The sequence below is a fragment of the Rhincodon typus genome, chromosome 2, assembly GCF_021869965.1.
Source record: "Rhincodon typus isolate 14 chromosome 2, sRhiTyp1.1, whole genome shotgun sequence".
In the NCBI taxonomy this organism is placed as follows: domain Eukaryota; kingdom Metazoa; phylum Chordata; class Chondrichthyes; order Orectolobiformes; family Rhincodontidae; genus Rhincodon; species Rhincodon typus.
The window spans coordinates 92,551,118-92,623,206 of NC_063333.1; the positions used below are offsets into that span (position 1 = coordinate 92,551,118).

A 72,089-nucleotide genomic window follows, 5' to 3' on the forward strand; every position below is an offset into this window, starting at 1 on the left:
GCATCTGACAGGTCCCAGCATTTCTGATTTATCATGGCATGTCTCTGATCCACTTACACTAAGATTTGGCACTTAAATGTTACACACTAGGGCACACTGGCACCTCTCATTGGATTGTCACTGTAAGGATACTTTGCATTTAAGGGCAAGAACCAAGTTCATGGATTGGACTAGTTTGCATCTCAGAGCTGCTCTCTCATCTCATGGTGCTCATTTACTTTGTGTTGACTTGGGTGCTTACGACATCTCTGCTTTGCCTGGTTATTTTATACTTTGGCTACAGCTTAAAAGCTAACAGTCCTTGTGTCTAGCACAAAGCTAAGCAGCTTGCCATTGGCCAAGATAGTGGGCATGTTGCTGTACAGCACCATGCTACGTCAATATCACACCTTCAGAATATGCCAGCAGCCTATGGGACAAACACACTGCGTGTACATCAACCAAATGACCATGCCTCAAAGTTTAACGTGAGTAGTCTTCAATCAGGTCAAGACAGCAATAGTCAGGGAGGGACCTGAGTACAGATAGTCAAGAGCAGCATCCACCACTCACATTCCAGTGACTTGGGCGCAGTCAGGTGTCCATTTATGATGGTCAGGGAATCCATCTCACTGCAGTCCAGGGAGTGGGCCAGCATCAGTTCTATCGGCCCAGTGCACGGCGGCAGGAGATTCATGGATCGTCAGTTCAGGGAACTGCACAGAGATCAGTCAGAGGTCTGTTCAGTCATTATTTGGGTCTGTCCATCCATGTCAGTCAGTAGTGTAGGCCGCTGTTGGCCCTGGCATTGGCACAATGAATGGCGGGTGTGCAGTATCAGGGGACACTATTGCCATAGGGTGGTGGGGGAATACATTGCTGAGGACTAGAGACAGCAACCTGAGAAACAGACAGGGCTGGATGGTGAAGGAGGGATATCTGATCTATAAAGAGGAGAAGTGGTAGTGAAAGGGAGGACATGGGGTTCTGAGGGATGGAGGCTATAGGCAATCACCACCATCATGGCTTCAATGGGGGCAGTGTGCATTGTGCTGTTGGCACAATGATGTAGCGACAGGCTCACAAAGTAAGGATAAGATGGAGATAGTAAGGACTGCAGATACTGGAAGTCAGAGTCGATAAAATGTGGAGCTGGAGAAGCAGAGCAGGTCAGACAGCATTGGAGAAGCAGGAAAGTCGCCGTTTCAGGTCTGGACTGGGCTCAATAGAGATGAGCTGCCCAGGGAATACCAGGTAGAAAGGGATGGAGGATCAGGAAGGGGCAGGTAGGGGAACCTGACAACAAGAGAACCTAGGATTCACGGTGTCACGTGTGAGCATTGCCTTCTATGATATCATGATTCCTAAATCTGATGCACAAATGGAAAACAGCTAAATTTGTGCTATCCAAAACAGTGAGCTATACTTTTGATTGACAGAAAGCCCTTAAAGGGCTATTGCATCAATCAGACATTTATAGAGTGCAGGTTTAAGTCACTTGCAATCACATCATCGTGGATATGAAATACATGCAGTGTCCAACTGTGTGAGGAGCAAATATCGGTCACAAGTAATCCTTGCAGATTGAAGATAGACATCTCTGTGAAGCAGAAGTTACTCCAGGCAGCCTTAATAGTGACTATAAAGTGCAAAACTAATGCAGGATCTCAAACGCTGCATAGGAGAAATGGAACTGATTCCCTCTTAACTTGAACTGTATGCATGATTCAACACGCTCTCATATATGATGATGCTTTTCATGGGTGATCTGGGTCTGGGAGGAGAAGGGTTCAGTGCTCCTACAGCATGAACAGTGTCTCCTACAGTGACATGACTTGTTGTGGACACATCAGAGCAAGGTCCAATGAAATTTCCATGTACAGGCTTGTTATATCCCTCCCTGTTGGAGTGCTTCATGTTCAACTATCACAAAATAAAACAAAAAAAATTGTAGATGCTGGAGTTCTGAAATAAATACATGCAGAAATTGTTGGAGAACTCAGCAGATCTGGCAGTACTGATGGCAAGAAAACATATAAAACCACCCCTTGTGTGTGGTGTGAATGCTGACTGCTCACATTACTGAGGTGGTGGTGTGAATGAGCGTGCAGTACACACTGGAGTGTGCCACATAATATTAGCATGCTGTGCCCTGCACATCTGGATTAAGCAAAGAGGAAATGCCATGGAGGTCAATGAGCTGGGCGGGTGGAAGCAGTCTTCTGAGGAGGGTGAGGACATTGAGCAGGAGGAACATCACATTGTGCATAAGAGAATGGTGCAGTGTCAGATACAAGATGCCACACGGGACTTTATTGATACCTGGTTCCAGTAGATCAGAGCTGGGTGTGGAGATCACTCATTGACTGTAAAATTTCTGGTGCTGGAAAGGCATATAGTTCATTTCTGTTTTGAGAGGCAAGTGCAGCTTCAGTTTGCTTGATTTTTGTTCATTTTTGGTGTTGGTGAATAAAAGTGAATGGTTTGAAGTGATTGATGGCTATCCTGTATGTGATAGTCACATGCTAGAATCATAGAATCCCTACATGTGGAAGCAGACCATTTGGCCCATCGCATCCGTACTGCCCCTCTGAAGAGCATCCCACCTAGATCCACCTCCCTACCTTGTAACCCTGCATTTCCCATGGCTAATCCACCTAACCTGCACATCCCTGGACACTATAGGCACTTTAGCATGGCCAATCTACCTAAGCTGCACATCTTTGGACTGTGGGAGGAAACTAGAGCACCCAGAGGCAACCCAGACAGATGCAGGGAGAACATACAAACTCCACACAGACAGTTGCCCGAGGGTAGTATTGAACCAGGTTCCCTGGCACTGTGATGCAGCAGTGCTTACCACTGAGCCAGTGTGCCACCCAAACAATAATAAGATGCTGTGCTATGGTGGGCACTGGGGAAAGAAAAGCAGTGACACAGGGATCTGATGTGGTTACAGACAGGTAATGCAATGTGTCTTGGTGGGGTAAGAATGTGCAGATATATGTATGTGCAAGGAAGCGTCAACTGTGCCACCTCTGTGCCGTGAGAAACATTGGTTCATGGTAACTATGCTGCCTTATTGATGATGAAGGGCAACGTCAGTCTGCCACTAATTGGCCAATTGGTGTATGGCTTGGGATGCAAGAAGGCATCAGTGCCTTGGATTCTGAGATATTCCAACAGCATTGGGTACTTTCACTATGTTGAGTGGAAGAATCAGGCCAGCATCAGATGAGAGGGATACCATTGGGGTGTAATTAAACATTTGTAGGTAGTTCATGGGTTTGGGATGATTGTGCAAAAAAATTCACAGGGAAATCCTTCATGAAACTTGATGAAATGACATTCAACCAAGTTCCAGTAGAATTCAGTCCAGTATCTGTTTATTTAAACATTGTCCTATTTTCTAAAGTAATGTATTTTGCCAATCACTGTATCAAGCTACTTTTGTCAGTACATTTGTATCTCAGCGTTAGAATCATCTGGTATCCAATTTAACGATGTTGCTGAGCATTTTTTGCATCATCATGTGATCACCCTCAAGCATTTTTAGCAGAACAACGTGGTGAGGTGTGAAAATTGTCTCACTGTCAGCCAGAATGCCAATGATGAGGTAATTCAACCAACTATCAATCCCAGAAACTGCACTGCTGCAAGTAGATTTTGTGCACATAATTTGCATGCAACTACCCTGCCCTTATTGCATTTTGCCAAAGTAAGTATCGCCTTTAATCAGAAGGGATTTCTGCAGTGTTACCCTCAAACTCAGTTTTGGTACATTTTGGGCTAGTGCTCAGGAATTCCATTGACATCCTGGGCCCCTGGAGGGACACATTGCATTGGAGGTCTAAAGGGCTATGGGGGCTAGGTGGAGAACATAGGTAGTTTGCAGGCCCATCCTGAATCATGAAGCAGGGCAGATACTTAGATATGGCTTCTTGGAAAACTTTGGAACCCAACCCAGCTGCCATGCCTAGCTGGCCACTGGTTTGGTCACAGGAGGGGCTTTTCCTCCACGGTCCTGTAACTATGGCCTTTTTTTGCCTCCGTTTAGTAAGAAGTGCTCATAATATCGAGACACTCTCACTTTCCCTTATCTGCTCCAGGAGGTCACAGTTTTATCAATAGTGGACAACCTCCAAGTTGACAGCCCATTCACCATCTTTAATTTGACAGTGGAGTGAACCCTCTGATAGCATTGGCCTAGTTTGCAAACATCAGTGTTGTTAACTCTTCCTGACATGATGTGAGATCATGACCCTAACGCGATTTCCAATATTCGTGGGGAATGCACTAGATGCCAGATTTGGAGGAATACCATATTCGTGGAGCATTGTAGGGCTGGAGGACATTACAATGAAAGGTGCAGAAGACTGGGGCTTTAGCTGATTGGGTGTGTCTAGATGAGTCTAAAACTAATTTTATACCTGGAAGTCTGAACTAAAACTTAAAAACGCGCAACAGAAGACTTCTTATTTATAAAGTACTTCCCACCATGTTTGTTTCAAAGTGTTTTACACTATAAAGTATTTTCAAAGTACAATCATCATTGTAATGTATGATCCTACAAATAGCAGTATGTTAATGATCAATCATCTCTTCTTAGGCATTATGTTAAAGTGGGCAGATAACTATCGGTGCCATGGGATCTTTTACATCCACTTAAGACGGCAGATGGTGCCTCGGTTTGACAACTCATCCAAAAGACAACACTTCTGACCATGCAGCATGCCCTCTGAATGGCAGGTTTGTTTTTGTACTCAAGTCCCTAGAGTGCGACCTGAACCCACAACCTTCTAACACGGGAACAAGAGTGCTATCAACTGAGCTCCAGCTGATACTGCCTAATAAATCATTTATAGAGAAAGAACATTTAGCATTTTAGGTAGGATTCAATCAGAACTGACTCTCCAACGCTATCCGTGGCTGTTCAAAAATCCATCCTTTAATTAAAAGGTTCTGCAACTAGGTAACATCAAAAATGTCATTTTAGTGAACATGTTCTAACTACGACTGCATCTTATTCTTACCCATTTGAGAGCTTGAGGGAGAGAGTGAGCTTTATAATACCCTGATTGATGATACAAAGTTTTTAATTAGACCATACTGCCAATAAGCTAAAAAAAAATTTGAAAAGCAAAGGGTTGCACAGTCTGCCAGCTCCTGTCTAGACCCCAACCTGTCACATCATGAAGCTTCAGTCATATGAGATGTGACAGCAAAATTACATCCCACACCAAGCACTGGGCATTTCTAGCCAGAGCTGACTCTCACACTTCCAAACCCAATCTATTCAACACCACTCATATCCACAGGAAAATGACCAGGGACCAGTATTAATACAGACACGCCAACAAGGCATACTTCAGATAAACCTTCTGGATAGTGGAACTAAAAAAGCTCCATTCTTTGGATCTGACAAAAATAACGCTTTCACATGTATAAAAATATATACAATACACAGATACCGTAACATTGTATTCTGGTTGAGTTGCTGTTTTAAAAGTAGTTAAAAAATGAAAACAAGATGGCTGAAAATCAGTTTTCAAAAGCATTTTCCAGCAAAGGACTACATGGTGTTTTCTGGAGAAAGGCAAGGTGACAAATACATTTGGTTACAAAGCATAGGTAAGTCGGACATGAGGAAAAGCCACTCAGTTTACCAAACCCATTTCTTCGACCAGACCAATTACAAATGGTGCTGTCACAATTTCTATTCAACTTATTTATACTCCTCAGGGACTGAACTAACCACAGGTAATATTTACAAGATAAAACTGTGAAATTTCTCCCTGACCCACTAAGGTAATCAAGCAAAACTCCAGGATATCAATCTAACATACTTTGTAGCTCTGACCAGCCGGAATGCAGAAATGACAGTTCTGTGATTATATTTACAGAATAATTATTTGCATTATTTGTAGTATTTGTTTCTTTTTATTTATTTTATATTTCTTTTTCTCTATTCTTAATCATACACCCTTCAATCTGATTCATAACGAAAATGTTTCAGTTTTATTTCAAACTGTGTGAACATTCAAGTCATATTTGGCTTGAATTCTTCTCTTGCCATTTGGACTGAGGATATGCAAGTTAAATGCTGGAAAATCCAGCTATTAAGAAGTGCCTCTATTTGGACAATGCAATTTTGGCAAAAGCTCACGAGAAACACTAGATAAACTCTGCAAATGGAGCCTGTGGCCAACACTCTGCTGAAGTAGTGTGAACAATCAGGAGAAATCCAAAGTAAATTCTTGAAGATTAATTCCTTTTCTGTCTAACTCTTTCTGTCAATGTCCAAGCTCTATCAACTCTCAGAGCATTGACTATAATAACCAAACATGCTGTTTCCATTCATTCTTAAAATTGGGGAATTTGGTGATGGCCTTGTAGTATTATTGAAAGATGATTAATCCAGAGACCCAGGTAATGTTCTTGGGATCTGGGTTTGAATCCTGTCATTGCAGATGGTGGAATTTAAATTCATTTAAAAACAAAATCTGGAATTAAGAGTCTAATGATGACGAAGAAACCATTATCAACAGTTGGAAAAACACATCTGGTTTACTACTGTTCTCTAGGGAAGGAAACTGCCATCCTCACCTGGAAGGGGTTATATGAGACTCCAGACTCATAGTGTAGTGGCCATCGCTAAGGAGAAGGTGCTGGGGGAAGATGAAAGATCTGAAGGTGGATAAACCATCTGGACAGGTGAAGTACATTCCAGAATTCTGAAGGAGATCACTAAGGAGATTGTAGAGGCATCTTTCAGGAATCACTAGAGTCAGGGAGGCTCCCAGATGGCTGGAAAATGATTAATATAACAGCCCTGTTTAAGAAGGGAAGGAGGCAGAAGACAGGAAACTGTAGGCTGGTTAGTCTGATCTCAGTTATTGATTTTGGAGTCCATTATTAAGGATGAGATTGCAGAGTACTTGGAAGTGCATGGTTAAATAGGGCTAAACCAGCACAGCTTCATCAAGGGGAGGTCATGCTTGACAAATCTATTAGAATTCTTTGAGGAGGTAATGAGCAAGTTAGACAAAGAAGAGCCAGTAGATGTGATCTATTTGGATTTTCAGAAGGTCTTTGACAAGGTGCTGCACAGGAGGCTGCTAAATAAGATAAGAGCCCATGGTGTTAGGGACAAGGTACTGGCATGGATAGAGGATTGGCTGACTAGCAGAAGGCAGAGGATGGAGATAAGTGTGTCTTTTTCAGGGTGCAAGCTGGAGACTAGTGGAATTCTGCTGGGGTCTGTGTTGGGACCACAATTATTCACGTTATTCATTAATGAGCTGCATGAAGGAACAGAGCGCATTGTTAATGCATTGTTAACGCGTTGAAGAAGACACAAAGATAGGTGGAGGGCAGGTAGTATTGAGGAAACAAGGAGACTGCAGAAGGACTTGGAGAAGGGCTAGGAGAGTGGGCAAAGAAGTAGCAGATGGAATACAATGTGGGAATGTGTGAGGTTATGCACTTATGTAGGAAGAATACAGGCATAGAGTATTTTCTAAATAGGGAAAGGCTTCAGGAATCTGAAACACAAAGGGATTTAGGAGTCCTAGTTTGGGATTTGCTTAGGGTTAGCATGCTGGTTCAGTTGAAAGTTAATCACTTGAAAGTTGAAAGGCAAATGCAATTTTGACATTCATTTCAAGAGGGTGAAAATACAAGAGCAAAAATGTACTACTGAGGCTGTATAAGGCTCTGGTCAGAATGCATTTGGAATATTGTGAGCAGTTTTGGACCCCATATCTAAGGAAAGAATGATAGCTAAGGAAAACCATGGAGGGGTCCAAAGGAAGTTTACAAGAATGATCCCAGGGATGAAGAAAATCATACGAGGAGCGGTTGAGTACTCTGGGTCTGTACTTGATGGAATTCAGAAGGATGAAGGGGAAAATCTCATTGAAACTTGCGAAATACTGAGACTTCTGGATAGAGAATATGTGAAGATGATGTTTCCACTAGTAGGAGAGATGAGGACCAAATGGCACAGCCTCAGAATGAAGAGATGACCCTTTAGAACTGAGATGAGGAGGAGAATCTGCAGAGGATGGTTAATTGGTGAAATTCATTGCTACAGTGGGCAGTGGAGGCCAAGTCATTGAGTGTATTTAAAACAGAGGTTGATAGGTTCTAGACTGGTAAGGGAATCAAAGGTTATAGGGAGAAGGCTAGAGAATGGAGTTGAGAAACATATCAACTATGATCAAATGGTAGAGCAGACTTGATGGGCTGAATGGTCTAATTCTGCTCCTATATCTTATGGTCTTATGGTCTAAAATAACATAGCTATACAACAAAGCCATTCCATAATTATCAGTTGCTTCCCCCATGAGACACGTCCTACTTATGAAAGTACAGATGGTTTAGTTTGATTGTCTTTTTAAGAGACTCGGAACCATATGATCAATATGCCAGCAATCCTCCTTTCTATGCTGAGTCTAAGTATTTTCTAATTAGCAGAGATAGAGGAGAAACCACTGTAGAATCTTTATGAGAATAGGACTTTATTTTAATAACAAGATGCAGTTTTAAAAAAAACACCAATATGTGCAAATTGCATTGACCAATAGGCAAATTAGCCATGATCAAGATGGCGACACCGGTAAGGCAGGCGGTATTTGGGCTACTGAGCCCATTCATTCCAGGCCAGCTGCATCCTTTTCTCTCTCTCCTTTCCTTCTTTTTCCTTCTCTTCATCTTCCTGACATTGCGGGGAGGTCGTAGAGGTGGCGTACCTGGAACAGGGACTCCTGGCTGCAGTAGGCCCACAGCCTGGACACTCGCCAGTGGTGGAGAGGCATTGGCTGCAGTGGTGGCGGAGCAGGGACTCCTGGCTGCAGGGACTCTTTGTGGCCAACCTTATAGCAACACCTCAAAAGTCCTGGAGCCATGTTTGGGACACCGGATGATGAAGATGAACTCTATTCAAGTATTTTCTTTGTTTTTTGTAACTTAAAATTGTGCCAGATTGTGGTGACAAAACACTTCTCACTGTATCTCCCTAGATATACGTGAAAATAAAATCATTCATTCAAAGTCACTCATTCATTCAACTACAAAGAACATCAGGAGCTGGAGAGGATTTATCTGTCTCCATTGAGACCTTGCATGAGACTGCTTCTTCTCCATTCAGCAATAATTCAACATTAAACTACGTGATAAAACATCTTCTCCCCCCAACTTACTTCCCCCATAGTCAATATTCAGTTATATGGTTACATTTACCACTACCCCCATCTCCTCCCAAGTCTTTGACTTTATAAATTCAGTTGGTCTTGTGGTTTCACAACCTTTTCAGAACAGTTCTCTTCTGGCTTGGAAGATTGTTAGTTCTATGTCTTGAGCACTGTTGCCTTTGATTCTGAACATCTGTAAATCATTTCTCTGCTGGAGAATCTTCTTATCGTTTAGATGTCCTTTGCAGAGGATGTCATTTCTACTGAATGGTAATGAGTATATTACCTTGCCTCAAGTGGATCTATAAACCCAATGTTTGCTCCTGGATTGAGTGTGCAAAGGTGAGAGAATTCCAGTTCCATAAACCTGATCTTTAAAGATGCCCACCTCCACTCCCCATTTCCCGTTTTGGGGTGTGGGCTGGATTGGGATTGGGATGGATGACGTGGGAGGAGCAGAGGGAGCTGCCAGTTGCCATGGCTGGTTGGGCAAAAACACTGTCTTGGGGGTCATGGACTCTGTCCAGCAATCTAAACAAAATGTAAGGCATTCCTTCCATACTCACACTTTACGCTCCATCACTTGCTATCACCCCAACATACTTCCCATGCTCCATCCATGCCACTTAATATTATTTACTCATAGAATCCCTACAGTGTGGAAACAGGCCCTTCGGCCCAAAAAGTCCACACCGCACCTCAGAGCATCCCACCCAGACCCATCCCCCTATAACCCACCTAATCTACACATCCCTGAACACTATGAGCAATTTAGCATGGCCAATCCACCTAACCTGCACATCTTTGGACTGTGGGAGGAAACTGGAGCACCCGGAGGAAACCCATGCAGACACGGGGAGAATGTGCAAACTCCTCACAGACAGTAGCCCGAGGCTGAGAATCGAACCCAAGTCCCTGGCGCTGTGAGGCAGCAGTGCTAACCACCGTGCCACCCACAATGGTCTCTTGTACCTCTTATGCCACCTTATGTCCCTCTATCCAAACACCATGATCCACATACCCCCAAAAGTAAACTTAATGCTACTTCCACCTGTGATTCTTTCCTCTCCACCTACCAAGCCAACTTACCAAATAATACATCCTAAATATCATTGCCTACAGAAGAAAAAAGTAAAGACCATTTGCTTAAACGTATGTATCACAGACTAGGAATTATTGAGAAAAGCACACTCATTCATAAAAAATATATTTTACTAAGACGTGACTGCTTTGACATTGCCTGAAACATCATCACATTTTAATAGCTTTTGACACTTCTTGACAGCTCTTGGTACTTCTTGACACTTTGCGACAGCTCCTAGCAAGTTTTGATAGCTCTTGTCACTTTATGTCTCTGACACAGCAACACCTCTTGATGAATCAAAATCTCTTGAAACTTTTTGACAGGTTTTGGCAAGTTGCATAGTTCTGAATGGTTTCTGCACCTACTGTGCATAATATTTGTCACGGCTAACAATCCTAAAGAACACCTGAACCCTCTCCGGACACCAGGAATCCAAAATCTGAATTGAACAGAGGTGATTGATCATTTAAATAGCCCGTTGCCTCTGTGAACCACTCAGACAAGAATTATGGCCATTCCTCAACACCACTCCCAGGAGAAACCAATTTTGAACGTGGGCATAAGATTCCAAATGTCTTCTAGCTTTTTTGCCATGCAGAAACAGTCTCAATTATGTCAAAAATCTTGACCTTAATCTCTTGAATTCCTTTTACAAAGTAACTCTTCCCTCTAAATGAGATTGTTAACGCATAACATTTTCCCAAAGATCTTCAATCTTGTGGATGTCACTGTGGAAGATGGCAGATCTGTTGAAATAAACAGTTTCTTCTTTGTAGAATCCTGGATTTTCAGACTACAGAATTTCTTATTAACCATGTCCTCATTCTGTGGATGATCGCCCAGCTTCCATCCAGTTGTGTGCAGTTCATTTTTATTTTGTTTAAGCAAATCTTTATTGTCAATCTCTCAAACAGCTATGTTGATGGTTGTAAGCTCTTCACTTCAACTTTAAGGATGTTGGATAGCTCCATTCACCCTCAGTTGATGCCTTCCTGGTGAACAGGCCATGTTTTTCGGCTTGAAGATATGTTAATGAACCCAAGTGGGTTGTACTGCTCATTCTGGTTCTCAGTATTTGCTTTTTCTTGCTAATTTGTTGATTTTAGTGATCTGTAAGTCCTTCTGTGATATTAGGAAATAGAAACATTCCACCAGTCCTGTAAAATCTGCAAATCAATCCTGTTGATGTAATGATACAATTCTCTTTGGCCAATATATGAATGTCAATACATTTTTTCGCCTTTTTGGGTTCTGCCATGAACTTAGGAAGTCCAATAAAATCTTCTACTGGTTGCGTTTTGACCAGTTCATCAACAACAGCTTGTTTCTGAGCCAATTGCTTTCTTGGAACTAGTTGAACTCCTTCTATAAACATAAGGATTTCACATCAAACCAGGCTTCAAGGGTCAGAACTAAGAAGTGTTTATTTTGAGTTGCATACACATTTTCAACTCTCTTACACTCTTTGTTTTGCAGTTTTACTTGTAGCATCCCTTTACTCTTGAGAGTTATTCCATCTACAGTCGGTAGCTTAATCTCTGCAGGCCATGATTTATGTATCTTCAGCCATGGTATTTGATTTGATAGGACAGTTGCCACTTGTCCCTGTATCAAAGTTAAAATCAACAGGATGTCCATTGACATACATAAGGTCTGTCAAAGGCGAATGAGTTGGATCACCAATTTCCCCTAGGGATTTCTAGAGTATCCTTTTGTTTGGAAGAACATTATCTAATGCTGTTATTTTCTTTCTAAAGGAAGGGTGCCTCTTTGTGTGAGAAAGCATTTAGTTTTTTGTTGCTTTGAAACTGTGTCCTACATCTGCTCATTTTCTGAAAGTGACCTATAGATTTACAGGTGGAGCATGCTTTTGTAATAGGTCAGCAGCACTTGCAATTGTGCCACCTGTTTGTTGTAGAGCACTGACATGGAGTTTTATTCTTCTGATATAACAAGGTGTAGAGCTGGATGAACACAGCAGGCCAAGCAGCATCAGAGGAGCAGGAAAGCTGACGTTTTGGGCCTTGACCCTTCTTCGGTTTGGTCTCCTCACAGAGTTGGCTTTTCAGGTGTGTCTGTAGACTGTACATTTATAAAATGGATAGGGTCTGTTGGTCCTTCTCCTCCCATGATTTGCCTTTGAGTTTTTTTTTTTGGTTCCTGCTTACAGTGCAAATTAAATAGTTTCTCCAAAGTCAAATCTTTCTCATTTGATCAAACTCATCAATACTGGCAACAGCAATTCTATCTCTTATGAATTCTGTTTTCTAAGCTCCATAGTTTCAGCTTTACACTAATAAGCAGAGATCATTCATGAAATTATTTATAGATTCCCCTGGATACTGAGCCCTACTGTTAAATCTTTCTCTTTCAAGAACTGTATTTGTTCTCCAAGTGGAGGAATTATCAAAATCTGTTAGAACTGCTTCTAAAGTGTTCATATATTGATCCTATTAAGTGCGATGATGCATTTACTTGTTCAGCGTGAGATTTAGTACTTAGCTTTTAAGCAGTTTTGTACTGTAAGATATTTTTCTTCAAGGTATCCATTCTTGTGCTCTGTTTGGCACATATCTGGCATTAAATTTTGAGAGAATTATTACTTCTCTTGACATTTATTTCCAGTGTTGTTACTGATGCTTATAACTTTAAAGCTGTTGTAAATCTGTGGTATCTGAATGCTGTTTGTCCTGCTTATCTTAACAATTTAAGAATTCTACAACATAAAAATATTGAAAGATTTAAAATTTGTAATCTTGCATATATCATTCTTATTTTAATTTTTTTTCATCTTAAAGCATCTTCAAGATTTTAAGCATTGTATAATAATAATACATCATATTTTCTTTGCAAATATTCTGAATGTTGTCATAGCAGTATTGCATGGCCCTCTTCCAATAAAGCTTTAATATCTGTATTATTGCAATACTGTATCTTCATACTGCATAACACGGATTTTCATGCTTTTTTTCTGATCAACATCGTGGTTTCCTGCCTTCTTGAAATTTTCCTACCTTTAGCAGGCAAGTTACAGGCTTTCTGTCTCTTCACAGGCAAAATGGATGTTTTCTCGTCTTTCATGTGCATGTTCTCCTGCACAAATTTAAAGTAAATGTCTGTGGCTAGGGTCCTGATCAATCTTCCAAAATCATGATTTAAATCATGAATGTCCTAAATGTATCTCAATATAAATTTTCTATCCTCTTCCATTAGACTCTGTATTCAAAATCTTTCACACTGTCTTTTAGTAGCCTTAAATGAAGTCTGCAACTTTTCTAATACTGTGGCCTCAGTACAAATTAATTTTCTAGCCCTTGCTCTGACTACTGTAACTATGTCCTCGTGGAGACTATTCAAAATGGCAATGATGCTGGTTTTGAAGGATAACCATTCTTTTCTACCTTCTCTTCTTCCCAGCCTGGTTATTTGAGCTATCGCGTTAAAGTTTTTTTTCCCTTGCCTGGAAGGATTTCTAACTTTATCTACAAAACTCTGAACTTCTCTGACTGATCCTCCTTCTTTAAGAATAATGTCATTTCTCAGTGTGGATCATTTTTAACTCTCAAACGGTTCTTCCTGTGGCTCTGATAGGCTCTGAGGTGGAAGTTCCTTCTGGAGCGCTGTTTTTGCTCTGCTGCTATTTCAATAAGTGCTGCTGATTGCTTGTCTTTTACACGTTTTCATCCGCTGACAGACAATCTGCGTACACTTAAAGCAGTAATGTTGTTGAAGTGGTAAAGTCACTTCTCTTCAAAAAAAAGTTTTCCCTGCTGGTTTGAATGAATATTTTCACTGTTGTTAAATAGAAATATTTGCACAATGATCCCCACTGCTGATCAATGTGTCACATGAAGCCATAAGATATAGGAGCAAAAGTAGCCCATTAAGCCCGTTGAGTCTGTTCCGCCATTCAATGTCTGATTTGATAAACCTCAACTTCACTTTCCCTCCTTTTCTCCCTAACCCTTGATTACCTTATTGATTAAAAATCTGTCTATCTCAGCCTTCAACACACAAAATGTCTCAGCCTCTACAGTCCTCTGTGGTAAAGAATTCCACAGATTCACTACCCTCTGAGAGAAGAACTTCCTCCTCATCTCCGACTTAGTTGTGCGACCCCTTATTCTGACATAATGCTCTCTGGTCTGAGACTCTCCCACAAGGAGAAGCAACCTTTCTGCATCTACACTGTCAAGTCTCCTAAGAATCTTGTATGGTTCAATAGGGTTTGCCTCGCATTCTTCTACATTCCAATGAGTACAGGCCAAAACTACGCAAACTCCTCCACACATCTGGCATCAGCTTAATGAACCTTCTTTGGACTGTCTCCAAGGTCAGTACATCTTTCCTTAGATAAGTGGCTCAAAACTGTTCATAGTATTCCAGCTGAGATCTGACCAGCACCTTGTATAGATTTAGCAAAACCTCCCTATTTTTATATTCCATTCCCTTTGAAATAAAGGTCAACATTTTATCAGAGATAGTAGGAACTGCAGATGCTGCAGAATCCGAGACAACAAGGTGCAGGGCTGGATGAACACAGCAGGCCAAGCAGCATCATAGGAGCAGAGAGGCTGACGTTTCGGGCCTAGACCCTTCATCAGAAAAGGGGGAGGGGAAGGGGGTTCTGAAATAAATAGGGAGAGAGTGGGAGGCGGATAGAAGAGGGATAGAGGAAAGGATAGGTGGAGAGGAAACAAACAGGTCGAAGAGGCGGGGATGGAGCCAGTAAAGGTGAGTGTAGGTAGGGAGTTAGGAAGGGGATAGGTCAGTCCAGGGAGGATGGACAGGTCAAGGGGGCGGGATGAGGTTGGTTGGTAGGAGATGGAGGTGCGGCTTGAGGTGGGAGGATCCACTGAACTCGGGATACTAGCTCTTTATGATTCATAGACAAGGACTCCCAAATCCTTCTGTCCTGTAGTTTTCTGTAGTCTTTATTTATTTAATAATATTCAGCTTCTGTTTTCTTCCTGCTAGCATGTATAACCTCAGATTTCCCCATATTATATTCCATATACACAGTTTTAGCCCACTCACTTAGCCTGTGCATATCCATCTGCAGACTGTTTGTGTCTTCCTCACCACTTGCCTTCCCATCTATTTTGTGTCATCTGCAAACCTGGCTTTACTACATTCACTTTCCTTATCAAAGTTATTAATATATGTTATAAATACTTGTAGCCTAGCACTGATCCCTGTGGCATACTACCAGTTACAGGTTGCCATTCTGAAAATGCTCCCTTATCCCAACTCTCTGTCTTCTATTAGATAGCCAATCCTCTGACCATTCTAATATGCTATCTACACGGGAACATAGCAAAAAGAGTAAGCTATTCAGCCCCTCAAGCCTATGCTGCCATTCAATGAGAACATAGCTGACCTAACTCCACATACCTACCTGCCTTTATCCCATAACCCTAATGCCTTTGCCGAAATTAATCCATCTCAGTTTTAATACTAACCACTGATGTGGCATCAACCAGTCCTTGTGGTAGAGAACTCTACCACCCTTTATATGTAGAAGTGCTTCCTAACAGCCAACACCACGGGCTCTTGTCATATTAAGTAGCCTAATGTGTAGTACATTATCAAACATCTTGCAAACATTGCATGTTATAGGAACAATTGGAGGCTTGTGGTTGGGGTACAATGCTCCCACCAACCCTCTTTTGTAAACGACGTGTTCAGCAATGTTATTACACACCTCTCAAGCAGGAGGAACCTGAACCTGGAGCCTCCTGGCTCACTACCACAGTGCCACAATATCCATTGTCTTCCTTTCTATATCTAGTCTAAGGTCTTATTTAATTAGCAGTGGTAGAGGACAGTCTTTAATGAATCTAAATGTAGAGAGTCATTTTTCTTACACAACATGATGTATTTTATTACATGAAAGCAATAGGTACATGGCAGGTTGGTAATTACAAAGACTATCAGTACTTAGAGGTGACATGTTTGTCTCTATTGGGACCTGGTGCTAGACTGATTTACCTCTAACCGACAATTGTGAGACATCACATTGGGTGGATTTTAATGCAACTTCAACATTAACTCTGTCAGAATCATTGCTTTATGTAAAATTTAGCTGGATAGATACTATAGCTGCTCGTCAAGATTCAGGTCCTTCCAGAGGTGTGCAATAAAAATTTCTGAACAGGTTGATTCAAAAATATCTTCACCCTGCCCTCACCACATATGAGGGAAAGCACGTAGCTCCAATCATCCATTTATAAAGTGCACAGAAGAATTGCTGCCTAGATGGTTACGGAAGATAAAATGACTTTCCCTCATTTGTACTGAGTGCAATGCAGCATTGCTGTGTTGACAACTGTAAAGTGCATCAGCATGGGTGCAGAAGATGCTGCAGATCACATACTGCACTTGACACATCTCTAAACGTCTTGATTTGTCAAGTCACGAGGAAGAGATGTGTACATCTAAGAGACTGAGTTGTCCATGCACAATACACCTCCACAGAAGCCAACTCGTGAGCAGGTATTTCTTGTCTGCACACCCTAGCAACTCCTTTGCATTCTTTGGAATTTGCCCTGAAAGGCACTCCTTTAGTTTTCACCCACACATGACAGGATACTGTGGGCAAAGTGAAAAGAAGAAGAATTAGGAATTCTAGTTAGTTCTATAGAATGCAATGACTTAATATAAGTCACTCTTAATATAAGAGACTCTTGACTCCTCAAATCCTGTCCACCATCTACAAGGCACAAGTCAGGAGTGTGATGGAATAGTCCCCACTTGCCTGGATGTGTGCAGCCCCAACAACACTCAAGAAGCTTGACACCATCCAGGACAAAGCAGCCCACTTGATTGGCATTACATCCACAAGCATTCACTCCCTCCACCACTGACGCTCAGTAGCAGCAGTGTGTACTATCTACAAGATGCACGACAGATATTCACCAAAGATCCTCAGACAGCACCTTCCTAGCCCACGACCACTTCCATCTAGAAGGACAAGGGAAGCAGATAAATGGGAATACCACCACCTCCAAGTCACTCACCATCCTGACTTGGAAATATATCGTCGTTCCTTCACTGTTGCTGGGTCAAAATCCTGGAATTCCCTCCCTGATGGCACTGTGGGTCAACCCACAGCAGGAGGAATGCAGCGGTTCAAGAAGGCAGCTCACCACCACCTTCTCAAGGGTAACTAGGGATGGGCAAGAAATGCTGAGCAGCCAGCAACGCCCACATCCCACAAAATGAATAGAAAAAAAATATAATAAATACTGTATTTGGAAGCAAATCTCATGATCAGTGAAAAATGCCTAGTTAAAACATGGGACTAGACTTCTAAGATCTTCCTTCTCCATATGTGAGAGTGTATTTGATGTTCATGTTAAGTCAGTTGGGTGTGTTTTCCAGACAAATGTTAGAAAACCAGTGCTCTGAATTGGATGGATAATCATACATTCTCAATCTTCCCCACATTCTACACATATTTTAACTCTAGGACAGGGAAGTAACCTAGCCAGTGGTTAGTCTTTCTGAAAGCAGAAGTGGGTGACTGTCAGTTTTAATGCCAGGGTTCCCATTATGTCACTACATGGATTTCTGCTCCACATTAGTGAAATGTCAGCACAAATGACCCAGATACCAGCTGCTAGCTCCAGAAGGTGGGTGGGATTCAAAGGAAGTATGAGGTGGCTTGTGATTTGCAATGAAGGGATGGCCTACACATCTCTTCTGGCACTAAAGATGCCCTCCTGTCCCCCACAAAGAATGTTTTAAATTTACCTGGAAAAGACTCTTTGGTCTTCACATTTGTTTGTGTCTGCTAGAGCACTTTCTCTGAAGAACTTGCTCTTTTCGCTGTACCTTACCAATGCCTTCGTTTCCCATCAGAAAGGGGAATTACAATTCCTTATATCCCAGCACGAAAGGGTGATAACTGCAGTACATATGCAGTAGGGATGAAACAAGACATGAAGATTGAACGTTCCTGTCTCTGTTCACACTGTTAATGCCGCTGAGAACATTTCTGATGATTGGAAAATTGATCATAACATGAGCAAAGTATTTCTCTTCTTAGAAAAATAAACTTAATTATTTGAAAATGACTCAGTATCTGCACAAAGTGACATAAAATATTCACTGGGTAAGGTACCAAAGACTGCCCAGCAGATAATGAACACTACCCCAGGTAGGAATTAACATGTTAAGAGAGAAGCAGAGGGGAGTAGAGCATAACTGGCAGGAAAACAGAATAACCTGGTGAGCCAATTATACTCAGCACAAACTTTGTGAAACTAGGACCTTCTTTATCTCTATGGTTCCATGCCACTAATTTTGCCCTTTCACTTTAAAAATTGAGGCAAGATTTGCTGGGGGGGCCATTCCACTGGTGGAAGGGATGAAGTGGTGATGTCACTGGGCTAGTGATCAAAGGCCCAGGCTAAGGCTGTGAGGGTGTGGGTTCAATTCCCCCCAGGACAGTTGATGAAAATTGAATTAAATCAAATCTGGAATTTAAAGCTATGCTAGCAGTAACCATATAACAGCTGCTGATTGCTGTGGAAAAACCACTGTGATTCACTAGTATCCTTTAGAAAAGAATAACAATTCATTGTCACTTGTATTTATGAAAATACAGTCAGATATTTACAAGTGGGCCACAATTTGGCACCACTTTAATGACAGAAATTTTAAAAAATGAAATAATTGAGACAAAATTAGGGCAAAGTTCATCTTTTGCTCCCTCCACGACAGTCCGGGTTGTGGAATGGCTACAGGATGTTGCCTCCGAAGCTGCGCCCTGAGGCCACCGAAGCAAGGAGTTCTGGACCAGACTCACCACTCTGCCACTGCCAAAGGTGACACTGTAGCCATAGGCGCCATAGCAAGGAGGGACAGACCGGATTGACCAAGTCACCGACACTGAAACCGTCACCACTTCAGTTGCTGCCTGAAGCTGCCACATTGTCACCATCGTCAATGAGGAATGAACCAGAACCACCATACAGCCACTGCTATAGCCATCGCTGAAACCGCTGCACCACCACCGGGAAGAATGGACCAGACCCACCGACAATGGAGCCTTCGGGAAATCCATGAGGAACGGACACCTGGATCCACCATGCTGCCGCTGCCACAGCACGGCCTCACAACCATCTTCCACTACCACAACTGGAGTAAAGAAGAAAAGTTGAACTTTGATATAAAAGAGAAATAAAGAACTGAAGAAACAAAACAAAAGGAAAGAAGAATGCCGCCAGGTGAACAGGGTTGGGAGCGTATGGGCACACAGCCTGAATACTTTCTACCCTGCAGTTGTCGCCATCTTGTAATGTTTAGGGATGACTCCAGGCCCACAGAAATGAAGTTGACTCTGAAGTGGTGAGAAAATCCATCAGTTCAAAGGCAACTAGGGATGGGTAACCAATGCCGACATCCCGTACAGGAATTAAAAACATCCTGACTGTGTACCATATGCTAGAAGAGTTGGCAAATGACACAAAGTGCCAGCAGTGGTCTTCTGGGAAAATATTATAGAAACCAGGGCATTGATCCATCCTGAGTCCTGGCAATCACCGGTCTGATCACAGTGCACTTTTCATTGACTTTGGTGATGAAATTTGGGACCATTCTATTTTTCTGTTTTGTTTTCTCTATCCCGTACATGTCCTGAAAGGGCAGCTGACCCTGGACTCCAGCCATTGAGATTTAATGTGAAGAGATGCACCCAAATGGCACAGGTTAATTCACACTCCAGTTTCCCTTTCTCCCTGAGGAAGCAGCCTTGCTCCTCCAAGCAGCCAGCTGACAGGGAGTTCAGCCCTGGCGGAGGATTCTCTCTGTGCGCAAAGTAGTAAATCTATTCTTTAGTAACAGTTTGACTGGTGTCACATACAGTGCATAGAGGAAATATTCCCAAAATGTGAAATCAGCCTGGTCTCTCTCAATCGTGCAAATTATTGATCACCAGCCATCAAAGCCTTTCATAAATGCATGATGGTAACTCTAAGTAACCTCCTAAAAATGTATTCTCTTTCAGGAAGAAGGATGTGAACTTTGGCACCGATCAAAAAATGGAAGGGTGCTGAGTATTATTAACCTTTAACACTAAGCACTTTCAGTTCAAGTATAGGATGGGCTTAAAGCCTACTTTGCACCAACAGCATGCTGTCACCTTTGCGCCAGAAGGTTATCCCTTATCGTGACACTGTAGCAATTTTCCTTTTCCCTCACAGCTAACTTTAAACCCTCAGTGAATGAGACTATTGATTATGTGACAATCTTTTCGCCAAAGGTATGGGAGGTTTTGAGCTGTAGAGTTTGTAAGTGTGGAACTAGATCGAGAAACTGAGACTCATTTGCTTATAGCAAGCATCAAGAGGCTGAATTGCAGTTCAATCATGCTGAAATAATTGACCCCAATTATAAGCTAACAGCAGATTTACCACATTTTCAGTGGCGTTGGGTTAGGCAAGAGAAGCTGTGTAAGATTTCCACCTCTAGTAGCCTGGCAGGTAACTTTGATGGAAGGGCATTCATCCTCACACTGGCCAGTGGCAAGATTGGGTATAGGTATGATATCTCCTGTTGTCAGATAGCTTGTTGACGTTGACACCAGTTAATGACACCGTATTGTGGCTAGGCTCATATTGGAGAGGGAGCACATAGTGCTCACTGGCCCAGTAAAGGTCTTTTGAGATTGATGGATGTCGTAGGGACTCGTGTGCATCATTGATTGTCGGTTGTCGTCATTTTGATTCAGTAAGTTTCTGTTTAGTTCTGTAAGTTTCTGGTCGACTGCATAGGACTGTTTCGTTCTAATTGTTTTTGGATTTCCTAAAAGAATCAAAGGAGCTTTACTTTGTATTTGAACCCCTGTTTTCCCTGTCCTAGGAATGTTTTACGGGGACAGTGTCAAGGGGACTTTACTTTATGTTTACTTCTCGTTTAGAATTGTAGGATGCCAATCAAGCAGACTGTTTTATCCTGGATGATGTCAAACAATTTGAGTATTGTTGGAACTGCAAAAGGCTAAAACCTTTATTGGACGGAATGGTAATCTAAAATCTCAAAACTGGTTTGAAAATTGCCAGCATAAACGTGTGTAATGTAAAAGCCACAACAGAATGTGTTTCCATGTTAGGTTACCTGGCCAACATCGAAGTGGACCTCCTGTTTCTACAGGAGAGTGGGATACCAAACCTCAGCAGCTACAGGAAATGTTTGTGCTTACGGACCCATAGGCTATTGACTTGGTCAGGGGGAAATGATAGTCGCTCCTCTAGCCTAGTATTCTGCCTCGCGGAGGCAACTTAGAACATAAGAACATAAGAACTAGAAGCAGGAGTAGGCCATCTGGCCCCTCGAGCCTGCCCCGCCATTTAATAAGATCATGGCTGATCTTTTTGAGACTCAGCACCACTTACCTGCCCACTCACCATAACCCTTAATTCCTTTACTGTTCAAAAATTTATCTAGCCTTGCCTTAAAAACATTCAGCAAGGTAGCTTCAACAGCTTCACTGGGCAGGGAATTCCACAGATTCACAATCCTTTGGGTGAAGATGTTCCTCCTGACCTCAGTCCTACATCTGCTTCCCTTTATTTTGAGGCGATGCCCTCTAGTCCTAGTTTCACCTAGCAAAAACAACCTCCCTGCCTCCACCTTATCTATTCCCTTCATAATCTTATATGTTTCTATAAGATCTCCCCTCATTCTTCTGAATTCCAATGAGTATAATCCCAGTCTACTCAGTCTCTCCTAATAGTCCAACCCTCTCAACCATCTCTGAAGTTAAGGAGGTGGTGGGCAGGCACCTCCTCATAGTAGACATTATGTACAGAAACGCTCCCCTGAGACTAATTAACGTGTACGCCCTGGCGGTAAAGAGTGAGCATCTGGCTATCCGGCAGCAGCTCCCAGTGCTGCTAGCAACATCCAAGCCAGCCATTCTGGCCGGAGACTTCAACTACATCGTTGTGGAAGAGTTGACAGCAAATTGGATGCCATCTCCAGATTCCTGATGAAAGCGATTAAAGGCACCAAGCTGCTCGACATCCTTGGCAGCTCTGTAGATGAAGTGCAGTCACATGGGTCTATCTGGTCCAGGATAGATTTCCTGTTTATGTCCCGCACATTCTCGGACAGATCCATTGACATTAAGCTGGTGTTCTTTTCTGACCACTGCCTCCTGCTGGCCAACTGTCATCTGCAGGATGACCAGCAGGCCAGCAAGGGAACTTGGAAACTGAATGTGAAACTTTTGACTCCAGAAAGCATTGAGGGGCTTAAAAAGGACTACTAAGGTTGGAGAACTCTTTGAGTCATCAGCAGACTGGTGGGAAATGGTCAAGGGGAACATCAAATGGTTCTTCATCCTCAAAGGTGTTTAGAAGGCAACAGCAGGATGGGGTAAACTGTCCAAACTCCAAATAAGTATGCAGAACCTGCTCCTGCTGCAGATAATGGGGGTCAATGTCAAGGAGGATCTCCAGAAGGTGAAGAGCCAGCAAGCCTCGCTCCTTGCCTCAGAAGCTTCGAAGATCATCTTTTTGTCCAGAGTCTGCTCTGTGGAACAGGCTGAGACGTGCTCATGTTTCTTTTTCCAGGAGGTGCGTAGGGAGAGCTCTGTCTTCAGCAGCCTGAAGGAAGAAGATGGCTTGGTAAAGTCATGTCAGTCTGACATCCTGAGGATCAGCAAATTCTTTTGTGCCAGACCATATGACACGAAGTCTACAGACAGCATGGCCTCCCAGTCCTCCTGTCCTCTATCACAGAGGGCTGAGGGACTCATGAAAGCTTGCCAAGGCACAGTGGGGAAAGATCTAAGGTCTTTCTGCCAGAGCATAACGAGGGCCCATTCAGTTGTCAAACCTTCTCAGTGCCTCAAAATAAACATAGCCACATATAGACAGGGGTGGTTACAAAAGGCATTTGGCATGCTTGCCTTCATTGCTCAGACCTTTGAGTGTAGGAGTTGGGATGTCATGTTTTGGTTGTACAGGATTTTGTAAAGCCTCTACTGGAGTACTGTGTGAAGTTCTGGTCATGCTGCTATAGGAAGACAATTATTAAATTAGAGAGGGCTCAGAAAAGATGTACCAAGATGTTGCTAGGAATGAAGGATTTGAGCTACAAAAATAGGCTGGGACTTTTTTCACTGGAGCATTGGAGGTTGAACAGTGACATGGAGGTTTATAAAATCATGAGGGGCATAGATAAGGTGAATAGCAAGGGTCTTTTCCCTTGGGTGGGGTAGTTCAAAACTAGGGGTCATATTTTTAAGGTAAGAGGAGAAAGTTTTAAAAAGGACCTGAGGGGCAACTCTTTTACACAGAGAGTGGTTCATGTGTGGAGTGAACTACCAAAGGAAGTGGTAGATGCAGGTACAGTTACAACATTTATAAGACATTTGGATAAGTACATGAATAGGAAAGGTTTGAAGGGATATGAGCCAACGCAGGCAAGTGGGATTACTTTAGTTTGGGAACATGGTCATCATGGACCAGTCAGATCAAAGGTTCTATTTCCATGCCGTATGACTCTAAGACTCTATAAATAGTTACCTGCATAAACAGAAAATGCCTTTGTGTTTTGCAACTATAGCGAAGCTCTGATAAATGTCAAAATTCCAATGTTTTGCTTTTTTCTGTAAAGACATACAGATATGATTTAGAACCTTTGTTTGTACTTATGGATGACTTTTATGAATAAAGTACATTTTTGAAATTTAAAAAAAAGGAGCCCTTACAATTCTTTCTCTAGTATCAATATCTGCATGAGTGCTGCTTCCTGCTGTCATCTGGAACTGGAAGAATTCATGAACTTCGTTTCCAATTTCCACTCTTCCATCAACTTTACTTAGTCCATCTAATATTGCCTTCCTTGACTTCTTTGTCTCTGTTTCTGGGCCTGAGCTGATATTCAGTACAAATCCATCACAGCTATCTCAACTACACTTCCTCATATAGAGATTCCTGTAAAGCTTCCATTCCATTCTTTCAGTTTCTCGGTCTCTGGTGCAGATGTTCTGATTATGCTACCTTCCACAATGGGACTTCTGACCAGTCTTAGACATAGATTCCCTTCGATTGTGGTTGACAGGGCCTTTAACCATGTTTGACCCATTTCCCACACTTCTGCCCTCACCCCTTCACTCTCTGCCAGAAGCATGACACTGTTCCTCTTGTCTTTCTACCCCACCAGCTTCTGTATTCAAAGGATTATCCTCTGTCACTTCTGTGACCTCCAGGGCAGCATGGTGGCTCAGCGGTTAGCACTGCTGCCTCACAGTGCCAGGCTCCTGGGTTTGATTCCACCCTCAGGCAGCTGTCTTTGTGGAGTTTGCACATTTTCCCCTTGTCTGTGTGGGTTTCTGCTGGGTGCTCTAGTTTCCTCCCACAGTCCAAAGATGTTCAGGCTAGGTGGATTGGCCATGCTAAATTGCCCATAGTGTTCAGGGATGAGTAGATTAGGTGAGTTATAGGGGGATGTGTCTGAGTGGGATGCTTTAAGGGTCGGTTTGGGCTGAAGGGCCTGTTTCCACACTGTAGGGATTCTATTATGACTATGACACCACCACTGAATGCATTTTCCTCTACCCTGTCAACATGAATAGAGATTGTTCCCTCCGTGTCATCCTGGTCTATTCCTCTATCACTCTCAACACCTCAACTCCCTCCACCTGTAGCACCTTCCCATGTGATTGCAGGGGATGTAACACTTTCCCTTTTACTTCTTCCATCCTCATTGTTCAAGGCCACAAGCGCATCTGCAGGTGAAGCAGTTATTTATTTGTACTCTTTCAAATCTTGTGAAGATCTTCTATAGCTAAGCAGTAACATAACTGAACAAAATCCTGTCCTCAAAAATTATACATATTTCCATTCTCCCAGTTTCTTGATGTCCATCGAAAAAGCACTTTGATTCCTCCTCTGATTGAAGTATTTATTGATCCAACCTGAGCTGACTTCAATTAGCTTGGCAAAAATTGAGTTTCGGAGTTTCATGATCTGTAAGTTACTAGATAATATTGATGAAGCATCAGTGGAGTTTTTTCATGCAGGTTATCAACAAGTACTTACACCTGAATATTGCATAGCAACTGAATGTTCCGATAAAATTCACAGGAAATGAAAAGTAGATTACAAGCCAAAGATTGCCTTACTTTTATAAACCCATAAAAAATAATCTGTGGCATTTGGCCATGCTTTTATTTGCATAAACATGCTCTTCAATAACTTGGAAGACCTAAGTCCACAGACTAAGAGAGAATGTTGCTTAATTAAACAAATCATGGCTGTTTATGTCACAAGATGTCATTATCAATTTATTTTAATGCAGCTTAATTATCACTACATAGCTTTCTAAGGCATAAACCATACAAAAGTGGGTATATGATCATTGAAGCTGACTGGCTTGTAACATTAGGTGAAAAGGTCTGAGGTTCAGCAGTGATGCGCTGTCAAACCCAACTACTAACATTATTAGTGTGGTGCCTTCCTGACGTCTTGCCTGAATTAAGAAAGTACACGCTCACATAGGTGAACTCACAACCTCTCTCTTTTTTTATCTTGCATGTATAAGAACGCATATAAATGAAAATCTGTCAAGCCTGTGGCTTTAGGGTATATCTCTACAGCAGTGACACCTGGGCAAGATATGTTTGGCAGGAGAAAAGGCTAAATTGTTCCCATATTGACTGTATTGAATGTATGCTCAGTATTACTTGGTGGGACAAGATTGCCAACTCATCCCTTTGAACCATTCAATTTCCATCAGCATTGACTCATTGCTAATTCAACAATATCTGCATGGACTTGGCCACATTAATCAGATGGTGGCTGTTTATCTAAAAACCTTCTGTATGGTAAACTGGCCACTGGTCATGACCTGCTGGTTATTCAAGCTTCCACTACAAGCACTTTTACAAACAAGATATGAAAATGAACTGTGAGTACGATATGGAGATTGAACCTGAAAACTGTGAGATGCTGATGGCTGGGGCCTCCAGAAGCTAACTCTTTGGGAAGGGTATGGGAAGAATTGAGGAGAAATGGAGCATTCAGCTGACTGTGAAGCAGACCAGAGAAAACAATAAATCTTGTGGCTTCTCACCTCACTGTCTTAATTAGCAGCAAATGCAGCAGACATTGCCATGCTAAGAGTGGACCTCAACCTGATCGACATTAGGAGCCATTTAATACAGATTTGACCACCAAGACACAAACCATCATCTCTCAGGATGGAAGATTGCCAGCAATAGGGTGGCATGGTGGCTCAGTGGTTAGCACTGCTGCCTCGCAGCACCAGGGTCATGGGTTTGATTCCAGCCTCTATGTGGAGTTTGCCCATTCTCCCTGTGTTTGCATGGGTTTCCTCTGGGTGCTCAGGTTTCCTCCCACAGCCTAAAGAGATGAGGTTAGGTGATTGGTAGGCTTGGCAGATTAGTCATGGGAAATGCAGGGTTAGGGTACTGGGTAGGTCTGGGTTGGATGCTCTCAGAGAGTCAGTATGGACTGGATGGGCTGAGTGGCCTGCTTCCACATTATAGGAATTCTATCATGACAGACAGAATAAGGCACTGTATTCCATTGTCTGTTCACTAAAGCTGAGGTTGTATTTTGGCATTGTTTGCAAAGATGTTGGATTAATAACAGGCACAACAAAAAAGCTAACTTGACTGTCAGTGTTGTCTGTATGTTGCATTATATGGATAAAATGAATATAATCATGCTTTAATAAGATTTTTGTGACTTTTGTTATAATAGCTTTGAAAAATTAACAAGAAAGCAAAATTGTAAAAGTATTTGTTAGGTGACATTATTTTCAACATAGAGGACAACTTGTTTGAAATTACACTGTATGTTGCTAATGCATTAACGTATAAAATATTTCCTGTATTTTCATTCTCTAATATTTTGGTGGAAGTGTTGAACCAATTTGTTTAAATGAGCTAGCACCTTTGCTAAAATAGCAGAGAGAAGAATTTCAGATAACCGAGTTCAGCAGCCAATTTCATGAATGTGTGCCTCTAATGTGGAGGTCACACATTCACAAAATTGGTGCGATCTGTGATTGTTTCATTCAGAGTCATGCGTTTGAAAATTAAGTCCTTAGGTTTTCAGTTGTCAGTATCACACAGCATGATGTCAGAGCCAATATAAATAAGGATGACTAGATAGATAAACAATCAAACTGGTTCATTTATATGTGTATGGTTACCCACTGATTATGGTATTCAGCTAATAGCGCAGAGGTTGTCGGTTCAAATGCCAGCAAGTTAATTAATTTAATTAATTAAAGGTGTACCTAATATAATAATATGACTGTGAAACCTGCCGGATATCTATAAGAACCCAAAGCAGTTCACCAATGTCCTTCAGGGCATGTGCCTGCTAGTCCTACCTGCTCAGGTCTACATGGGACTCTAGTCTCACCCTCATGAAGACTCGCAGCAACTACAAGTACAGATGGGTAATAAACTTTGCCTTACCTTATTATCCATACTCAAAAAAACATTTTTATTTAAAAGCGTTTGTATATCAAGTGTAAATGCAATGTTCTTCCTTAGCGAGAAAAATGCAATACTGTTTGTGAGCTTCTCTGATATCTTTTACTAATTGACATTCTATGTGCATTTATTGTCTGCAGTGAGAGAAAATGCAATGAACTCTGGGAAAGATGAACTGATTGTTAACGAACTCTCCACTGGCACCATTCTGATTACTCATACCTTCTGTCACACCATTGAATTAACAAAGAGGACGAATCATTGTGAAGTAGGCAGCGCACAGAATTACTTTTTCAATTTTTCAGGATGTAATTTACTAAAAGCGGGAACTGGAAATGGTTGGTTACAACTTCACTCCGTTTTGTGTATAATTATCAGCAGAAGATCATATAGACCCAGTATGGATCTGAATGGTTCCCAGAAAACAAATAAAACATGATCAAAAACAAAACTTATATTTATATCACACCAATGTCCCCAAGTGTTCCACAAAAGCATTACAACGTAAAATTTGACATGGAACCACATAAGGCAATATTCGGGCTAACAACCCGAAAGCGATCAAAGAGGTAGGTTTGAAGGAGCCTCTTAGAGAAGAAAAGAGAGGAAGAGAGTTGGAAAGGCTTGGGAAGAGAATTACAGAGCTTAAGGCTTCAGCAGTTGAAAACATGACTATCACTGTTCCACGAATTAAAATCAGGGTTGCTCAAAAAGCCAGAATTAGAGGTATTCAAAAAACTCAGAGGGTTTTGGGGCTGAAAGCAATTTCAGAAATGAAAAGCCATGAGCCCAATAGGAATTTGAAAGCAAGAATTAGAATTATAAACTCAAGGTATTGTTTAATCAGAAGTATTGTAGGTAACAGAGTGCACAAGTGATGAATGCAGTATTTGACATTGTCTGTTGATAGAATGTCAGGCTGAAGGCAAATGTTGCAGGTAATACTGAATGTGGTAGAGCATAAACCTTGGTGGGAGGTGGATACAGTAACAGAGACAGGGTCTGTGTGAGGTAGGAGAGGAATATGGTGGCGGGGCAACTTTTTCACGCAGAGGGTGGTCCATGTATGGAATGTACTGCCAGAGGAAGTGTTGGAGGCTGGTACAATTACAACATTTAAAAGGCATCTGGATGGATATATGAATAAGAAAGTTTTAGTGGGATATGGGCCAAATGCTGGCAAATGGGACTGGATTAATTTAGGATATGTGGTCCGCATGGACGAGTTGGACTCAAGGGTCTGTTTCCAGGCTGTACAGCTCTATGACTGTGTGACTTACACTGGAGAAGCATGTTGGCCTTCTTCCTACAGTGCTGTGGATTCCTCTAGGCAGCCGAGACTGCACTGACCTGAACGATAGCCTTGGCCCAGGCATAGTGTGGTGTCATGGCCTCCACTCTAGTCTTGGGGGAAGGGGCACTCCCATCCAGCAGTACTTCATGTCCCTGCCCACAAAGTAGGCCATCTATCTCCTGTGGTTACCCATGTCTGGGGCAAATATCAGGAACCATGCAGGGCAGTTGCTGACTGATGGCGTTTGTCTGGGTAAACAACAGGCTTTTCAAGGAGGCACAGGCACATGGAATCCTGGTGAATTCTGGGATATCCCAGCATTAATGTTGTTTCAGGAATGGAACATGGTAAGATGGGGCTGGATTCAGATGTAAGGGACACTACAGGAGCAGGGAATGTAGTTAATGAGGTAATTGTAATAGGATAGTGAGAAAACTTGCAAGGCTTCACAGCAAAAGCCATCCAAAAAACCTGAAACGACTGATACTTCGCCATAGAACTGTAAGATTCAGGCCCAAGTGTTGAATGAGGAGACAAGGTTCTCGCTGGTGAGCAGCAAGATTCTTTTTTTGCATTCATTAACATCTCATTACTACGTCATCTCAACTTATTAATATGCAGTTTCTCATTCTCCCACCTGCTGGCTAGAAACGAGGCGATAATAATTGCTGACATGAAATTTAGAGCAGTCCTTGGCGACTCCAGCAGACTCCAGCTCCTCCTGCCTCCTTTAGTCACCAAAAACTCAGGGCATGCTCCATGGGCATTGAGCACATGCATCCCCAACCAGCAGGACCTCTAGAGTGTCAATTACCCTGTGTCCGACATGGGGCAAATAGAACAGATTGTGTAGGGCAGCTGTGTACTGCCAATGCTTGACAGGGTGCACAGCTGGGTAGTAAAGGTGACTCTGTCGCCAAATATCTTGGAAGACAGCAGCAACGGCCTTTGGTGAGTGGGAGAATATGACAAGTAGGCGCTATAAAGGTGTACTGCTTAGATAAAGAGGTGAGTTTGGGAAGAGTGTGTGAGAAAACCTACAAGGACTCGTGGTGAGAAGCCCTCCATAAAGCTTGGCAAAGATGACACTTAGTTTCTGGTAAGACTCAGCCCCCTTCTACCTTAGAACTATGATTAGAATTAGGTTTATTGTCATGTGTACTTACGTACAGATGTACAGGAGCACAGTGAAAAGTTTACAATGGCACCCCTTATGGTGCCATGTCAGGTACAAAGTGCCTAGGTACAGACCTTAGATACAAAATAGAGAGATTAAAAAAAAGTTACTTCACCTTACAGCGATTCACGGTATCAGTTGGAAAATAAGAAATGAAGTTAAAAGACAAAGATTACAGTCAGATAGACAGATTACAGATAGACATTACATTGCAGTAGATCAGCGCGGGGGCTTCCACACGTGGTCTGACGGGGCTCGCGAGCCGCTGTCCACCTGCACTGGTCCCCAGTCCAATAACCGTCCCTGCTCCGCTCTAGCGCAAAGCTGCTTCAAAATAAGCTTTTTAATGAAAAGAACGCTTTAAAATCTTGGAAAAAAGAAGAGAGGAAGAAGAAGAAATGATGGTGGGCGAAGCCAAGGTTGAAGAGTCCAGGTGCTGCATACTCTGCTGCCGCCATCTTGAGTAGTACCTGTATTGCTTCATAAGCTGATGATTTTTTAAAAGTATATCTCTTGCCCTGTTACCCTCAATGTTACCAGTCACTATCAAATGTATCAAGGGTTGAATCTTGACATATTTTGGTGGAGAGCCATTTTTGTCAAATTTCATTGAGCAATTATTTCTGTGAGCCCTAGTGAGTTTTCACATACTACTGTCCCAAACTTAACCCATTAATTAGCTACCACTGATGCTAACTCAATTCTACTACTCGCAGAACCTGGAAAAGCATCCCAAAATAGACTGGCATCCATGGCACCATCTTTAAAAGATGGTTGTGCATCTGGACAATCACTGTCAGTCCAGAGGCATCCTACCCATCTCATGGCATTTGTCATGGTCATGGCAGCTCAGATGAAATTGGCACCCCACTTTGCAGATGTGCATCTGGGAGGTCAGATCAGGGATGTTCTCCTATCCCAGAGGACACCACACTCAGCAGTGAAGGAAGGTCAATCACCTTAACCATTCTTCCAGCATTAGCACCACCACTTTCTTTTTGCTACCTCATACTTACGTTGTCTCTGCTACAGCACCCACCTTCCAAAACTAATGCACAATCGCTCTCACTATTGAATGCTGCATCTTCTCTCCTTCATTCTCACCCACTCAATACTCCTAGGCTACTAAAACTGCAATACTTCCATGTTGCCAGCTCACTCACTCGGGGAACCTCACCATCTTTCCCCCACCTGCACCAACACTCACAGCTGTGCCATTTCCCTTAATACCTCCCTTTCTTTCATCTGAGAAGAAAACAGCCCACAATAGGGCAGAAAGAGCAAAGATATATGATGGACTGCCCAGAAGATCCTGAACCTGACAATTCCGAATGATTAATTGATACTGGACTGGCATCAGAGGCCAGTCTTAAGTTACTGGGTGGAATGGTAGCTCAGTGGTTAGCACTGCTGACTCACAATAGTAGGAACCCTGGTTCGATTCCACCCTCGGGCAACTGTGTGTGTGGACTTTGCAAATTCTCTCTGTGTCTGCGTGGGTTTCCTTCCGCAGTCCAAAGGTATGTAGGTTAGGTGGCCTGGTCATGCAGAAATTGTACATAGTGCCCATGGGTGTGTAGACTAGGTGGATTAGCTGTGGGAAATGCAGGGTTACAGGGATAGAGTAGGGGTGCGGGTCTGGGTGGAATGCTTTTCAGAAGGATGGTAAGGACTCGATGGGCCAAATGGTCTGTTTCCACACTGTAGGGATTCTATGATTCTACTGTGCCAGGACACCTTGGCTGAAGGCTGTCTCCCTTCTCCTGATGGAGGATTTCTGAAAACCATGACAAGGTTGCTGACTTTGTGTCTGCATTAAATGTAAAGGCAATAAAAGAATGACTGTGAGCCTGCCATCTCTTACTGAAGGGGTATTCCACAAAAAGGCCGGGCATAGCTGGACAAGACAGGCATGTCAAAGTGATTAAGTGCAAAGAGAGCAAGTGAGCAGCCCTGAGTTGGGTGTCTAAACATGTCCAGGACATGTAAAATGTTATAGCAGCAGCATTGGAATGATAGTTGCTGGTGAGATTTGCAGTTAATGGTGCCATTAACAAGCAATAATCCCCCTCAGTAAGCATTTCACTGCTGCCTAGTGAGAATCTCTGCTTGATGCAGGGTGGTATGGTGGCTCAGTGGTTAGCACTGCTGCCTCACAGCATCAGGGACCCAGGTTCAACTCTACCTTTGGGCAACTGTCAGTGAGGAGTTTGCACATTCTCCTGATGTCAGCTTTGGTTTCCTTCCAGTGCTCCAGTTTCCTCCCACAATTTAGGTACAGTGCAGTTTAGGAAATGGGAAATGCAGGGATAGGGTGAGATGCTTTTTGGAGGGTTGGTGTGGACTCAATGGGCCAAATGGTCTGCTTCCACTCTGTAGGGATCGTATGAACTCTATTTAAAAATCCAATGAGTTGGTCTCCACAATGAGGAATGCCTCACCAGACTTTTCATGCAATTCTCCCAGGTTTCTCACCATAGCCCACATTGTTCAGAACCCTATAGGAGTCAGCCCTAAGTTTTTTTCTCTTAAGAACATGCCCAAAGAATAGTGCTTATCTCTGGTGATCATTGAGAAAACCTGTTGCATGCGTACTTTCCTCAAAACTTCCTCATTAGTTGTGTGTGATGTTTGACTAATCTTCATCATGCATCTCAGAAACTACATCCCTGTTTTGTTTAATTTATCCTACATCGTCTTGCTCATATTCCAGCTTTCACATCCGTAGGTAACATTGACCAAGTGTAATATTTTCGTGATCTCATTTTGCTTTCAGTTGCAATGTTATTACTTCGAAAGAGGGCTGGCATTTTTATTAAGGTTTATTTTGCAAGTATCATGCATTTCCTGATGTCTTTATCACTTTTGCTGGCAGATGTTGTTAAGCTAACCTATCAAAACAGACAATGAATCTACGTATTTATTCTTTAATCATTCCATGTTATTCTGCATCTCACTGCTATTCTGCATCTGGGTTTAATTCTTTTATTTGATATTACCGATGCACACTGTTTTGCTGCAGGTTAAAGTGATAATCCACATATGCTGCTATTTATAACAATGGTCTTCACAGGAATCTGTAGATTTTCCTTTATATCTGCCATTGCAACTATGTCATCTGTTTATCTCACATTATAGCACTACTTAAAAGATCAGGTGCAACGGAATGTGGACTGCTGCAAAGATCAGTTTCATGAATCACAAAATCAAAATCATTCTAAGAATCATGATGAGTGCAGAGAGTGGAATTAATAGAATTAATAATTAGCAAAATTGATATGGATTCCTTGAAGGAAGGAAATACAACATTTATGTTAAAAACTGTAATGGAGGGGACAGTAGGAGCCTAAGAAAATGTAAAGCAGTGTTTTATAGATTTTATGAAGGCACTTGACAGAGTGTGGTGTAACAGACACTTCATATGTGATTTGTACGTAGAAGGAAAGGATTTAAGATTGCTTCAGAATTTATACTGATGCAAACAGCAGCAGTCAGAGTAGACAATGAATATAGTGAATGGATAGATTATGGTTCTAGATCTGTTCAATCTTTACAGTGAAGTGTTTAGAAAACATTTCTCAGAGTTATCAGGACATTCAGTAAGTGGGCAAAATGTAAACAATCTATTTATATGCTTCTGGAGTAATTATGGCAGTTACAGAGGAAAATCCACAAAGTCTTTTCAGAAATATTAATTACAAGATCCAAAATAATTCGCAATATACATGGAACATAAATATGTAACTTTGATTGTTAAATTTGATTGGGTTATTGTGCCCTGTAATTGTGCAAAAAAAATTCCACCTGCATCAGGGGAGCTCCCTGCTCAGAAACAGGAGGCAGTTGCTCTCCAGCTCACCTCAAGTCGGTAGCTTTGTTCTGCATGGACATAATTTCTAAAATAGAGCAGCTTCCGGAGTTTGCCCCTGACTCTTGACCCCTTGCTGTTCATGAGCCGTGCTCAGTAAGCGACTGACAACAGCTGAGTCGACAGATTGGGGTCTTTAACTCCTCTGCGCCAGATTTACCTTGTATCCTCCAAAATACAGAGGGGGCAACAGCACTTGTGCTCTACTTTCTTGTAAGTCAAGGTGACTGTCAAAATCTCGGCTTCAATATTGCTCACTCTTCCGACTGAAAAGCAGATTAGTAATGGAAGGTGAGCAGTGCTTTTGCTAATGTAATCTGACCTTTTCAGCATGTCTCTTGACCACTCGTAAAATTCTCAGTGTGTTAACATTGACCTCACGTGGCCCTTAGCTGAGGCTAGCACATCAGGGGAAGGGAAGTGTCACCATATTGTTGTCAATGCAGATAAGCACCAAAGCACATGAAAGTGAACTGCCTCGGGTTTTATGAGCCAGACAGGCTTTGGAAAGCTCTAGCTGCGGGGGAATTACTATCTCCTTTGGCTAAGATTAATAACATTGTCTCATTAGTAACTTCCAGCACCCAAAGCACCCTAGAGAGGCAGAATTGCTGGGAAATTAAAATTTTCTTTGCACTGGCTTCACTTGCAAGGATTTTCACATTTCCCTACCCCCAAGTACTGTGGTGATTATACTGTCTTTGACAGTTTCTAGGCTGCATTATGTCTGAGTTTAGAGCATTAAAATGACCAAAAAATCTCACAAAGCTATATTTTACTTTATTCCACCTAAAACGGAATAGTTCATCTGTTCCCAATTTCTCTTGTCAGAAGTTGGTGCTTGTTGGAGCATGATTCTACGGACTAATAGACCTTCAGTACCTCATTGGAGAGAGTGCAGAAGCGATTTACATCAATGGCTCCAAAGATGAGGCACTTCATTTTGGGGATAAATTAAAGAAGTTGAGAATCTCCTCCTTTGAGAGGAGCAGACTAAGGAGACCTGATAGAGGTTTTCAAAACTGTGAGCAGGCTCGATAGAGTAGATAGGGAGAAACTGTTTCTGCTCGTTAAAAGGAACAGGAATGAAAAAGCACAGACTTGAAGTGATCTGCAAGAGAAGTAAGGGGGAAGTGAGGAAAATCATTTTTACTTGGTGAGTAGTTGGGGCATGGAATATACTTCCTGGAAATGAGTTGGAGGCAAGTTCAAACAAGGTATTCAAAAGGACATTGGATGATTATTACAATAACAAAAATGCAAAAGTGTGGCGATAAAACAGAAGATTGGAGCTAGGCACCTAACAAGCCATAATGGTCCAAATGGCCTCCTCCTCTAACGCAATGCATCTGTGATTCTGATTCAATCCAGTAATTACTCTTCACGCATGAGATTAAACAGTGAGTGGTGGCGAGCTATTTTACCACAGGGATCTGCGTGGCAGAGCTGGAATCTGTCCTTATCTGATATCCAAATCCATGCGCAATTTCAAACAGAGATGACTGAGGATCTATTGATTAACCAACCCCCACTTCCTAGTACAGGAGCATTGAAGCCAATTGCAGCTCTCTAATGGCTGTCATTCAACTATCTCAACAAAGACTGTCCTCAGACAATGTTCTTGTCTATAAGACTTTGTGCCACACCAGACACAAAATTCTTTCAGCATTGCTTTCATTGTGTAATTTTATTTTCTTCAATAGATTTTACAAGATCTTTTTAAGTTTTTGGTGCAAAAGCTGAACTTCACATACAAAATAGGAATTGAATTGATGGTTATTGAGCAATTGTCGATAATTTTTCACCTACTTCCAGTGGGCAATGTTATATATTCCACACCGTAAGTTCTGGCATTACACTACCACCAATCAAATCCACAAATCAAATTTTGTTTGGCTTTGAATCGTAGTCAGAATTGCGAGATTTTTGTCACTTCTAATTCCAGAACATCTGTCAATAAAAACAGTTCTGCAATTACTCTTGTCCACTAAATACCACATCCAGGCTTTGATACTCCAATACCACAATAACAGGTTACTGAAGGAAAAAAAACCTTCCTAATTTTTTGCCAGCAATGTCATGCTTCCTGACAATATTGTCCACAGGCTTGGCATCAGCTTGATTATACAAAAGAAAGAATAATAACCATTTTCCATCACTAGCATTTCTTTATTCCTCCATTACCAATGAGATGTCATAATATTTGTCCAACATCCATTACTTGATCAGCAGCAATATCAACAACTTGCATTTATATAGCACCTCTTGCATAGTCTCAAACTCTTCACAGGAATTTCATCAGCTCAATTTTAACACTGAACATGTAAGGAGATGCTGGAACAGGTGCCAGAAGATTTGTCAAAGACATTGGTTATAAGGAGCAACTTTAAGAAAGTAAATGAAGAGGAGAAGCTGAGGAAGTAGTTTCCAGAATCCAGCCAACTGAAGACTTGGTCGGTAAAGGTAGAGCAAATGAAATCAGGAAATGCATGAGTCTAGAATTGGAAGAGCACAGAGATTCAGAATTTTATGTAGCTGAAAGAGGTTGCAGGGGTAGAGAGATGCAAGGCCATGGAGGAATTTGAAGGCAATGATGAAAATTTTAAAATTGAGTCATTTGGTTTAAGAACTAATTTAAATCAGTAAGCATGGTGCAATAGGTGATTTAGAATATGGGTAGCGCAGTTTTGAAGAAGTTTAACTTTATTGACATTTGTAGTTGAGAGGCCAACCAGAAGAACTGTGGAATTAGCGCCAGAGGGAGTAAGGCATAAGCAACGTAAGAATTTGGAACAGGGGAAGGCAATTCAGCACTTTGAGGCTGCTCTGCCATTTGACATGACCTTGACTGATTTCATCACGGCCTCAACTCCACTTACCGGCCTACACCCCATAAACCTTCAATCTGTTGCTAATAAAAAATCTGTCTGTCTCCTCCTTAAATTTATTCAGTGCTCTGGCATCCACCACACTCTAGGGTAGTGAATTCCACAGATTCACAACCCTTTGAGAGAAGGAGTTCATCCTCATGTTTGTTTTATATCTGCCACTTGTCAGCTGAAAATTATGACCGCTCATTGTCGGTTTTCCCACAAGATTAATATCCATTCTATGTCTACTTTGTCAATCCCTTTGACGTTTTATATACATCAGTTCGATCTCTTCCCTTCCTTACAAATTCTAAAAAGTATGGACCTAAACTATTCATTCTCTCATCATAAGATAAGCATTTCATCTCCAGAATTAATCTAGTGAACTAATAGAAAGGTATGGATGAAGGTCTCGGCACAGGTCGTTTATGGCAAAAATAGTGACAGAAAGATTTGTGCTGTTTAGTCTTTCTGATACTTAAACCTTGGAAACTTCTATTCATCCAATCAGATTGAAGCAATTGTTTATGATCCTTTTCACAATCTCCATTTTCTTGCTGTTGCATCCATCTTGATTGAATTGAATGGTTTGCAGCTCTGCCACCCATCAATTCCCAAACTGAACCTCTAACTCTATATTCTGTGCTTCACAGAAATCACTGATATCCTGGTCTTCCTGTGACATTTGCTGTAATGCTACTTTCAAAGACAAGAAACCAATGGAGAGGACCCAGAAAAGATTCACAAGAATGGCTGTAGGGATGAAGGACTTCAGTTATGGAGATGGATTGGAGAAGAGGGGGCTATTTCCCTTGGAGAAGGGAAATTGAGAGAAAATTTGATGATGGAAGAATGGGTGAAGGATTGAGAACAAGGGGATACAGATTTAAGGTAATTGTCTAAAGTAGCAATAGAGACATGAAAGGAATGTTTTCATTCAGCAAGCAGTTAGGATCTGGAATGGATGGCCTGAGAGTTTGGAAGAGGCAGGTTTAGTAAAAGCATTCAAGGGGAAATTGGATTATTACCAGAAAGGGAAGAGTGAACAGGGCTATGGGGAGAAGGTGGAGGAGTGACACTAGAAAAATCTTTCCTTTGGAGAGCCAGTGCAGACATGTTGGACTGGGATGGCCTCTTTCGGTATTAGAAGAATTCTATGATTCCATGTTTCCTTGATGTACAGCCACCAGTTTTAACCCATTGTTTCACAGATAACATTCAGCAATGACACCTGAGGAGATTTGTAACCTTTTCTTCAGACATATCGAATAACTTTGTTCAAGCTTGGGACTCAGGAAGCTAACCATCTGCAAACACCTTTTCTACTGCTTTTAGTAAGACAAACTGTGACTTATGAGAGCTGTATGTAACATAGCATTTGGGAAGAATATTCAATCATTCAGACAGATTTTGTTAAAGAGTAAGACTCCACTGCAGTCGCATCATGAAAGTGCAGTTTGCAACGAGTTATTGATAGGTTTTAAATTCAAGGAGAACATCTTCTAATTGTTTCCATTCTGCCATGACCTTTCACAAGTGCTCAATTATCACCAAGGACACTTGCTTTTCTATTTAAATCTGCCCCTAATTATCCAGAATCTCTCTATCCTTTCAAGGCTGATTTCCTGAAGGCAATGGTAACCAACCTTTCAAACCTCAACAGCTTGTACACTGACAAAAGAGACACACGTAAATATAATGTGTCAATGAACTCTCTCATTTGTAATCTGATAAAGCATGCCTTGAGAACAATGTTAAAATTTTTCATTGATTTGATCATTGGTATACTTATTTTTCAAAGATTTACTTGAAATCAAGGTTATGTTCGCTCATAAAATTAATTATAGGTTTGAAATCTTTGAATGAGTCTCATAACTGAGAGTTTATCTCAATATCAAGCATTTTTGGTTGGGAACTTAGATTGTTAGATGTATAACTATGTTTTCTTTTCCACATGGCTCCTGAGCTCTGACCATTATTGATACTGGCAAATTGTTGTGAAAATGATATGGGGAATATAAGAGTAATGGAGAAGGAATGAGGCTGATGTAGGCCTAGAAATAGCATGGAATGTATAAGTGTCCTTAAAGGTGGCATGGGAGAATGGCTGTGCCATGAATGTGGCATGAGCACATAAGATGACATGTAATTGGGGAGGCATTAGGAGCAAAAGACAGATGTGATGAAGGGCTTTATTTGGACTTTTAGAAGGCTTTCAACAAAGTTCCTTATAAGAGATTTGTGTATAAAATGAAAAGGCATGGGATTGGGGTAGTGTATTGAGATGGATAGAAAATTGATTAGCAGACAGGATACAAAGGAATAGGAATTAATGGATCTTGTTCCAAATGGCAGGCAATGAGGTACTGCAGTGATCAGCGCTAGAACCCCAGCTGTTCGCAATATTTAATTCCTCTAAGTTCGCAGATGACACAAAGCTGGGTGGTGGGTGAGCTATGAGGAGGATGCAGCGATACTTCAGTATGATTTGGACAAGCTGAGTGAGTGGGCAAATGCATGGCAAATGCAGTATAATGTAGATAAATGTGAGATTATCCACTTTGGTGGCAAAAATAAGAAGATAGATTAGTATCTGAAAGGCAATAAATTAAGAGATTAACAAATCAGCTGTCCAGCTAAATGACTGCACTGAGCAATCAGAATATGTCCAAGATCTGAAACCTGGATCTCTTGCATAGCCCTAGCAAAGGATCATACCCCTAGGCCAACAAGCCAGTCATAGCAAGCAGCTATCACAATCAAGAGATAATTAGTGGTGGTTTAACCTAATGGTCATCAAGCAAAGGATGGCAATGAGAAGTTATGACCTTCATGGTACCTTCAGCTGGTACTTGCAGTATTGGTACCACTCTGCCAACTGGGCTAAACAGCCCTTTAAAGGGAGATGGCGGCAAGTTGAAAATGTCCACCGGGCTAGTATTCCACTTGCTAAGTTAATTCTCTGGGGACATAGGTTCAAATCTTACCATGGCAACGGGTGGAATTGATGTCTGCTCAGAGAGAGGTAATCTTAACGTTACATCGTCCCAAGTCTCTTGTTTATTATTTACAGTGCCCACCTCTCCTGGTTAGTGTTAGCAATTCCAGATTGGTGAGATGAGGAAGAGACGTAAAGTGGCCAGTTGTGGCTTGGATCATTTGGAGAAACTGCCATTTTGGAACAGCTTCTGTATGGAAACCATGCTCTTTATTCTGAGACAAATGAAACTCTGGAAGATATTTATGTCATTTCCATAGAGACAAACTGTGGCGTCCTGGAGCAGGTGCATGTTTATGTTTCAAGAAGCCTGAGGGAAGGCATTGAACTTCCCAAGCAATTGTGATTCCTTTGCTGATGGGTTTGTGTTGGTGTAGAGCATAGGCAGCTGGGAATCCTTCAAGTGAGTCAAGACCTTCAAGAAAGAAATCAGCAGGTCCCACAATTTGAAGGAGATAATTCTGGTGAACAAGTGTGACCTACAGAAAGGGCGATGGGTGGACCTTGATGCTATTCTACACTTGGCAGTCGGAGGAGATTAAATTCTGGGGTGGTGTTTCTGGCAGATTGCAATATCCAATTGAGCCATTGGTTCACCTAGCCAGTAAAATGAGCTAACTTCAGAGCAAGTCCACATTCACACTCGGCCAGAAAAGGGGGAGCGACTCAATCAACAGCTAATGTAATAGCCTGGAATGCAAAGATTCTGTTTAAATGAAAAAGCTTATTCTACTCCTATAAGCATATATTTCATGAAGAGCTTCTGACATTATCTATGTTGCCAATGTTATTTTCTCATTCTTATAATAAAATTTCTAATCAGAAAGGTGTTCTTGCTATAGAAGGAGTACAGTGAAGGTTTTACTAGACTGATTCCTGGGATGGCAGGAGTGGTAAATGAGAAGTTGAACCGGCTTGGATTATTTTGTTCAGAAGAATGAGGGGGATCTCACAGAAACCTGTAAAATGCAAACAGGACTAGATAGGTCAGATGCAGAAATGGTGCAGAGGAGTATAGAACCAGGGGCCAAAACCTAAAGATACAAGGTAAACTATTTGGAACTGAGATTAGAAGAAATATCTTCACTAAGAGAGTAGTGAGTCTGTAGGATTTGTTGCCACAGAAAGGCATCGAGGCTGAAACATCGTATGATTTCAAGAAGGAGGTAGATACAGCATTTGGATACCGCTAAAGGGATCAAAGGATGTGGAGCAAAAGCAGGAACAGGTTATTGGTTTGGATGATCAGCAACGATCCTACTGAATGACAGAGCAGACTCAAAGAACAGAATGGCCTAGTCTTGCTCCTATTTTCTATTGCCTAATTGGGTGTGGTAAATAGTGAGGAGGTAAGTCTTAGACCACAGAATGATATAGACAGGTTGGTCAGATGATTTAATCCTTAAAAGTGCAAGGTGATGCATTTTGAGAGGACTAACAAGCCAGGAAGTCCATAATCATAGGATTTGTGTATTTTTGAGGATCAGAGAGACCTTGGTGTGCATTTTAAGCAGATCCTTGAAGGCAACAGGACATGTGGATAGGGTGGTTAAGAAGTCAAATGGGATTCCTGCCTTTATTATTCAAAGTATAGAATACAAGAGCTGAGAGATTATGATGGAACTGTATAGGATGTTGTTTAGGCCTCAGCTGGGGAATACGTGGGCAGTTCTAGTTGCCACACTATAGGAAGGATGTGACTGCACTGGAAAGGGTGCGAAGGAGAGTCACCAGAATGCTGCCTGGGCAGAACAGTTTCAACAATGAAGAGAGACTACATAGGCTGGGGTGGCTTTTCTTGGAGAAGAAAAGACTGCAGAGGGATCTTATTAATGTCTACAAAATTATGAGGGGTATAGATAAGGTTGGAATAAATGTTCCCCTTTGTAGAAGGGTCAATTTCCTGGAGGCATAGATCTGAGATAAGGACAGGAAGTTTGGAGGCTATTTAAGGACAATTTTTTTTTAACCCAGAGAGTGGTGTGCATTTTCGCTGGCTGAAGTGGTGGTTGGAGCAGGAAGAATCACAACACTTAAGACGAAATTAGATGAATGTTTGAAATGCTATAGCATCACAAGGCTCTGGCCAAGTGCTGGGGAGTACAATTAGTGAAGATAGAAGCTTGATGTTTGGCATGAATGCGGTGGGCTGAAGGGCCTCTCCATTCTGTAATGCTCCATGACTGTATGACCCTATGACTCCCTTTCCACTGGAGTGAAAATCATGAATGTGAGTGTCATTCTCAATAAAAGACCCGATCTGTGAATCAAGCAACTCAACTTCCTGCCTCCATGGTAAAATCTGGCACTTAAATGTTGACGGTCTACACGAGCTTATGAAACACAGCACAAAAACAGTTCTGAAAATAAGTGCACATTTATCTTCCAGTTGTGATCATTAGATTAAAATCTGCAGCAAGACTTTTGCCTAAATAATCCAGTCTGTCAGTTTGGACACTGAAAGTAATGCAGCATCGAAACTTTAGTTCCAAACTGAGATGACCTAACTCATTTTCTGAAGGAGGGTCCCGACCCGAAATGCCAGCTTTTCTGCTCCTCTGATGCTGCCTGGCCTGCTGTGTTCCTCCAGCTCCACACTGTGTTATCTCAGACTCCAGCATCGCCAGTTCTTACCATATCTCAGCAAATACTGTGTGCCTCTAGTGGATTACTTTGGCAACTGTCTTACCTGAAACCATGGCAAGAAAATGCTAGGGTGCAAATTTTCAAGTGCTGAATGTGGACATTGTCAAGAAAGTTCGGAAAATTGTGTGAGATTGGCAGTGAGGAGCTGTTCAACGACAAGAGCAAAAAAGTTCCATTTTCTGACCAAGTGTTGAACAGCGAGATGAGATTTTCTGACTGGGGAGAAGCCTAATTACATGCATTAGCAGGCATTAACATTGTATTATTAGATAACCTCTCCCCACATATATGCAGTTTCTCATTCCCCCACCCACCAGATAGAAACTCGATGCGCGACTCCGGCTTGCTGCTTGCTCCTCAGTACTTCTACCTTGCATATCACACACCAACATCTCAGGGCTTGCTCCATATGCAGTGACTAACTACACCCCTTCCATCCACGGACATTAGCATTGGACACGTGCCAACCTCACTGCACCATTGTGGCACATCTCCGATCCACTTGCAAGATGTTTTTACATTTCAAAGCTGTATTTTGCAGTGCACCAGCATCCCCCATTGAAAAGCTGCTGCTAGAACCCTTAGCACTCAGAGATTGGCACCTACCTGGATTTGACCAGAGTGTATCTCAGGGTTCCTTACTTCTGTCTTATTGCTCACTCACTTTGTACCTGCTTGGACTTTGACCCAATGACACTAAAGGGAAGGTGATACATTTCCATGTCAGGATGGTGAGTGGCTTGGAGGGGAATTTGCAGGTGGTAGTTTTCCCATGTATCTGCTGCCCTTGTCCTTCCAGGTGGTAGTTGTTGTGGATTTGGGTTTGGAAGGTGCTGTCTGAGGATCTTTGGCAAAATTCTGCAGTGCATCTTGTAGATAATGCACACTGCTACTGCTACAGGTTGGTTGGACAAGGTCTTTGGCTTTTTTGCAACATTGCTGGACATTCCTCCAGACCGTGATAATAGCACTGACCTGAATGGCATTCTCAGACTAGACTGGCAGTATCCGGTCTTGTGGCCTCCTCTGTTGGTCCTGGAGGAAGAGGACAGCTCTTCTCTGTGTAACCCCGTCCAACAGGACCTCCAGATCTCTGTTTACAAAGCTGGGAACAAATTTTCCTTTAGACTAGATTTCACAAATGATGAAAAATAACTCCAGACTGCCAGCATTTGAACTCTTGCACAACTGTGTTTTAAAGGTAGTGCGCTTGCCAAGAATCTCATGTTTACCCAACAGTAGCAAGTACTTCCATCTTTTACATGAGGGGAATATGACAACTGAGTCACCATAGAAGCATGGTGCATTGGGAATGAAGTGAGTTCGGGATGACAGCATAAGTAACACTTCTCCAATTTTCCGTCAAATTCGGTCCTTAATTTCTATTTTGTAAATGGCATCAACTTTGAATTTTCAGGTGTTTCTTGAAATTTCCCATTCAATTCAAAAATGATCCATAGCCGCTGAAGTGCAAGTGCAACTGTAAAAATGCAGCTTATGCTGTCAACAACATGGTCTCACAATGGGATAGATGCCCAACTAGTAGTTAGTGACGTTGATTATGAGATAAATGTTGGCCAGTACCCAAGTGAATCACCCTGTTTTGCATCGAAGTATGGAATCTTTTAAAAGTCCAATGAGGTTGAACCTTGGTTTAACATCTCATCTGTTCCCTCAGTCATGAACTGAAGTGTTAGCAAGGGTGATGTATGCAAATACTTGAATTGTGGCTTCAACCCACAACTTTCTGACTCAGAGGTGAGAATTCTATCACTAAGCTAAGGCTGACACCTTTACAACTCAAAAGATTCAGTCAGGACTTTGAGTCTCCAGTTAAATGATAATGAACAGAAGATAAATAAAACTAACAACTGGATGCTATTGTTCAGCATGTACTGTGAGCATTGTACTAACATTTAGATTCAAGTACTAAACCTGTGCTTTTAAAATTTCTATGTACTCTATTTATGTTCATCCAAATTTTGAGCACATCTGTAGGCCCATTGCAGGCTGCTGGAACCATGCTACATGGCAGAAACGCAAGATCTAGGTCTGTGAACCTCTGCTTAAGCTTGGTATCATCTGTAAAATATAGTGACTGTGACTGCTATCATCCAGCTCCTAGTAGCTACTCTCTGGGCTCGTCTTCACTTGTACGTCGTATACACTGCCACTTGTACCCTGGAGGTACACTTTTCCCCAGACCTCACGTGGTCTAGTGTGGATGAAGAAGGGTTGAGAGCATGCGGAGGGAACTCCTGTTACAACTGAGACCTCTGCAGCAACCCTAAATTTTCAGCTTGTCCACCTCCTCTCCAGGGTCCCAGCATTCACTTTGTGAAGCTCTGTGCTAGAATACGTTTGGTTTAATTGAAGGGAAAATGAGTCTCTCTGCCCCTGTTGCAACAACACTGTCCAGCTATGATCCTATTAAATGGTAGTTCAAGCTTAAGGGGACAATTGGCTTACTCATGTTCCTATTGCTCATGGTCTTATCGTCTTTTGGCTGCTGATTGCTTGTGATCAGGACTGCATGGTATTAATGGTCAAATAATCGGACAAATCCGACTGAAATAGGGCTTAAGCCTGGGAGTTGATCACCACCTTGTTCTCTGAGTCTGGGATGGCACTGGAAGATCAAAGCAAAATACCTTAAAATAATTCCCCTGTGCAACAAAAATTGACATGAGTGACTCATCAGCTTAATACTGGAAGGGAAAATAATGAGATTGTAATGATCCACAGCAGACCTTATCTCGGTCAAAGCAATCCCTCAGACACAAAAGCAGAAATAGGGTGCTGACTAAACGTTGAAAACAAAATTGCTTATTTTCTGTATCCTTTACACAGCATTTTGCTTTTTCTTTAACTTGTCTCTTCCCAATCCTTTTCTTCTTGTGTGTTGTTTGAGTTCATTCAGTAATATCACTGTAACCTCAGTCACATTTGAGAGCTTGGACTATTAATCAAGATTTCTGTGGGGACAAGGAACTAGAGTTTCAGGACCCAGCCTTGATTTCAACCCCTTGAAATAGGAAACACAATGCAGTGCATAATCCTTTGTACTGGACACAGAGGCTAGTATTGGGACTACAGCAGTGAATTTGGATCAAGGTGATCTTAATCCACTCTTGACTTCCCTCAGACAACAGACTGCAGTTTGCAAGTGCCGTCTGAAGCAGATGTTCAATACCAGCTGCCTGTGTTATTTCCCCTCCATCAGAGGTGAGAAGACTTTGCAGGCTGCTGCTCCTAATGTGTTGTGTATTGAAATTGGCCTCTCATTATTACTGAATATACTAATAGGCCTCAGGCAGTAGATGTGATAATTACAACACAAGTACCTTAACTCAGTGATTCTTTGTGGGGGTCTGCTCACTGTGATTGAATGAGCAGTGTGCTTTTCTCCTCTTTTGATCCAGTTATTTTTTGGACCGAATACAAAACGCGAAGAATCAGAATTTGCCACATTACAGCGCTAGATAGATTTATGTGAAGCTTCACTTATTTCAGCAATATTAGCATCTTTTTGAGAGATAAACAATGCTTTCTGCTTGCATTGACACTTCGATCGAAAGAGCCATCTGATTGTGCAATTTTAAAACCATTTGAAGCAGATTTACACAACAATAACTTTCAATTGTCAAATTGAAAACTTCTAAGTGCTTTCTTGGAAATTCAACTTTTGTGTTCCAGTTCCAGTTCCAGATGTAAGGAATTTAGAGTCATTGGTTGAACAAGCTAAATTATTTGTTCGGTCTGTAATCATCAGAAATAATCCACTTTAACAATGGCCTCACTTGATCTCCGACTTCCCTCACCACAGCCCAATCCCTGACAACACACCTCCCCCTATTCCCCGCCCCCAGTCTAGCTGGAAATTTTAAAGGATTTTCCCTCAAAATATATAATAATCATAAAATCTGTAAAATAAAAATTACAAGACATTTTGACTAGAATATTATAGAATTTGCAATAAAATTCAACTTGGTCCCATCCAGCATGTACAATACAATATGATTACGATGACCTTAATACTTACAAATTATATTCCATGTTAGGTACACAACCCTAGGGCAAATCAATCCAAATTGAAAATTACGGAAAATGTAACAGGTATTAAAATTTTCTCAATGCAAAGTGTACCAATGTGAGATGCTCAATACATTTTCAGTATTCTTGATTCGTAACGTTCATTCTTTGTATGGTGCACAACCTGAGGCATTCAACACATTCCAGCCCCTTGGTATGCTATGGCGAAAAGGTCCTAGACAATGATCTTTTCCCATTGTACCTCTATGGTGGCTGCCCCAGGCTTTAGCACATCCTGTATTATGTTGTCCTAAACTTTGCAATATACCTGTCTGCAACACTCGGTTACAGATAAATCCTCAATCTGGTGATGCATCATGTTTTTGGCGGATGAACGATGGTCCTCTGAGTATAGTTCATGTTTACCTTAATGTGTGTCTCTGGGAACATCCTGTAGAGCACAGAGCCCTGCACCACGGAAATGCTACAGATGAAACTTGATAAATATTGTTGTGCCTCTCACCAAAACGTCTTCGCAAGAATACATTCCACAGGAACTGGACAAGTGGGTCTTACCCACCACAGCCACCTCAAGGGCAATGTACAGAGGGAGTAAGATGTGCGTGAAGCATCTGACAGGAAGGGCCTTTCTCACCGCCAGCCAAGCTTCATCTTCATGCCTGTTTGTTAATTCTGACTTTGACAAATGACTTTGACTGTCTGCCTGGGACACCACGTGACACAATCTACCATCTCCTTTTTGTCCCAGAGTCATACAGTTGAGGAGTCATAGAGTCTTACAGCACAGAAACAAAGGCTTCAGTCCAAGTTTCCCAAACTAAACTAGTCCTGTTTGCCTGCATTTGGCTCATATCCCACCAAAGCTTTCCTATGCATGTACCTGTACAAATGTCTCTTAAATGTGGTATTGTACCTGCATCTATCACCTTCTCTGGCAGAGGGTGGCAGAACCACCCTCTGTGTGAAAAAATTGCCCTCAAGTCCCTTTTACATCTTTCTCCTCTCACCTTAAACCTATGCCCTCTAGTTTTGAACTCACCCACTCCAGGGAAAAAAACTTTGTTATTCACCTTATCTATGCCCCTCATGATTTTATAAACCTCTATAAGGTCACCACTTAATCTCCTATGCTTCAGTGAAAAGAAGTCCCAGTTTATCCAGCCTCTCCTTTATAATTCAAACCCTACAGTCCCAGTAAAATCCTTGTAAATCTTTTCTGCAGCCTCTCCAATTTAAAATATCCTTCCTATGGCAGAGCGACCAGAGCTTTTACAGTATTCTAAGAGTGGCCTCACTAACATCCTGTACAACCACAACATGATGTCCCAAATCCTAAATCCAATGGTCTGAGCAATGAAGGCAAACATTCCAAGTGCCTTCTTTACCAGTCTGCCTACCTGCAACACAACTTTAAAGAAACTAGGTATCCGAACCCCAGGTATCTCTGTTCTACAACACTCACCAGGACCCAACCATTTACTGTGTAAGTCCTGGCCTTGTTAATCTTACTAAACATCTTGCATTTATCTAAATTAAACTCCATCTACCACTCCTTGGCCCATTGGCCCAATTGATCAAGACTCTTTGTAATCTTAGATAACCTTCCTCACTGTCTACTGTACTAAACGAATTTTGGGTTCATCTATACATTTAGAGGGCCTTTAGGACATGATATAGATAGATTTATGGTCAAAGGTGTTTTTTCCCCTTAAACCTCTCCACAGGAATTGGTAGCATCGCACAGTCCAACTACATGGAGCCATTTGTGGCAGCTTTTCGATTCTTCCTACCAAAATACAAAATGACACATCTGCCAAGCTTTGGCCTACAAACATAACCTGTCTAAAACCATCTGTAGACTTTTTGTGTCATCCTGACTACCTACCTTCCCAACTATTTTGGTGTCATCCACAAGTTTGGCTGAAGTATCTTTACTTTCCTCATCTAAGTCATTAATACATGTTATAAATAATTGTGTCACCAGCACTGGTCCCTATGGTACTCCTCTAGTTATAGGTTGCCTTCCTGAAGTTGCCCCTTTATCCCAACTCTGCATCTTCTATCAGTTAGCCAATCCTGTCTCCATGTTAATATACTGCCTACAACACCATGGGCTCTTGTATTATTAAGTAGCCTAATGTTTAGTACCTTGTAAAGCACCTTCCGAAAGTCCAAATATACTACCACATGCATTTACTGCTTCCCCTTTATCTATCCTTCTTGTTACCTCCTCAAAAACTTCCAGTAAATTTGTCAGCCATGATGTTTGTTTCATCGGGCCATGCTGACTCTCCTTATTTATTTCTAAATGTTCTGTTACATCTCCTATAATGGCCTCTAACATTTTCCCAATAATAGATGTTGAGCTAACTGGCCCACAGATACTCTTTTTTGACTCTCCCATTTTTTTAACCAAAGAAGTTAAATTTGCAGTTTTACAATTCTCTGGGACTTTTCCAGTATCTAAGAATTCCTATCAGATTATTACCAGTGCATCCAATATCTCTATAGCTACTACATTTAATATCCTATGATGCATCCCATCAGGTCTGGTGTCCTTTTGGTCTTTAGCCCCACTAGTTTACCTAGCACTTTTTTGTCTAATGATAGTTATTATATCTATTTCCTCTCCTCCTTTGCCATTTGAATATTTAATAATTTTGTGGTGCTATTAATGTCTTCCACTGTGAAGACTGATGCAAAGTATATATACAATTTCTATATGATTTTCTGGTTCCCTATTGTTATTTCCCAACCTTATTCTCTAGGAAAGATCAGAGGGTTGGTGGGATGGTCAGAACTTGGGATACTTGTGTGATTGGGAGGATAATCAGGTGGTTAGGGGCTGATTGGATTCATACTGGGTAACCATTGAATTAGGCCAACTATTAAACTGAATCACTTTTCCTGGGTAAGTCTTGTTTATCTGGTCTAAGACAACTACTTAAGCTCAGGAAGGGTCACCGGACCTGAAACTTTAACTCTGTTTTCTCCTTCACTGTGGCTGCCAGACCTGCTGAGCTTTTCTGGCAACTTTGTTTTTGTACCTAACCTCAGGATTGGAGGCATTCATGGAAGGAGCCAGAGTGTAGAGAATCAGCCTTTTGGAAGTTTATTTTTGGAAAAATTTCCTTTGCATGTCTGTGCCACTGTACTCTTGCAGATTCCTCACCTTTGCCAATTTATATTGCCCCTCTGCTGATATGGAAACTGGAAGGCTTGGGCGAGTGTCTCAGGTCAGAACATGAAACAAACCTTTTTTCTGTCCACAAAGGCTGCCAGGCCTATTGGCTATTACCAAGGTTTTCTGTCTTTGTTTCATATTTTCAGCACCCATTACATTTTGTGATTAAAGTTTTCAAATCTTTTCCTTTCCTGATTTGTCTGGGTTCTGTAAAATATTGTCGCTTGCAGGATAGAAATATCTAGGTAATTTTCTGTTAATTTTCTTTCTTGTATGAGCTGAGTCAGTCAAAGTAGGAGGCTATTTAGCTGTAGAATGGATCACAACAAACACCATTGCATTCTTACCTGATGTTTGCGCACCAATGTTTTCAGATGGAGCTTTGGTCCAAACTTGGAATGTTAACTGAGTTTTTGTTTCTTTTGCACAGATGTAATCTGACCTGCCAAATGTTCTTGGTTCACTGGGAGCTGGTCGCTAGCTATGTACAGTAGCCCTGGCTGAATTTTCAGTGCTGTGTGGCAAATGACAGCACTTCAGTTGCTACCCTGACTGTGACCACAACAGTGTGTAAACCTTCTAATTTGTGTCATACAGATACATATTGCTTTTGTTAATTAAACACTTGATTATTATTAATACATGCGAATATCACAGACTGAATTACGATAGTTTGTTTTATTGTAAAAAGATCTTTCTTTAACTATGAACTTTGTGGCAAGACTGCAGCCAATATATGTTATTATTTATATTACACCACAAACTCCAGATAACCTCATGTGATGAATACGATAGCACACAGTGATGGTCTCACATTGCACTTTCAGCGTTAGGCTGCTTCTACAGTCCACTAGTGCTGGCTAAGGGCCAACATGCAGTGTATAAGCAGTACAAAATTAAACAAACTGAATTTTCTTTGCCCTGTTACTTTTATTTACCAGGAACCATTATGATCTTTCAGTTGTTTTATTTAATTTACAATAACATTTTACATGAAAATGCATATTGACAGGAGCAGAAGCAGTGGTGTCACAGTATTGTCACTGGACCAGTAATCCAGACACTTAGGCTAAAGCTCTGGGGGTATGGGTTTGAAACTCACCCTGGCAGATGGTGAAATTTGAATTTAATTAATGATAAATATCTGGAATTAAAATAAAATTTAAGCCAGTGAGCATGAGCAAGTTGTATGTCAGAGAAATCCACCTGGTTGACTCTAAATTGCTCTTTAAAATGCTCTCAACAAGCAACTCAGTTGTATTAGCCAATGACAATATATGACAAAAGGAATGAAACCAGATGGACCAACATCCATTAACCAAGATATCGGTAACAACAACGGTGCATTCACAATTCTCTGGGAGTCTTCAACATTTACTCAAGACCCCATGAAGTCTCATGGAATCAGGTCAAACAAGTAAATTCCTGCTGATCAGTCCTTCTTCATGTTGGGCACTATATAGAGGATGCATTGAGGGTAGCATCAAAGAACCATAGTAGGAGTGGGGTCAGTGGGAAACAATCTGGTTGAATTCCTTGCTCATGCAAAGGAAGATGGTTATGGCTGTTTGATGTCAATCATCTCAGCTCCAGGACATCATTCCAGATATTCCTCTGGACAATGACTTAGGCCCAACTATCATCCATTGGTTAAATGACTGCCCATCCATCATAAGGTCAGAGGTGGGGATATTCAGTGATAATTGCACAATGCTGCATACCATTTGTGATTTCTCTGAAAATAAAACAGTCTGTGTCCAAATACAGGTTGGCATGGTGGCTCAGTGGTTAACACTGCTGCCTCACAGCGCCAGGAACCTAGGTTCGATTGCACCCTAGGTGACTATCTGTGTGGAGTTTGCACATTCACCCTGTGCCTGTGTGGGTTTCCTCCAGTTGCTCTGGTTTCCTCCCAGAGTCCAAAGATGTGTAGGTTAGGTGGATTGGTCATGCTAAATTGCCTGTAGTGTCCAGGGTTGTGTACATTAGGTGGATTAGACATGGGAAATGCTGAGTTACAGGGAAAGGAAAGGGAAAGGGTCTGGGTGGAATGCTCTTTGGAGGGGCGGAGTGGACTTGTTGGGCCAAATGGCCTGTTTCCACATTGTAGGGACTCTATCATTGATCAAAGTAATATCTAGGCTTGGGTTGATAAGCTATAGTAACATTTGCACCACATAAGCACCAATCAATGACCGTCTCCAACAAAAGAGAATCCTTCCATTGTCCCTTAACGTTCAAAGGCATTATATCTGTGAATACCCCACTATCAACATGTTTGGGGGTACCATTGACTAGTGGTTGAACTGGGCCAGCTGCATAAATGTTATGGCTATAAGAACAGTCCAGAGGCTTAGAATTTTTTTGCAATTAACCCACCTCTTGACTCCTCAAAGTCTGTCCATTGACAAAAAGGATTATGTCAAGAATGTAATGGAACAATTTCCACTTGTCTGGATGAGTACATATCCTACAATGCACAGGACTAAGCATTCTGTTTGCTTGGCACCTCATTCACAAACGTTCAACAACTCCAATGCACAGTAACATCAATAAGTACACTCTACAGGATACACTGAAATTCTCCAAGGTTCCTTTGACAACACTTTCTAAATTCATGACCTCTACCATCTAGAAGGACAAGGACAGTGGACGCATGGGAACACCACTGCCTGCAAGCTCCTGTCCAAGCAAAACACCATCCTGACTTGGAAATATATCGTCATTTCTTCAATGTCACTGGGACAAAATCATAATGCCAAGAGAACTATTGTGGGAAAAGACCACCTAGTTGCATGAAGATACCATGTATTTAGGATGGAGGCAGATTTTTTTTATTTCTTTGCATTGGGCCTCGTGATTACAATATCCAATTAGACACTCCCAAACCTTTCTGAATCCAAAGGCATTTAAGCTTTTCCTACATTGGAACAATAGCTATCTTTCTAAAGTACTTTATTGACTGTGTTGATTGATGATAATGGCATCAGCGCAAAGCACAAGCTGGCAATGGTTAAGTTGTCTTCTTTCACTTTAAAGCTGCTTTAGGGAAAGTAAAGAGTTCTAGCTTTTTTTTTTAAGAAATGGACTTATGTAATTTTCTTCATGGCTTGAATTTAGGGCAAGATTATTTTAACTAAATATATGGCAGGGGAGCTCAGTCCTTTATGTTGCACAGCCTGGTGTATGTGTGAAGTCTTAGGCATTGCTGGCAGTCTGGATGATGATATCTGTAGGAAGTGGCACCAGTTTAAACATGAATGACAGGTTTCAGAGCTTGAATGTCAGCTGGAGATACAACAATGCATTTCCCAGGCTGAAAGTTACATGGATAGCATATCTTTAGATGTGGTCACCTTACATTGTAAGGAAGTGCAGTCAGAGAAGGAGTGGGTGACAATCAGTCAGAAGTAGGGAGGGAGTCAGGAAATCCCCAGAGGGCACCTCACTCAAGAATAGTTTTTTTTGTGTTGGAAAGTGGTAAAAGTGATGGTTTCTTTGGGGAGTGCCGGAGCCCAGCTACACAAGGGAGGAGGAGAAAAAAACAGAAGAGCAACCATGGTAGGAGACTTGATCATGAGGGGTGCAGCTACAGAACTGATTCTAAGGTGTTGCATGACCTCCCTGGGCCAAAGTTAGAGATGTCATTGTATGTCTGCAGAGTATTCTGAAAGGGGAGGGTGAACAATCAGAGATTGTGGTTCAAATAGGTATCAATGATGAAGGTGTAAAGAGGAGAGAAGTCTGGTAACGGGAGTTATGGGAGATAGCTAGCAGATTAAGAGGTAGGACCTCAAAGTAATCTCTGGATTATTCCCAGTGCCACATGCTAATGAGTATAGGAATAAGTGGATAGAGTTGATGAATGTGTGGTTGAAAGATATGGTGCAGGAGGGGAGGCTTTAAATTTTCAGATCACTGGATCCAATTCTGAGGAAGGTGGAACCTGTACAGTTTTGATGGCCTTTAGTGAGGGTGGAATGGCCAGTACTGTTGGTTGGGATTTATACTTTATTGGCAAAGGGATGGGATACGAAGTGGAGGCATAGTAGGAGTGATGTACGAACAAATTTTGAGGAAACACTGGTTTAGTTTATTATCACACTAGGCTCAGTTCTCTGATATCGTTTGTACTACCTTTACTCCTTCTTTGAATGTATGGCCTTTTCGGTCTACGTGGCTTTTTGACAGTTTTTCTAAATTAACAAAATCAAGTTGCGGTTTCTACACTCAGTTCATAGAATCCCTATAATGTGGGCCCATTTAGTCCACACTGACCCTCCAAAGAGCATCCTACCCAGACCCACCCACCTACCCTATTCGTGTAACTCTGCACTTCCCATGGCCAATCCACCTAGCCTGCATATCTTTGGACTGTGGGAGGGAAGCAAAGCACCTGGAGGAAACCCACGCAGACGCTGGGAGAACGTCTTATTTGAGGAAAGATATTAGTTAATTGAAAGCAGTTCAGAAAAAGGGGTGGGACAGTGGCTCAGTGGCTCAGTGGTTAGCACTGATGCCTCACAGCGCCAGGGACCCGGGTTCGATTCCACCCTCGGGTGACTGTCTGTGTGGAGTTTGCACATTCTCCCCGTGTCTGCGTGGGTTTCCTCCAGGTGCTCCGGTTTCCTCCCACAATCCAAAGATGTGCAGGGTAGGTGGATTGGCTATGCTAAATTGCCCATAGTGTTCAGCGGTGTGTCAATTAAGTGGGTTATAGGGGGATGGGTCTAGGTGGGATGCTCCAAGGGTCGGTGAGGACTTGTTGGGCCAAAGAGCCTGTTTCCACACTGTAGGGATTCTATGATTCTATTCTATGAACGTGCAAACTCCACACAGTCAGTCGTCTGATGCTAGAATGAAACCTGTGTCCCTAGCACTGTGTGGCAGCCATGCTAACCTTGAGCCATCATACTGCAAGTTGATCCAGCATATTTAGATTCCAGGTTGAAGTGAATGCTCAGTGAGTCTTTGAATCAACATCTTAGCTTCAGTCTCTGATTTGTGGTAAATGCTCTCAACACAAGTAAAAATAAATGTGCAACAATTGACCTCAGTACCTCTGTGCTCATGTAGTGAGGATCATTCAGTCAGATTTCCTATTCCTTGGTGCTATTACCATTGATGTCTATTGGCTCTAATCACATGAAAAAGAACAATACTGTGTTGTGCTGCTTCTGACCCAAGACTTTAACATTCACTGAGCAAATGTAACTTGGGAAGGGATCAAAGGATGGTTACAATTTGTGGAACCTTACCACAGCAAATAATGTTGTCAGAAAAAAAGGACAACATTTAACAAAGAAAAGAAAACAAGATTCCAGGAGATTAACTTCGAATAGTTCATCATATGCATCAGTCCACACAAGCTCGATTCTCTCGTGCCTACTGTGGTTGGTAATAACAAATTAATTTTGGACCTAATCCCCCTTCACGACCTTGCCATCTTCTTTCCATCTGGGATCTGTGCAAAGTTCAGGACATTTCCCTCGTCACACACTTCATCGGATATGTAACTGAAAAGGCCTGCAGAGTGTTTAATTGTTATTTCCATTGTCTGGACTCAGTTGGTGCTGGAATTACAATGAAGTTGTGAGAATCTTTTCAACAATTTCCTTTCCAAATGCACCTTGCAAAATGTTACCCGCGCCTTCCAAATAAAGCTTTTCAATTCCTGACTTATCAGGATACGAAAAAAGGTTAGTGATGACGCACAGCCTATTTACATTACATCAGAGACAGTCAGGAATCACACGACACCAGCTTACAGAGAAACAGGTTTATTTGAAAATGCAAGCTTTCGGAGCTCACCCACTTGACACTACGCTTGAGGAAGGGGCCGTGCTCTGAAAGTTTCCATTTTCAAATAAACCTGTTGGACTATAACCTGGTATCGTGTGATTTTTGACCTTGTCCACCCCAGTCCAACACCAGCACCTCCACTTCACAATCAGGAATGTCAGAAAGCAGTACCTGTGTTTGCAGTAACCATGAACCTGCACCTTATTATAGTTGAATCAGAGATAGTAGGAACTGCAGATGCTGGAGAATCCGAGACAACAAGGTGTAGGGCTGGATGAACACAGCTGGCCAAGCAGCATCATAGGAGCAGAAAGGCTGACGTTTCGGGCCTAGACCCTTCATCAGAAGTGCAGTTAAAATTGGGGATAATCTATACGCCAGAATTAGAGGAGCATAGACATCCAGGAGATCTCCTGGATTCTGGAGATGCTGAAAGGAATTGAGGAGCTTCAGAACAGCAAGGCCATGGAAGGATTTCAAAAGTTAAGGCATTGTTTGAGTGGGAGCAAATGAGGGACAATGGCCTGAAGGGCAGAATGAAGGATGAAAACAGGCAGGTGTTGGAATATTGCTAAAAATCTAAATTACAGCAGATGCTGTAAATCAGGAACAAAAACAAAAGTTGCTGGAAAAGCTCAGCAGGTCTGAAAGTATCTGTGAAAAAAAAATCAGAGTTAACATTTTGGATCCGGTGACCCTTCCTCAGACCCTTCCTCTTGGAATATTGCTGCTTTAAAGTAATAAATGCATGAATGAGGATTTCATCGGCAGATAAGCTGAGGCACGGGTGGGGTCAGGTGACGTTATAGAGGTAGAAATTTGTCGTATTAATGACAGTATGGATGTGCAATCAGAAACTCTTCTCTGGGTCAGATATGATACCGAGATTGTGAATAGTCTGGGTTAGTCTCAGATTGCCATGAGAAGGGATGGAATTGATTCCTAAGGAACAAGCTCTGGAGTAGGATTGAAGACAATTAATTGGATAGAATTTCTACTCATCCACTACGGGATGTTGGATAAACTATCTGTTGATTATCTACTGTGGAGAAGTTAAGAGAGGTGAAGGTGAGGTAGAGCTGGTGACATCAGTGCAGAAGTAAAAAAAAACAGTGTTTGTGAATGACTTGTGGATATGTCACACAAATGACATCCTACGTGACATCTTATGGTGAAAGCAATTTTGATAATTTAGCAGGTGTAGAAACCTGATTGGTTGGATCAAAAAGCAGCAAAACACATTGGCCACTGGAAACATGAAATAAAAACAGACAATGCTCGTATTACTCAGCAAGTAATGCAGCTTGTGTGAGAAGATAAACTCAGGTAACCTTTTAGGTTGGTGACCTTCCAACAGTTGGGCAAATTGCTGGACTGCTGTGTGAGACTGCATAATCCTTTGAACACAATAATCCACAGCCAGGATGGCATCAGTCTGATTTGGCACTTGTTGGCTTTTGCTTATGCTGTAATGGAAGCTGACACATTGGCCATTAGACATTGCATAACAGTGGGATCCACAAGGATGTTATTGGGTTTGGCCCATGTGTGACTGCATTGGAATGAATAGGCTCCAAACTCCAGCCCAAGTTAGCACTGTACTCCTCAGTGTTCATTGACACTAATCACAGTTTTTCGGTAAATCCTATATATGCACTATTTATTTCATTGTGCATGCCCTCAACCTGTTTCTCAAGCATCTTTTATCAAAATGCTCATCTGAATGTCCTCCTGTAGAACCTGTATGCAATCTTGTACTCCAGTGAGATGAACTCCAGATCTCACCCCTGTCCTAAATGCAGGCCACTCATGCCCAGTTCCTGACCGTATGCAAATTTTCCACTGTTCTACTCTATAAATAGTGTGTTGTGTTGTTATCCAAGCTGGTGATTGCAAGTGTGGGAGGGAGTGAAGCTATTTCTTAATTTTCCTCTGTATATTCTTCCTCATCCATTTCTTGCTTCTGCTCCACTGCTTGCCCTGTAGTTCTGGACTATCTATCTGGAAAAATGGAGGAGAGGCAGACAAAGTAAGAGGTGCATACTTACATGATCTGAAGCTTGTCAATCTGCAAAGAGTGATAGATCGGTGTGGAGTGAAATGTAAAGTGAAGGAATAAGTATGAGTATACCAACGTCTTTGGTTGTTTCAGCCCCACTACTGATTATGTTCTTGACAACGCACTCTCCAAAGATGGTGAGCACCAATTTCTTCTTATGGATTATAACGTGAATCTGTGCCCGTTCCCCATAGGTTCACTCCTGCTTTCTCCACATAAGCAACAACTTGGCCCCTAAGTGAGAGGCAAGTGTGTGACTGAATGATCTGCAATGTGTTTGAATGATGTGTCTTTCATGGTTGAATAGTAGACAGTGAGTGAAAGCTACAAAGTACAAGTGTGAAGCTTGCAGAAATACTAAATCTGTAAGGGTGAGGTGAAGCAATGGATGTTAGGCATGGATCGTGATTGATAGAAATTGTTGGCAGGTGAATGGAGGAGGGCAACTGTGGTAGAGCTGGTGGTTGATGAGTGAATTCAGCAGTGTGTGAGGCAAGTGGTTTAGTTGTCAGGATATAGCATGTGAGAACACAATTCTCTAAATGCTTAGATGATGTGATTAACTTTCCACAGAACTACATTCAGGGTCTCAGGCTAACCCTGTTGTTTACAACTATCTGGTTCTATTGGTTTCTGTATATGTGTCCAGAACACTGATCACTTGTGAATAGTGGGCATCTCTTTTCCTGTTCATCTGCACCAAGGTCTTGTTCCTCCTCAAAGTGTTTAACCTTTGCTTAGTTGGAATGCAGGTTGGGGTGGTTACAAGGTTAAGCATCCAGACTAAGAGATGAGTCTTTTTTTTATTGTTCTTGGAATCTGGATATCCCTGGTAAGTCAAATTGATTAGTCACCATAGTTGCCCCTGAGAGAGTGGTGGTGATCTGACTTCTTGAACTGCTGCAGTTCATATGGTATGGAATTCTAGTAGAGAGAGAGTCAAGGATTATGACCCAGTGATACTGAAAGAACCAACTGAGGACAGGGATTGACATGGAGAGGAACTTGCACGGACTTGGTTCTCCAATTCAACTTGTTTAATGAGGCTGCATACTTCAGATTTTATTGATGTACTAGTTTTAACATTGACAGGTTGATATTCCCAGGTCTCAAGTATCCTAGCAGCCAAAGAGAGGTTAGAAGGGCTCAGTGCCCTCAATGCCCTAGTACTGCTTGTGGGTGAGGAGGACCACCCCTTGCTCCCCTTGCTCCACGTTAACTTGCTCCACGTTAACTTGCTTCCTTCCCCAACAAATCCCTCGAAGTGATTGGATATCCCCTGATACAACCGATTGGCCAAAGTAATTGGACCGCCTCAAAATAACAGCCACCTAACATCTGCCCTAATCTGTCTTTGGCCTTCGTCAAGCACCAAGACTACGGGCCACTCTGTAACCAATCCACCATCCCACAACATCTACTCCAGAAACCTACCCGATCCTGAGCTATGAGTCCGTTTAAACATGTACTGCCCAAATGAGATTTAAGCCTAACAACCAGGCCGGCTTCTGGGTGGGATACTGACGCCCAGTGGAGTTAAAGTGCCATATTTGCCAAACAAAGTTCCTTCCCCATCAGTTTGGGATTTTGCCCCAGTCATGAATTGGGCCAACTGGCCAGAAATTCAAAATGATTTCCAATGGACTATTGTAAACAGATGTAAGTTAGTCGATCATGTGCACAAATTATCTCCATAAGGCAATTAAAATGAATAAGACAAAAAAATGGGCATCCTTCAATAGAATTTCAATGTTTCACTTATTGTATTCATTTATAAAAATGATGCTTATGGGAAAAGGCAAGATTGTCGCTCAGATGTACTCCAATGTTCATTCAGTACTTTAGTGTTTTATCATAAATTCTAATCCATACCCACTGTGGGTGCAGAGGATGTGGCAAATCAGCAGTGTCATGTTTTCCAAGAGAATTGATGTCTTCCAGGACTTCTGATGGAGCTGCTCAGAGTGGTCTCAATTTTAGAGAGGAATCTGAACGGCCAGAAACACAAATACTATAGCACCACGTGGTTGCAAGTGTCGGCGATAGTACCATGAATGTCTCATTTGAGTTTCCAGCTTGTCAGATAAGGCACTAAGATAATCTAAATTCTAAATTTTGTGCTATGTTGCGATAAGGAGCAGGGGTTAATCCAAGTAGTTGCTGGTAACTTAGCAGAGACACTTCTTGATATGACATTGAATGATATTGGCCTTATAAACCCGATATTTGGTCCTTGGCCCGACTTATGTTAATTAATTTCAGTTGAGATCACAGTTGGGTAGTAAAATTAATTCTAACGCTCCGATTTAATGAAAGGTTATCTAAGGCTTCCGCACTTAGTTGCAAACCACAGATCTCTCTTGTATGCAAAAGGGTGGATGGAGGAAGGTTGTGTAAATGACTTGAGCAGCAGATGGGTGTGGTGTGTCCAAACTACCAAGGAAACTTATGCAAAGATATAACATTTAGTTTCTGTTGTACACAAGAAATATTTTCTTCCCTTTAAAAGCTCAGCAGGTCTGGCAGCATCTGTGGAGAGAAATCAGAGGTAACATTTCAGGTCCAGTGACCCTTCTTTAGAACTGTAGAATTGAAAGATAGTCTCAGTAATGGTAACAATGTAACCATCATTTATTATTATAACAGCCTTCTTATCCACTAGTGAAGGAAGAAAATTTGCTCTCCCTACCTACACTGGCCTACATGTGACTCCAGACCTACAGTAATTGGCTAATTCTTAATTGCACTCAGGACCTTTGGCCCAGAAGGTCCAGGTTACATAGGAACAGGAATAGGCCATGCAGCCTCTCTAGCCTGTTCTATGCCATTCAATGAGATCATGGTTGATCTATGGCCTAATTCCATATACCTGCATTTGGTCCATATCCCTTAATACCTTAGTTTATCAAAAAAATTCTCAAATTTAAAATTAACAACTGATCCTGAATCCATTGTGTTGTTCAAGTCCCTCTTGATCTAAAGGTGCGTAATATCATCACTGGATAGGTTGATTAGAAAATGACTACCCTTCTTAGTGCTGCTAATTGAACCAAGTACCTGATGTTACCACAGGCAACAGACTGTGTACACCGCAGCACTCAAAGCACAGATTGAGTCTAGAGAGCACTCTGTGCTGTATATGTAAGTTTAGAAGTAAATCAATCCACCAGAGATCTTCAAATAAACAAATCCATACACCTGATTTGTGTTACACTTAGATAACACGCATATAACATTATGTGGAGAACAAATGCTAACCCAGCCAGCAATGCCAACATCCCAAGAACAAATTTTTAAAAATAAACTATATAGCTAAACCAAATTTACCCAAATTTCAGTTATAGAGCTTGCACGTGATGCTTGTATATGTACTCAGAAACTGGGCTGCAGGTCACTGTCTACTCTTTCTCTGAAACATATGAGAAAATGAGCCTTTCACTAAACACACTAAAAACTAAGTTCTACTGTCAAACAGTTCCCACAGTACAACAATTCCCCCCATTACTTAAAATCAATGCAAGGTCCTGGAAAATATAAACATTTTTCCTATTTTGGGAGCCTTCTTTGAATGAAAGCATAAAGAACAAAATTAATTAGGCAGACACCAGACACATATTCCCCTCCCCTCCCTTGTCCACCTTCCGCAGGGACCGTTCCCTCCAGGACGCCCTGGTCCATACTTTCTTCACTGCCAACACCTCCCCACAGCCCTACGGCACCTTCCCCTATAACCGGCGAAGGTGCAACACCTGCGCATTTACCTCCTCCCTCCCCAGTATCCAAGGGCCCAAACATTACCTTCCAGGTGAAGCAACACTTCACCTGCACTTCCGAGAATCTAGTCTACTGCATTCGCTGCTCACAATGTGGTCTCCTCTACATTGGGGAAATGAAGCGTAGACTTGGCGACTACTTCGCAGAACATTTACGTTCTGCTCGCAAAAAAGACCCTGAACTACCTTTTGCCTGCCACTTCAATGCACCACCCTGCTCTCTGGCCAACATCTCTGTCTCCGGCTTGCTATAGTGTTCCAGTGAAGCCCAGCGCAAGCTGGAGGAACAACACCTCATTTTCCGCTTGGGCACCCTACAGCCCTCCGGACTCAATATTGAGTTCAATAATTTTAGGGCCTAAACTCTCCCATGTCCCAGCCCCCCACCCCACACACTAGGCCTTGTTACCACATAGCCTGCCACTACACACCTCCTGTTGTAAGTCACTAACAGTCCCCATTAACAACTATTCACCCTCCCAGCCTGATCGTTAGCAACTCCGTTGTCTGTCCAACTGTCTTTCTCTCTCTTTGGGCTCTATCCTATCGTTTACTCCCTACCCCACCCACCTCCCTATTTTCTGCATATAAACTGACGTTTTCCCAGCCACCATCAGTTCTGAGGAAGGGTCACCTTCTCCTCCACAGATGCTGCCAGACCTGCTGAGCTTTTCCAGCAACTTTGTTTTTGTTCCTGATTTACAGCATCCGCAGTTCTTTTGGTTTTTATTTAGAATTATTGTGGAGTTTGTCTCTACAGAAAATCTGCTCCTCTATGATTCGCTACTTTTAAAATGCTCAATATGTTGGAAATAATTTTTATAGTTTAATGTATGAATGTGAAGAAATGTTTTATGAGCTGTTTTTCAATTTATTTATAGTTCTTTGTTTCTATCCATTGTTGACATGGAAGTCAAGGATGGGAAGAATCTATTCAGTCACTAAAATTCATTGCTGTAGTGCATTATTTGTTCCTTCAGCACTCGATACAATGACTTGATTTTCATCTAAATAGAAAAAAGTGCTGCCTGTAAATTAATCTATTTTTAAAAACAGAAGCCACTAAAGAAGCAGGCCTAGAGTAACAACCACAATGCAGAGTACAGACTGTTCAACACTTACTTCGCACAATGGCAAGATGTCTCAGCACATTGGTAGCCTGTTTGTGTGCCATACAGCAGGAAGATATGGACACTTTTATGAATTTTTCCATGGAACTAATTTACTGTCTTGACCATGCCGTGCAGAGGTGTCAAGCGTCCTCATTGGGATCTGAGGTTGCCAATCTTCCAAGATTAACCTGGAATTTACAGGACACTGCAATGTGAAACTCTGGAGATGAATCACAGGGATCAGTGTTATATAAATTATGTATCATAGGACAGTAAACAAAGATAATTTTTGTCACATTTTTTAATATTTCTCTTTATAAAAATTAGAGGGGTGGAGGAGGGCAAAGAAAGGCTCTTTGGCTGACAGCCACCAATTGGGTAAATTTTGCTTTCAAATTGGCGTAAGGTGGCAGTGCATCACAAGGATGAATATTTTGGCTGACTGAAGTATGGGGCAAGTCATATAATGAAGTCTCCAGGAATAGATAACATCAAAACCTATTTGGAAGGCAAGAGATGGGAAAGATCAGAATGTGGTTATTTCCTTACAGGGAAGTCTATTGGCATTGGGAGATTTCACAGAATTAACCTCAACAGCAAGAGAAAAGCATGAGAGAAGAAAACTATAAAAAGAAAAAAAAATATTCTGCCTGTGCCTTTGTGTGTCTTCCTGTTTAATCTTGCCACAGAAAGTGACACTTTCTGGGATGTTTGACATGCCGTTCACCCTGTTTAACAAACGCTGAAGAATTTATTTGAATGTTGTGTGAATAAAGTGTTACAAATGAACTTAGCACCTTTGATGATATGAATTGACAAGTTAAGTGGCACAATGCACAATGCCAATGGAGACATGATTATTGCGAAGTTGGCTGAGGAGGGCAGAGTGTGGTTCAACAGCTGCAGACATTGTGTACATGTCTCCTTCCATGTATTGGAAAATAAGAAGGTGCTTCAGGTGAATACTGTACTGTTTTTCCCACTTGGGGGAGCTGCTGTAAGCTGGCCAGGCACCAGCAGGGAGACCTATGATTCAAACAGACAGTTTACTCACTGGAAAAGCCTTGCATCCTAATGGAATAGCCACTGAATTTGGGAGTCAAAGACAGCCAAAAAAGATATTCAGTCAACAGTTTCATCACATTAGGCCATTCAATTGTCACCAAATATACAGACCTAAAATAATATGTTCTGATACCATGTTCTGTGCAAAATGCATTCTGTAATTTACCAGCATCTCAACATTTTTTTTCCTTTTATTCCAGGCAATGTAAAAGTTGTTAAATATATATTTATTTCTTGAAATTCTTTAGCACTTTTACAATTCTACAGACACAGGAAATAAGGGTACTTCCTAATCTTTCACACATTATTTAAAGCTGAAGAAATATATTTACAGTAAATGACTGTCATCGCACTGTACTTTAGCAAAACAGAAGATTCATTAAATATCAGTGTGACTAGAAATTTGTATCCATGTTTTATATTCCCTGGTGAAGATTTCCCATATCTTCTGTTCTGCTGAAGACATTGTAACACTAAATATGTGCCAATAGTTTTCCGGTATCTTGCTGAAGTGCTCACTCCTCATATAAGATTGTAAGACTATAAGATGGAGGAGCAGAAGTAGCCCATCAACTCTTCTTGGCCATTCAATAAGATTGTGGCTGATCTCGTGATTCTCAACTCCACTTTCTCGCCTTTTACCCATGGTCCCTGATTCCCTTACTGATTAAAATTCTGGCTATCTCAGCATATACTTAACGTCAAAGGCTTGGATTTTCAGCCTAGATAGGAGTTGTGCATGGGGACCCTGAGGAAGTCCCATTGTAGCAGACTTCGAAGATATTGCCTGGGAAGTGGAAGATTCCAAGACCAAATGACCCTAAATCTGAAACCCTGTGAAAGCCTCCATTTAAATCAGAGAATTCTGAGGGTTCTGATGAAACTAACGAAATAGTTATTGTGGAAATGTTAGACTATTAAACACACAATCTAACTCCTTACTAACTTTTCAACTGACCTTGTACTTAACCCACAAAATCCCCAACTACACCTCCCCAAACCACTTACATTCCCAAAACTAGGCCCAACATGCCTAGGACCTGATATCCATGCACACCCCCTCCCTTATCTTTCCCCAATGCCCTACTCCCCTGCCTGACCCCCCCTTTCACATGCTTGGTACCCAAATCCCGCTCCCCAACACAGGACATGTTACCCCCTCCCCCCATCTCCACACACAAACACCACCTTCCCAGCTGCTGGCCATGCTCATCCTCCCCATGCTCCACACTCTCCTCTCCCACACTGTGTACTCTACATACCTTACTCCACCTCTGATGCACTCCCCCCCTTTCCTCAGTCAGTACCCAATCTCCGCTTCTCCAGGTGTCAGACCTGCAAATCCCTGCCGCCACCGCAGCCGCACACCCACCTCCACCAAACAAGACATCACCCACCCTCCACGCCTCTCGCCCGACTCAAAACCTCCCATGCACCCCAACTTACCCCGTACATGACATCACTTACTTGGCCTCCTTGCACCTTGGCACCGTACACACTGAGCATCCAACCCCCTTCCCACTTGGCATCTTAACAATTTAGTGCCCTCTCCCCTGTTACCCTACGTCCTACCAGCTACAACACTACCAACAATGTGGAAACTTGCCCAGTCGTGCCCTGTACATTAGAAGCAGGACAAACTTAATCTGGCCAATTACTCTCAATCATCAGTAACCTGATGGAAGATGTCATTAAAAGTGCTGTCACTCAGCACCTGCTCAGCGATAACCTGCTCGTTGACGCCCAGTTTGGGTTCCACGAGGGCCACTCAGCTCTTGACCTTATTACAGCCTTGGTTCAAACATGGACAAAAGAGCTGAATTTCAGAGACAAGGTGAGACTGACAGCCCTTGACATCAAGGCCGCTTTTGACTGAGCACAGCATGAAGAAGCCCTTGCAAAAGAGGAGTCAATGGAAATCAGGGGGAAATCTCTCTGCTCCCATACCTGATGTGGAGGAAGATTGTTGTCGAAGGTCAGTCATCTTAGTTGAAGGAATTCAGTCATCTTCTGCAGGAGTTCCTCAGGATAGTGTTGTTGCCCCTCTGGCATGCTATCCCTCAACAGCCTAACCCCTAGCCAGTTGGCACATTTGGCACCCTACTTTGCCTACCCATCTGACACACTACCCTCCGAGTATCCTAATAGCACACCTACCTTCTACACTGTCAAAGTGGCTGTCAGACTCTTTAAACATCAGAAGAGAGCAGCTGACCGCTGTGAAAAAGGGGCACAGTTTGCCTTACGCTGACCGTTCAATGTTCTGTTTTCTGAAGGACTCCCAATCAGAAACGCCTATCAGAAACGTGGAGCTCCCTTCTTTCACAAAAAAAAAGTCAGGCAAAATGGCAAATGTCATGAGATTGCCACTCCTTGGAAAGTCCACCCGTAGTTTTAACAGCCCTATGCGGTAAAAAAATTTCGCAGGCTCCTCATCTCTGTTTTAAATGCGTGACCACTTATTCTAAGATGTTTTCTCTGGTCTCAAATTCTACGACAAGGATAAACAACCTTTCTGGATCTACCCTGTCAAGCCCCCTAAGAATCTAATAGGTTTCAAGAAAAGTCTCATTCTTTTAAAATCCAGTGAATAGAGTCATAGAGTCGTACAGCACGGAAATAGACCCTTTAATACAGGCCCCACATACTCGACCTTTCCTCATAAAACAAAACTCTCCACACCCAGAATCAACCTAGTGAACCTTCTCTGGACTGATTCCAGTGAAGTAAATCTTTCCTTCGATTAGGGAACCAAAAGTGATCACCATATATGAGGCTAGACTGTCTGATAGGTCACATCATAACCAAGCCTGTCCTTTTTAAAACCCATAATCTACATTTGTTCATTTTCAAGTAGGATACAGTGAAAAGCAAAAGGAAATCAGGAAAGGGAAACAAGGTGAATTTGTCCCTATACCTTCAGGGCACTAAGTCCAGTGGCCCCGACCTAACTGCTTCAACTGAGAACAGTTGCTAAGCATAAACCAGTAATCAAGCTTGAGCCTTTTAGGTCCATGTGACCTGGCATTGCAGGAGAGCCATGGCACCTTTATTCAATAAACAATTGAAGTTGGAAGAATTTTTTGTAGCGGACTTGGCATCCAGGTCTAGGCAGATGCTCCGTTCAGCAATGTTGATCTGGATTTAATTCTGGAGTCCACGAGGGAGAGGAAGGAAGCTCTCCATCCAGAGGGTGACAAAAGGAGCTCACCTCACTGTGCAACAGGGCACCTCTCTCTTTGGAATCTTCTCTCTCTGCCTCATCGACCACTTCCTCCCATCTCCTCCTCTGTGCCTCCTGGGATGAGTTCATTCCAGGGCATCACCATCCACAAGGCACACTGCTCTCTCGAAGGCCACATTACGGAGACCAGAGCAGACCACCAAAATGGTTGAGAGCTTTTTAGGAGTGCACCACCTGTCACTGGACCTGAAAGATGGGCAGTTATCTCTTCAAGGGATATCCCTTATCCTCCAGAATCTATCAGCACACTTTGGTGGTAGGGATTGGGGTCTATGGCAGCCTGGATTGACAGAGGATGAAGGAATTATTGCAGCTGCATAGAAACTGGTGCATTCATGGAGAAGCTCTTATTGTAATGACATACCAGATGAACTTTGGGAGAGTGGAAGTCCTCCCTGGAGAGGAATCAGAATGGACAGCCACTGGCAACTTTGATGGTCACGTGCATTCAATCAATGGTGCCATGTCCTTGGAAATGTCAAGGTCTGGCATAAACCCCACTGCTCACCATCCTTGCTAAACTGTACTTGTCGTGAAATACATATTCTGTCTAGATCTAGCTACAAGGGCATCAGTGAACCGTGGGATGCAGTGATGCGCAGCCATTTGTAATATCCCACTAAAGTTCACAGGTGAATCTTCGAAGGAGCCAGAAAAAATGAAGCTTAAGGCCACAGAGATTTTGAAAGACACTGGCAGGGCATGGTGGTCAGTGATAATATCCTTAGTGATAAGGGCACAGAACTCTGTGCCCATTCACCTGGAAAGTCCTTTTCCTTTGTGGCACTGGGTCTCAGGCAGCTCCAGGTAGCTCCGATCTGGCAGTGAATCCTGTGGTCACAGAATGACCTCAGTTGACTTCCTCACTCTCCTTCCTCGCCCTTGACCTCCTGACATCCTGGATTCTGTCTTTCCTCCAAAAAATGTTGTCCCTTACCAACACCACACCCAAAATCTGAAAAGACAAATTATGGGCCAGGTAGAAGTGACCATGCACACCATTCCTGCTCCTATTTGTTATGTTCTTATGTTTTCTTTCCATTTCAAACCCAAACCCTTATGTACTTCAGTTTAGGTTTTATCATCTGGACTGCAGTGATTCAAGAAAGCAGCTTGCCAGCTCTTTCTCAAGGGCATTAGGAATGAGTAATAAATGCTGGCCCAGCCATTGATCCCTACATACACTGGATGACTTTTAAAAAAAGACTCCTTTCTCCTATCATAATATCCAGTTGCCTCTCCTGGTGCTACAGTATTGTTGGGGGTTTGTCGGCTGGTATTGCAAGTTCCTTTTTAGTGATGTGGATTGCAACAGGGGTCTAATGACTCCTAACCCACCCAAATGGTGGGGTCAGGGGATATGTTGAAGTTCCATTTCAACTGTTATCCCACCAAGAAAAAAAAAGCGGCCCAAGATCTCAATGTAACTTTTACACTGCATTTTAAGGTATTGAAAATTAGTACACTGTGTCTTGCTGTTGATTTATCTTATTGATGACAGTAGTGAGGCATTATTTTCACCCTAAAATCCCATTGGTAAGAAAATGAAACAAATCAGCTTCTGCTTACAAGCACTATCCAGTGAACAACTGATTAATGTGGTGCTTAGTGGGCTCTAATTAAGAATATTGGTCTTAACATTTGTTGCCTTTAATGTTGAGTAAAACATGGCACATTTATACACTAAGAATGATTCTTTGAATGAAGCACATGTGTGCTGCTGTTCTTGGAACTGTACCAGAGGAGCAGCCAGTAATTTCAGGGACGGTCAGATAAACAGAGAAATTTGGAAGGTAACTCTGAAAAAGGAAAGGAAGCAAATTGTGGTGTTTTGGAGTTGAGCTATGTTGTCCGGATGTAGTAACACACAGAGTATAGAATGTGGTTTCATTGGTTTTGAAATGGCATCCTCATTCAGTGGGAAGTTAGTCTCACCTCTGAGTCAGAAGTCAGGGGTTCAAACAGACAACAGGATGCTTACACGTGATCTAGTCTAATGTTTCTTTGCAGCACTTACAGTGTGCAGGTTTATGAGTTTCTCACTTTTGAATGAGATATTAAACTGGGGCCCATATAGATGTTTTACAGAAGAGCAGAGGTGTTCTCCCATTATCCTGGCCAATGATCATCTCTCAAACTAAACCAGATCAGTTAAATGGTTGACTCATTTGCCTATATAATGGTAACTGCATTTTAAAAGCAATTCTTTGGCTCTGAAGTACTTTGCAATATCATGACGAAATGAGACGGAAGTTCTTTCTTTCTTGGTAGTTTAGCAATCTTTCTTCTGGGTAATTTTGTTTTGCTCACTTGCACAAATTGTAGACTGATATTCAATGCAATTGAGGAAAATCCATATGGGCAGAGGCATTGTTTTTCAGATGAGACAGTCAACCAAAGTCCCGATCTGCTTGTGCCAGTGCTTCCAGACGATTCCATTGACACTATTTTCCCTGGGCCACAACTAACATTTATCCATTAGCTAATTCTGACTGATCTCTTGTCTCAGTGCTGTTGGTGGGACTTTACTGTATGCATATTGGCTGTTGCATTTGCACATATAACAACAGTGATTACACTTCTTCATTAGCTGTGAAATGCTCTGAAACATCCTTAGACTTTGAAAGCTGTGCAAGTTCTTTCTTTGTCTATTACAGTGATCACCCGGTCTGACCCAAACACTAAGGGCTGAATTTTATGAGGTCTTTAGGAACAGGATAAGGATGGTGAGGGGGAGGACCTGAAATCAGGAGGGGACATAGTTGCCCTGAATCCAAACATCATGGCTTTGTTTGCATGTTTTACTGGCAGCATGAATACACCAAAGTGGCATTAGCACTGTAAAGAAGCTCTTTACGAGGCACTTAACCCTTAACTTATACCTTATTGACTAGGCTTTGAAAGTGGAGTTTGACATTTTATGATTGGCGTTCATGGATCATGGGTTTTCATCTCCCTGGCTGGTTAGAAATGTTTTCCATATTAAACTAGTTGCTTCATTCCTAAGTTGAACTCAAATGGAAGAAAGAGGCATACAGGGCATTGTCAACCTGAAAGCCTCTAAGAGTGCAGCCCAGCACTGCATCAAGGAAGTTACCATTGCCCTGTTCATTTATTTTGCGTCTATATGCATTAACAGTTCAAAACTGTCAGCAGGTGGAGAGAGCTATCAGTTTCAGGGTCATTGCTGGATTCTCCCAAATGCATGGTGGTATGTGAGTTGCTATCCAATGGACCAGCCAGTGCCCTTCACCAACAGGATGGGCTTCTCCAAAGTGGCATGGTGGCTCAGTGGTTAGCACTACTGCCTCAGAGGCACCAGGGACCGAGGTTCGATTCTACCCTCGTGTGACTGTCTGTGGGGAGTTTGCACATCCTCCCTGTGTCTGTGTGTGTTTCCTCCTGGCGCTCCGGTTTCCTCCCACAGTCCAAAGATGTGCAGGTTCGGTGGATTGGCCATGTTAATTTACCCATCATGTTCAGGGACGTGTAGGTTAGGTGTGTTAGCCATGGGGAATGCAGGGACAGGGTAAGAAATCGATCTGGGTGGGATGCTTTTTGGAGTGTCAGTGTAGACTCGTTGGGCTGAATGACCTATTTCCACACCTTGGGGATTCTGACAGCCATGAAGCTTACATTCCTCCCCAATCCCAGCTGCTGCAGCTTTTCTGTGCCCCTTTCCTACCCTGTCCTCCCCTGCACCTTCAGGGACAGATCCTTGGGGACAGTGGGTCCCACTAAATGCCAATGTGCAGACCCTTGGCCACTGAAGAGATGATTCAGATGTCTTGGCCAATTCAGTGGAATCCCTCAGTGTGACCACAGTGAGGATATTGTGGTGGTCTGCTGTGCTCTGGACAATCTAGCACTACAGAAGGAGCAAATATCAGCTAATCTCACTGCAGCTCATTTATGAAGAGGATATGAAGGAGGGTTTTGAGCAGGCAACTGAGGATGAAGAATGGCTTGCACCAAAGGCAAAGAGAATTGAGAAGCCCACAAGTCGGGGTCTTGAAAATCTCATCTGTATCCCATTTCCTGCAGCCATTGCACCCTTTCAATGTTCATGTAACAAAACTTCACTTTCATTTTACACAGATATTGCTGTCTTCCCATCATAGGCCATCATGTAGAGCCCACTTTCACCACACACAAATGCATAGGCTAAGGAGCTAGCCATTTGCAATCTGTCCCAATACTATCAGACCTATTGAGGGCACAAAGGCATAGGAGCCAAAGCATCCCTAATACATAAACAATCAGCATCAGTTGTTGAAATAATCGCATTGCACCAATGGACACCAAATACACCTGAAAGCTTTTCTCAATGCGTTTCTATAGGTTTCTATGAGACGTGGCCTTGCACTTGCAGCTGCATTGGAGGCAAGAAGCAGATTTTGCTGTTCCAGGGCCTGAGCTGACCTGGACAGCCATCCTCTGGTTGCCCAAGGTTTGGAGGGCTCCAACATGTTGAGAAGCACCTGCAAATATACCTTCGTTGTCACTGTGGTAAAAGGAGGCACGTTGATTACTGACAAAGAGACTGAGGAGCTTCTGTTCACATCTGGAATGCTCAGAGAAGAGCCCCAAGATGGGAAAGGCAGTTTCATCTCCATTTTTAGAAGCCATAGACCTCCCTGATGACCAGAGAAGCTAGCGGAGACTGCAAGCACCTCACATTCCCCTTTGCCCCTACTGCTGCACTGAGTTCATAGTGAAAGTGATAGTACGTGCAGACTCTGTGTTGACTGGTCTGCTGGATCTGGTTCTTCAGGGTGTTACTAGCCCATTATGGAGGAAGCCATGGATGCATCCCTGAGACATGGGAGCAATCATCGCTTGGACGGATTCCTCCATCATCTACTCATGACTGAGCATACATTGTATTGACCCTGTGCCTGCAAGCCATGAAGTAGACAGTCACTGCATGAACATGAATAGTTTTCCAGTGTGGCAAGAGCACCTGCTTCTGGGGCTGCCGACGAGACCACGCATGTTGTCAACTCATTATGTTTCCTGTCTGAAAGAATGGATACTGAGTAAAATCATAGTTTTCTACTTCAAGAAAAGCTAGCTGAGTGGGAGAAAAACAGGATTAGTCCATTCAGCCACATGAGTCTGTTCTGATACCTAATTAAATTATGAATGATCTGTACCTTCAGTCATTTCTGTTACATTCATCCTGTCCTGTTGGGATTCCAT

General features: G+C 42.2%; 1 pseudogene; it reads left to right on the plus strand.

The window, feature by feature from the left end:
- The first annotated feature begins 22,667 nt into the window (after positions 1-22,667).
- On the plus strand, positions 22,668-40,630 carry LOC109912549 (annotated as a pseudogene).
- Positions 40,631-72,089: the final 31,459 nt, after the last annotated feature.